General features: G+C 46.2%; 1 long non-coding RNA gene across 3 annotated transcripts; it reads right to left on the reverse strand.

The window, feature by feature from the left end:
- Positions 1–35,992: 35,992 nt before the first annotated feature.
- Positions 35,993–38,961, reverse strand: LOC123446328. Of its 3 annotated transcripts, none has more exons than XR_006631311.1 (8): positions 38,528–38,961; positions 37,521–37,750; positions 37,325–37,429; positions 37,069–37,230; positions 36,887–36,976; positions 36,488–36,570; positions 36,299–36,390; positions 36,053–36,198 (listed from the first exon to the last, which is right to left on the reverse strand). It is a non-coding gene; the product is annotated as an uncharacterized LOC123446328 (long non-coding RNA). The 3 variants fall into 3 exon arrangements; XR_006631312.1 differs by having other exon boundaries at positions 36,054–36,198; positions 37,521–37,676; XR_006631310.1 differs by having other exon boundaries at positions 35,993–36,198; positions 37,521–38,961.
- Positions 38,962–72,089: the final 33,128 nt, after the last annotated feature.

The following is a 72,089-nucleotide window of genomic DNA, read 5'->3' on the forward strand; positions in this document are numbered from 1 at the left end:
CATTCGGCGACTTAGCTGCGATCCAGAATCGCCTAAGTATGAACTTTCTCCGAGTGTGCAATTAACGTCACAGTCGGGGACTTAGCTGCGATCCAGAATCGCCGAAGTATGAACTTTTTCTGAGTGTGCACTTAACGTCACACTCGGGGACTTAGCTGCGATCCAGAATCGCCTAAGTATGAACTTTCTCCGAGTGTGCACTTAACGTCACACTCGGGGACTTAGCTGCGATCCAGAATCGCCTAAGTATGAAATTTATCCGAGTGTGCACTTAACGTCACACTCGGGGACTTAGCTGCGATCCAGAATCGCCTAAGTATGAAATTTATCCGAGTGTGCACTTAACGTCACACTCGGGGACTTAGCTGCGATCCAGAAGCGCCTAAGTATGAAATTTATCCGAGTGTGCACATAACGTCACACTCGGGGACTTAGCTACGATCCAGAATCGCCTAAGTATGAAATTTATCCGAGTGTGCACTTAACGTCACACTCGGGGACATAGCTGCGATCCAGAATCGCCTAAGTATGAAATTTCTCCGAGTGTGCACTTAACATCACACTCGGGGACTTAGCTGCGATCCAGAATCGCCTAAGTATGAAATTTCTCCGAGTGTGCACTTAACGTCACACTCGGGGACTTAGCTGCGATCCAGAATCGCCTAAGTATGTACTTTCTCCGAGTGTGCACTTAACGTCACACTCGGGGACTTAGCTGCGATCCAGAATCGCCTAAGTATGAAATTTATCCGAGTGTGCACTTAACGTCATACTCGGGGACTTAGCTGCGATCCAGAATCGCCTAAGTATGAAATTTCTCCGAGTGTGCACTTAACGTCACACTCGGGGACTTAGCTGCGATCCAGAATCGCCTAAGTATGAAATTTATCCGAGTGTGCACTTAACGTCACACTCGGGGACTTAGCTGCGATCCAGAATCGCGTAAGTATGAAATTTCTCCGAGTGTGCACTTAACGTCACACTCGGCGACTTAGCTGCGATCCAGAATCGCCTAAGTATGAAATTTCTCCGAGTGTGCACTTAACGTCACACTCGGGGACTTAGCTGCGATCCAGAATCGCCTAAGTATGTACTTTCTCCGAGTGTGCACTTAACGTCACACTCGGGGACTTAGCTGCGATCCAGAATCGCCTAAGTATGAAATTTATCCGAGTGTGCACTTAACGTCATACTCGGGGACTTAGCTGCGATCCAGAATCGCCTAAGTATGAAATTTCTCCGAGTGTGCACTTAACGTCACACTCGGGGACTTAGCTGCGATCCAGAATCGCCTAAGTATGAAATTTATCCGAGTGTGCACTTAACGTCACACTCGGGGACTTAGCTGCGATCCAGAATCGCGTAAGTATGAACTTTCTCCGAGTGTGCACTTAACGTCACACTCGAGGACTTAGCTGCGATCCAGAATCGCCTAAGTATGAAATTTCTCCGAGTGTGCACTTAACGTCACACTCGGGGACTTAGCTGCGATCCAGAATCGCCTAAGTATGAAATTTCTCCGAGTGTGCACTTAACGTCACATTCGGCGACTTAGCTGCGATCCAGAATCGCCTAAGTATGAACTTTCTCCGAGTGTGCAATTAACGTCACAGTCGGGGAATTAGCTGCGATCCAGAATCGCCTAAGTATGAACTTTTTCCGAGTGTGCACTTAACGTCACACTCGGGGACTTAGCTGCGATCCAGAATCGCCTAAGTATGAAATTTCTCCGAGTGTGCACTTAACGTCACACTCGGGGACTTAGCTGCGATCCAGAATCGCCTAAGTATGAAATTTATTCGAGTATGCACTTAACGTCACACTCGGGGACTTAGCTGCGATCCAGAATCGCCTAAGTACGAAATTTATCCGAGTGTGCACTTAACGTCACACTCGGGGACTTAGCTGCGATCCAGAAGCGCCTAAGTATGAAATTTATCCGAGTGTGCACATAACGTCACACTCGGGGACTTAGCTACGATCCAGAATCGCCTAAGTATGAAATTTATCCAAGTGTGCACTTAACGTCACACTCGGGGACATAGCTGCGATCCAGAATCGCCTAAGTATGAAATTTCTCCGAGTGTGCACTTAACGTCACACTCGGGGACTTAGCTGCGATCCAGAATCGCCTAAGTATGAAATTTCTCCGAGTGTGCACTTAACGTCACACTCGGGGACTTAGCTGCGATCCAGAATCGCCTAAGTATGTACTTTCTCCGAGTGTGCACTTAACGTCACACTCGGGGACTTAGCTGCGATCCAGAATCGCCTAAGTATGAAATTTATCCGAGTGTGCACTTAACGTCACACTCGGGGACTTAGCTGCGATCCAGAATCGCCTAAGTATGAAATTTCTCCGAGTGTGCACTTAACGTCACACTCGGGGACTTAGCTGCGATCCAGAATCGCCTAAGTATGAAATTTATCCGAGTGTGCACTTAACGTCACACTCGGGGACTTAGGTGCGATCCAGAATCGCGTAAGTATGAACTTTCTCCGAGTGTGCACTTAACGTCACACTCGGCGACTTAGCTGCGATCCAGAATCGCCTAAGTATGAAATTTCTCCGAGTGTGCACTTAACATCACACTCGGGGACTTAGCTGCGATCCAGAATCGCCTAAGTATGAAATTTCTCCGAGTGTGCACTTAACGTCACATTCGGCGACTTAGCTGCGATCCAGAATCGCCTAAGTATGAACTTTCTTCGAGTGTGCAATTAACGTCACAGTCGGGGACTTAGCTGCGATCCAGAATCGCCTAAGTATGAACTTTTTCCGAGTGTGCACTTAACGTCACACTCGGGGACTTAGCTGCGATCCAGAATCGCCTAAGTATGAACTTTCTCCGAGTGTGCACTTAACGTCACACTCGGGGACTTAGCTGCGATCCAGAATCGCCTAAGTATGAAATTTATCCGAGTGTGCACTTAACGTCACACTCGGAGACTTAGCTGCGATCCAGAATCGCCTAAGTATGAAATTTATCCGAGTGTGCACTTAACGTCACACTCGGGGACTTAGCTGCGATCCAGAATCGCCTAAGTACGAAATTTATCCGAGTGTGCACTTAACGTCACACTCGGGGACTTAGCTGCGATCCAGAAGCGCCTAAGTATGAAATTTATCCGAGTGTGCACATAACGTCACACTCGGGGACTTAGCTACGATCCAGAATCGCCTAAGTATGAAATTTATCCGAGTGTGCACTTAACGTCACACTCGGGGACATAGCTGCGATCCAGAATCGCCTAAGTATGAAATTTCTCCGAGTGTGCACTTAACATCACACTCGGGGACTTAGCTGCGATCCAGAATCGCCTAAGTATGAAATTTCTCCGAGTGTGCACTTAACGTCAAACTCGGGGACTTAGCTGCGATCCAGAATCGCCTAAGTATGTACTTTCTCCGAGTGTGCACTTAACGTCACACTCGGGGACTTAGCTGCGATCCAGAATCGCCTAAGTATGAAATTTATCCGAGTGTGCACTTAACGTCACACTCGGGGACTTAGCTGCGATCCAGAATCGCCTAAGTATGAAATTTATCCGAGTGTGCACTTAACGTCACACTCGGGGACTTAGCTGCGATCCAGAATCGCCTAAGTATGAAATTTATCCGAGTGTGCACTTAACGTCACACTCGGGGACTTAGCTGCGATCCAGAATCGCGTAAGTATGAACTTTCTCCGAGTGTGCACTTAACGTCACACTCGGCGACTTAGCTGCGATCCAGAATCGCCTAAGTATGAAATTTCTCCGAGTGTGCACTTAACATCACACTCGGGGACTTAGCTGCGATCCAGAATCGCCTAAGTATGAAATTTCTCCGAGTGTGCACTTAACGTCACATTCGGCGACTTAGCTGCGATCCAGAATCGCCTAAGTATGAACTTTCTCCGAGTGTGCAATTAACGTCACAGTCGGGGACTTAGCTGCGATCCAGAATCGCCTAAGTATGAAATTTATCCGAGTGTGCACTTAACGTCACACTCGGGGACTTAGCTGCGATCCAGAATCGCCTAAGTATGAAATTTCTCCGAGTGTGCACTTAACGTCACACTCGGGGACTTATCTGCGATCCAGAATCGCCTAAGTATGAAATTTATCTGAGTGTGCACTTAACGTCACACTCGGGGACTTAGCTGCGATCCAGAATCGCGTAAGTATGAACTTTCTCCGAGTGTGCACTTAACGTCACACTCGGGGACTTAGCTGCGATCCAGAATCGCCTAAGTATGAAATTTCTTCGAGTGTGCACTTAACATCACACTCGGGGACTTAGCTGCGATCCAGAATCGCCTAAGTATGAAATTTCTCCGAGTGTGCACTTAACGTCACATTCGGCGACTTAGCTGCGATCCAGAATCGCCTAAGTATGAACTTTCTCCGAGTGTGCAATTAACGTCACAGTCGGGGAATTAGCTGCGATCCAGAATCGCCTAAGTATGAACTTTTTCCGAGTGTGCACTTAACGTCACACTCGGGGACTTAGCTGCGATCCAGAATCGCCTAAGTATGAAATTTCTCCGAGTGTGCACTTAACGTCACACTCGGGGACTTAGCTGCGATCCAGAATCGCCTAAGTATGAAATTTATTCGAGTATGCACTTAACGTCACACTCGGGGACTTAGCTGCGATCCAGAATCGCCTAAGTACGAAATTTATCCGAGTGTGCACTTAACGTCACACTCGGGGACTTAGCTGCGATCCAGAAGCGCCTAAGTATGAAATTTATCCGAGTGTGCACATAACGTCACACTCGGGGACTTAGCTACGATCCAGAATCGCCTAAGTATGAAATTTATCCAAGTGTGCACTTAACGTCACACTCGGGGACATAGCTGCGATCCAGAATCGCCTAAGTATGAAATTTCTCCGAGTGTGCACTTAACGTCACACTCGGGGACTTAGCTGCGATCCAGAATCGCCTAAGTATGAAATTTCTCCGAGTGTGCACTTAACGTCACACTCGGGGACTTAGCTGCGATCCAGAATCGCCTAAGTATGTACTTTCTCCGAGTGTGCACTTAACGTCACACTCGGGGACTTAGCTGCGATCCAGAATCGCCTAAGTATGAAATTTATCCGAGTGTGCACTTAACGTCACACTCGGGGACTTAGCTGCGATCCAGAATCGCCTAAGTATGAAATTTCTCCGAGTGTGCACTTAACGTCACACTCGGGGACTTAGCTGCGATCCAGAATCGCCTAAGTATGAAATTTATCCGAGTGTGCACTTAACGTCACACTCGGGGACTTAGGTGCGATCCAGAATCGCGTAAGTATGAACTTTCTCCGAGTGTGCACTTAACGTCACACTCGGCGACTTAGCTGCGATCCAGAATCGCCTAAGTATGAAATTTCTCCGAGTGTGCACTTAACATCACACTCGGGGACTTAGCTGCGATCCAGAATCGCCTAAGTATGAAATTTCTCCGAGTGTGCACTTAACGTCACATTCGGCGACTTAGCTGCGATCCAGAATCGCCTAAGTATGAACTTTCTTCGAGTGTGCAATTAACGTCACAGTCGGGGACTTAGCTGCGATCCAGAATCGCCTAAGTATGAACTTTTTCCGAGTGTGCACTTAACGTCACACTCGGGGACTTAGCTGCGATCCAGAATCGCCTAAGTATGAACTTTCTCCGAGTGTGCACTTAACGTCACACTCGGGGACTTAGCTGCGATCCAGAATCGCCTAAGTATGAAATTTATCCGAGTGTGCACTTAACGTCACACTCGGAGACTTAGCTGCGATCCAGAATCGCCTAAGTATGAAATTTATCCGAGTGTGCACTTAACGTCACACTCGGGGACTTAGCTGCGATCCAGAATCGCCTAAGTACGAAATTTATCCGAGTGTGCACTTAACGTCACACTCGGGGACTTAGCTGCGATCCAGAAGCGCCTAAGTATGAAATTTATCCGAGTGTGCACATAACGTCACACTCGGGGACTTAGCTACGATCCAGAATCGCCTAAGTATGAAATTTATCCGAGTGTGCACTTAACGTCACACTCGGGGACATAGCTGCGATCCAGAATCGCCTAAGTATGAAATTTCTCCGAGTGTGCACTTAACATCACACTCGGGGACTTAGCTGCGATCCAGAATCGCCTAAGTATGAAATTTCTCCGAGTGTGCACTTAACGTCAAACTCGGGGACTTAGCTGCGATCCAGAATCGCCTAAGTATGTACTTTCTCCGAGTGTGCACTTAACGTCACACTCGGGGACTTAGCTGCGATCCAGAATCGCCTAAGTATGAAATTTATCCGAGTGTGCACTTAACGTCACACTCGGGGACTTAGCTGCGATCCAGAATCGCCTAAGTATGAAATTTATCCGAGTGTGCACTTAACGTCACACTCGGGGACTTAGCTGCGATCCAGAATCGCCTAAGTATGAAATTTATCCGAGTGTGCACTTAACGTCACACTCGGGGACTTAGCTGCGATCCAGAATCGCGTAAGTATGAACTTTCTCCGAGTGTGCACTTAACGTCACACTCGGCGACTTAGCTGCGATCCAGAATCGCCTAAGTATGAAATTTCTCCGAGTGTGCACTTAACATCACACTCGGGGACTTAGCTGCGATCCAGAATCGCCTAAGTATGAAATTTCTCCGAGTGTGCACTTAACGTCACATTCGGCGACTTAGCTGCGATCCAGAATCGCCTAAGTATGAACTTTCTCCGAGTGTGCAATTAACGTCACAGTCGGGGACTTAGCTGCGATCCAGAATCGCCTAAGTATGAAATTTATCCGAGTGTGCACTTAACGTCACACTCGGGGACTTAGCTGCGATCCAGAATCGCCTAAGTATGAAATTTCTCCGAGTGTGCACTTAACGTCACACTCGGGGACTTATCTGCGATCCAGAATCGCCTAAGTATGAAATTTATCTGAGTGTGCACTTAACGTCACACTCGGGGACTTAGCTGCGATCCAGAATCGCGTAAGTATGAACTTTCTCCGAGTGTGCACTTAACGTCACACTCGGGGACTTAGCTGCGATCCAGAATCGCCTAAGTATGAAATTTCTTCGAGTGTGCACTTAACATCACACTCGGGGACTTAGCTGCGATCCAGAATCGCCTAAGTATGAAATTTCTCCGAGTGTGCACTTAACGTCACATTCGGCGACTTAGCTGCGATCCAGAATCGCCTAAGTATGAAATTTCTCCGAGTGTGCACTTAACGTCACATTCGGGGACTTAGCTGCGATCCAGAATCGCCTAAGTATGAACTTTCTCCGAGTGTGCAATTAACGTCACACTCGGGGACTTAGCTGCGATCCATAATCGCCTAAGTATGAAATTTCTCCAAGTGTGCACTTAACGTCACACTCGGGGACTTAGCTGCGATCCAGAATCTCCTAAGTATGAATTTTTTCCGAGTGTGCACTTAACGTCACACTCGGGGACTTAGCTGCGATCCAGAATCGCCTAAGTATGAACTTTCTCCGAGTGTGCACTTAACGTCACACTCGGGGACTTAGCTGCGATCCAGAATCGCCTAAGTATGAAATTTATCCGAGTGTGCACTTAACGTCACACTCGGGGACTTAGCTGCGATCCAGAATCGCCTAAGTATGAAATTTCTCCGAGTGTGCACTTAACGTCACACTCGGGGACTTAGCTGCGATCCAGAATCGCCTAAGTATGAAATTTATCCGAGTGTGCACTTAACGTCACACTCGGGGACTTAGCTGCGATCCAGAATCGCGTAAGTATGAACTTTCTCCGAGTGTGCACTTAACGTCACACTCGGCGACTTAGCTGCGATCCAGAATCGCCTAAGTATGAAATTTCTCCGAGTGTGCACTTAACATCACACTCGGGGACTTAGCTGCGATCCAGAATCGCCTAAGTATGAAATTTCTCCGAGTGTGCACTTAACGTCACATTCGGCGACTTAGCTGCGATCCAGAATCGCCTAAGTATGAACTTTCTCCGAGTGTGCAATTAACGTCACAGTCGGGGACTTAGCTGCGATCCAGAATCGCCTAAGTATGAACTTTTTCCGAGTGTGCACTTAACGTCACACTCGGGGACTTAGCTGCGATCCAGAATCGCCTAAGTATGAACTTTTTCCGAGTGTGCACTTAACGTCACACTCGGGGACTTAGCTGCGATCCAGAATCGCCTAAGTATGAACTTTCTCCGAGTGTGCACTTAACGTCACACTCGGGGACTTAGCTGCGATCCAGAATCGCCTGAGTATGAAATTTATCCGAGTGTGCACTTAACGTCACACTCGGGGACTTAGCTGCGATCCAGAATCGCCTAAGTATGAAATTTATCCAAGTGTGCACTTAACGTCACACTCGGGGACTTAGCTGCGATCCAGAATCGCCTAAGTATGAAATTTATCCGAGTGTGCACTTAACGTCACACTCGGGGACTTAGCTGCGATCCAGAATCGCCTAAGTACAAAATTTATCCGAGTGTGCACTTAACGTCACACTCGGGGACTTAGCTGCGATCCAGAATCGCCTAAGTACGAAATTTATCCGAGTGTGCAATTAACGTCACACTCGGGGACTTAGCTGCGATCCAGAATCGCCTAAGTACGAAATTTATTCGAGTGTGCACATAATGTCACACTCGGGGACTTAGCTGCGATCCAGAATCGCCTAAGTACGAAATTTATTCGAGTGTGCACATAAGGTCACACTCGGGGACTTAGCTGCGATCCAGAATCGCCTAAGTATGAAATTTATCCGAGTGTGCACATAACGTCACACTCGGGGACTTAGCTGCGATCCAGAATCGCCTAAGTATGAAATTTATCCGAGTGTGCACTTAACGTCACACTCGGGGACTTAGCTGCGATCCAGAATCGCCTAAGTATGAAATTTCTCCGAGTGTGCACTTAACATCACACTCGGGGACTTAGCTGCGATCCAGAATCGCCTAAGTATGAAATTTCTCCGAGTGTGCACTTAACGTCACACTCGGGGACTTAGCTGCGATCCAGAATCGCCTAAGTATGTACTTTCTCCGAGTGTGCACTTAACGTCACACTCGGGGACTTAGCTGCGATCCAGAATCTCCTAAGTATGAACTTTTTCCGAGTGTGCACTTAACGTCACACTCGGGGACTTAGCTGCGATCAAGAATCGCCTAAGTATGAACTTTCTCCGAGTGTGCACTTAACGTCACACTCGGGGACTTAGCTGCGATCCAGAATCGCCTAAGTATGAAATTTATCCGAGTGTGCACTTAACGTCACACTCGGGGACTTAGCTGCGATCCAGAATCGCCTAAGTATGAAATTTCTCCGAGTGTGCACTTAACGTCACACTCGGGGACTTATCTGCGATCCAGAATCGCCTAAGTATGAAATTTATCCGAGTGTGCACTTAACGTCACACTCGGGGACTTAGCTGCGATCCAGAATCGCGTAAGTATGAACTTTCTCCGAGTGTGCACTTGACGTCACACTCGGGGACTTAGCTGCGATCCAGAATCGCCTAAGTATGAAATTTCTCCGAGTGTGCACTTAACATCACACTCGGGGACTTAGCTGCGATCCAGAATCGCCTAAGTATGAAATTTCTCCGAGTGTGCACTTAACGTCACACTCGGGGACTTAGCTGCGATCCAGAATCGCCTAAGTATGTACTTTCTCCGAGTGTGCACTTAACGTCACACTCGGGGACTTAGCTGCGATCCAGAATCTCCTAAGTATGAACTTTTTCCGAGTGTGCACTTAACGTCACACTCGGCGACTTAGCTGCGATCCAGAATCGCCTAAGTACGAAATTTATTCGAGTGTGCACATAATGTCACACTCGGGGACTTAGCTGCGATCCAGAATCGCCTAAGTACGAAATTTATTCGAGTGTGCACATAAGGTCACACTCGGGGACTTAGCTGCGATCCAGAATCGCCTAAGTATGAAATTTATCCGAGTGTGCACATAACGTCACACTCGGGGACTTAGCTGCGATCCAGAATCGCCTAAGTATGAAATTTATCCGAGTGTGCACTTAACGTCACACTCGGGGACTTAGCTGCGATCCAGAATCGCCTAAGTATGAAATTTCTCCGAGTGTGCACTTAACATCACACTCGGGGACTTAGCTGCGATCCAGAATCGCCTAAGTATGAAATTTCTCCGAGTGTGCACTTAACGTCACACTCGGGGACTTAGCTGCGATCCAGAATCGCCTAAGTATGTACTTTCTCCGAGTGTGCACTTAACGTCACACTCGGGGACTTAGCTGCGATCCAGAATCTCCTAAGTATGAACTTTTTCCGAGTGTGCACTTAACGTCACACTCGGGGACTTAGCTGCGATCAAGAATCGCCTAAGTATGAACTTTCTCCGAGTGTGCACTTAACGTCACACTCGGGGACTTAGCTGCGATCCAGAATCGCCTAAGTATGAAATTTATCCGAGTGTGCACTTAACGTCACACTCGGGGACTTAGCTGCGATCCAGAATCGCCTAAGTATGAAATTTCTCCGAGTGTGCACTTAACGTCACACTCGGGGACTTATCTGCGATCCAGAATCGCCTAAGTATGAAATTTATCCGAGTGTGCACTTAACGTCACACTCGGGGACTTAGCTGCGATCCAGAATCGCGTAAGTATGAACTTTCTCCGAGTGTGCACTTGACGTCACACTCGGGGACTTAGCTGCGATCCAGAATCGCCTAAGTATGAAATTTCTCCGAGTGTGCACTTAACATCACACTCGGGGACTTAGCTGCGATCCAGAATCGCCTAAGTATGAAATTTCTCCGAGTGTGCACTTAACGTCACACTCGGGGAGTTAGCTGCGATCCAGAATCGCCTAAGTATGTACTTTCTCCGAGTGTGCACTTAACGTCACACTCGGGGACTTAGCTGCGATCCAGAATCTCCTAAGTATGAACTTTTTCCGAGTGTGCACTTAACGTCACACTCGGCGACTTAGCTGCGATCCAGAATCGCCTAAGTATGAACTTTCTCCGAGTGTGCACTTAACGTCACACTCGGGGACTTAGCTGCGATCCAGAATCGCCTAAGTATGACATTTATCCGAGTGTGCACTTAACGTCACACTCGGGGACTTAGCTGCGATCCAGAATCGCCTAAGTATGAAATTTATCCGAGTGTGCACTTAACGTCACACTCGGGGACTTAGCTGCGATCTAGAATCGCCTAAGTATGAAATTTATCCGAGTGTGCACTTAACGTCACACTCGGGGACTTAGCTGCGATCCAGAATCGCCTAAGTACGAAATTTATCCGAGTGTGCACTTAACGTCACACTCGGGGACTTAGCTGCGATCCAGAAGCGCCTAAGTATGAAATTTATCCGAGTGTGCACATAACGTCACACTCGGGGACTTAGCTACGATCCAGAATCGCCTAAGTATGAAATTTATCCGAGTGTGCACTTAACGTCACACTCGGGGACATAGCTGCGATCCAGAATCGCCTAAGTATGAAATTTCTCCGAGTGTGCACTTAACATCACACTCGGGGACTTAGCTGCGATCCAGAATCGCCTAAGTATGAAATTTCTCCGAGTGTGCACTTAACGTCAAACTCGGGGACTTAGCTGCGATCCAGAATCGCCTAAGTATGTACTTTCTCCGAGTGTGCACTTAACGTCACACTCGGGGACTTAGCTGCGATCCAGAATCGCCTAAGTATGAAATTTATCCGAGTGTGCACTTAACGTCACACTCGGGGACTTAGCTGCGATCCAGAATCGCCTAAGTATGAAATTTATCCGAGTGTGCACTTAACGTCACACTCGGGGACTTAGCTGCGATCCAGAATCGCCTAAGTATGAAATTTATCCGAGTGTGCACTTAACGTCACACTCGGGGACTTAGCTGCGATCCAGAATCGCGTAAGTATGAACTTTCTCCGAGTGTGCACTTAACGTCACACTCGGCGACTTAGCTGCGATCCAGAATCGCCTAAGTATGAAATTTCTCCGAGTGTGCACTTAACATCACACTCGGGGACTTAGCTGCGATCCAGAATCGCCTAAGTATGAAATTTCTCCGAGTGTGCACTTAACGTCACATTCGGCGACTTAGCTGCGATCCAGAATCGCCTAAGTATGAACTTTCTCCGAGTGTGCAATTAACGTCACAGTCGGGGACTTAGCTGCGATCCAGAATCGCCTAAGTATGAAATTTATCCGAGTGTGCACTTAACGTCACACTCGGGGACTTAGCTGCGATCCAGAATCGCCTAAGTATGAAATTTCTCCGAGTGTGCACTTAACGTCACACTCGGGGACTTATCTGCGATCCAGAATCGCCTAAGTATGAAATTTATCTGAGTGTGCACTTAACGTCACACTCGGGGACTTAGCTGCGATCCAGAATCGCGTAAGTATGAACTTTCTCCGAGTGTGCACTTAACGTCACACTCGGGGACTTAGCTGCGATCCAGAATCGCCTAAGTATGAAATTTCTTCGAGTGTGCACTTAACATCACACTCGGGGACTTAGCTGCGATCCAGAATCGCCTAAGTATGAAATTTCTCCGAGTGTGCACTTAACGTCACATTCGGCGACTTAGCTGCGATCCAGAATCGCCTAAGTATGAAATTTCTCCGAGTGTGCACTTAACGTCACATTCGGGGACTTAGCTGCGATCCAGAATCGCCTAAGTATGAACTTTCTCCGAGTGTGCAATTAACGTCACACTCGGGGACTTAGCTGCGATCCATAATCGCCTAAGTATGAAATTTCTCCAAGTGTGCACTTAACGTCACACTCGGGGACTTAGCTGCGATCCAGAATCTCCTAAGTATGAACTTTTTCCGAGTGTGCACTTAACGTCACACTCGGGGACTTAGCTGCGATCCAGAATCGCCTAAGTATGAACTTTCTCCGAGTGTGCACTTAACGTCACACTCGGGGACTTAGCTGCGATCCAGAATCGCCTAAGTATGAAATTTATCCGAGTGTGCACTTAACGTCACACTCGGGGACTTAGCTGCGATCCAGAATCGCCTAAGTATGAAATTTCTCCGAGTGTGCACTTAACGTCACACTCGGGGACTTAGCTGCGATCCAGAATCGCCTAAGTATGAAATTTATCCGAGTGTGCACTTAACGTCACACTCGGGGACTTAGCTGCGATCCAGAATCGCGTAAGTATGAACTTTCTCCGAGTGTGCACTTAACGTCACACTCGGCGACTTAGCTGCGATCCAGAATCGCCTAAGTATGAAATTTCTCCGAGTGTGCACTTAACATCACACTCGGGGACTTAGCTGCGATCCAGAATCGCCTAAGTATGAAATTTCTCCGAGTGTGCACTTAACGTCACATTCGGCGACTTAGCTGCGATCCAGAATCGCCTAAGTATGAACTTTCTCCGAGTGTGCAATTAACGTCACAGTCGGGGACTTAGCTGCGATCCAGAATCGCCTAAGTATGAACTTTTTCCGAGTGTGCACTTAACGTCACACTCGGGGACTTAGCTGCGATCCAGAATCGCCTAAGTATGAACTTTTTCCGAGTGTGCACTTAACGTCACACTCGGGGACTTAGCTGCGATCCAGAATCGCCTAAGTATGAACTTTCTCCGAGTGTGCACTTAACGTCACACTCGGGGACTTAGCTGCGATCCAGAATCGCCTGAGTATGAAATTTATCCGAGTGTGCACTTAACGTCACACTCGGGGACTTAGCTGCGATCCAGAATCGCCTAAGTATGAAATTTATCCAAGTGTGCACTTAACGTCACACTCGGGGACTTAGCTGCGATCCAGAATCGCCTAAGTATGAAATTTATCCGAGTGTGCACTTAACGTCACACTCGGGGACTTAGCTGCGATCCAGAATCGCCTAAGTACAAAATTTATCCGAGTGTGCACTTAACGTCACACTCGGGGACTTAGCTGCGATCCAGAATCGCCTAAGTACGAAATTTATCCGAGTGTGCAATTAACGTCACACTCGGGGACTTAGCTGCGATCCAGAATCGCCTAAGTACGAAATTTATTCGAGTGTGCACATAATGTCACACTCGGGGACTTAGCTGCGATCCAGAATCGCCTAAGTACGAAATTTATTCGAGTGTGCACATAAGGTCACACTCGGGGACTTAGCTGCGATCCAGAATCGCCTAAGTATGAAATTTATCCGAGTGTGCACATAACGTCACACTCGGGGACTTAGCTGCGATCCAGAATCGCCTAAGTATGAAATTTATCCGAGTGTGCACTTAACGTCACACTCGGGGACTTAGCTGCGATCCAGAATCGCCTAAGTATGAAATTTCTCCGAGTGTGCACTTAACATCACACTCGGGGACTTAGCTGCGATCCAGAATCGCCTAAGTATGAAATTTCTCCGAGTGTGCACTTAACGTCACACTCGGGGACTTAGCTGCGATCCAGAATCGCCTAAGTATGTACTTTCTCCGAGTGTGCACTTAACGTCACACTCGGGGACTTAGCTGCGATCCAGAATCTCCTAAGTATGAACTTTTTCCGAGTGTGCACTTAACGTCACACTCGGGGACTTAGCTGCGATCAAGAATCGCCTAAGTATGAACTTTCTCCGAGTGTGCACTTAACGTCACACTCGGGGACTTAGCTGCGATCCAGAATCGCCTAAGTATGAAATTTATCCGAGTGTGCACTTAACGTCACACTCGGGGACTTAGCTGCGATCCAGAATCGCCTAAGTATGAAATTTCTCCGAGTGTGCACTTAACGTCACACTCGGGGACTTATCTGCGATCCAGAATCGCCTAAGTATGAAATTTATCCGAGTGTGCACTTAACGTCACACTCGGGGACTTAGCTGCGATCCAGAATCGCGTAAGTATGAACTTTCTCCGAGTGTGCACTTGACGTCACACTCGGGGACTTAGCTGCGATCCAGAATCGCCTAAGTATGAAATTTCTCCGAGTGTGCACTTAACATCACACTCGGGGACTTAGCTGCGATCCAGAATCGCCTAAGTATGAAATTTCTCCGAGTGTGCACTTAACGTCACACTCGGGGACTTAGCTGCGATCCAGAATCGCCTAAGTATGTACTTTCTCCGAGTGTGCACTTAACGTCACACTCGGGGACTTAGCTGCGATCCAGAATCTCCTAAGTATGAACTTTTTCCGAGTGTGCACTTAACGTCACACTCGGCGACTTAGCTGCGATCCAGAATCGCCTAAGTACGAAATTTATTCGAGTGTGCACATAATGTCACACTCGGGGACTTAGCTGCGATCCAGAATCGCCTAAGTACGAAATTTATTCGAGTGTGCACATAAGGTCACACTCGGGGACTTAGCTGCGATCCAGAATCGCCTAAGTATGAAATTTATCCGAGTGTGCACATAACGTCACACTCGGGGACTTAGCTGCGATCCAGAATCGCCTAAGTATGAAATTTATCCGAGTGTGCACTTAACGTCACACTCGGGGACTTAGCTGCGATCCAGAATCGCCTAAGTATGAAATTTCTCCGAGTGTGCACTTAACATCACACTCGGGGACTTAGCTGCGATCCAGAATCGCCTAAGTATGAAATTTCTCCGAGTGTGCACTTAACGTCACACTCGGGGACTTAGCTGCGATCCAGAATCGCCTAAGTATGTACTTTCTCCGAGTGTGCACTTAACGTCACACTCGGGGACTTAGCTGCGATCCAGAATCTCCTAAGTATGAACTTTTTCCGAGTGTGCACTTAACGTCACACTCGGGGACTTAGCTGCGATCAAGAATCGCCTAAGTATGAACTTTCTCCGAGTGTGCACTTAACGTCACACTCGGGGACTTAGCTGCGATCCAGAATCGCCTAAGTATGAAATTTATCCGAGTGTGCACTTAACGTCACACTCGGGGACTTAGCTGCGATCCAGAATCGCCTAAGTATGAAATTTCTCCGAGTGTGCACTTAACGTCACACTCGGGGACTTATCTGCGATCCAGAATCGCCTAAGTATGAAATTTATCCGAGTGTGCACTTAACGTCACACTCGGGGACTTAGCTGCGATCCAGAATCGCGTAAGTATGAACTTTCTCCGAGTGTGCACTTGACGTCACACTCGGGGACTTAGCTGCGATCCAGAATCGCCTAAGTATGAAATTTCTCCGAGTGTGCACTTAACATCACACTCGGGGACTTAGCTGCGATCCAGAATCGCCTAAGTATGAAATTTCTCCGAGTGTGCACTTAACGTCACACTCGGGGAGTTAGCTGCGATCCAGAATCGCCTAAGTATGTACTTTCTCCGAGTGTGCACTTAACGTCACACTCGGGGACTTAGCTGCGATCCAGAATCTCCTAAGTATGAACTTTTTCCGAGTGTGCACTTAACGTCACACTCGGCGACTTAGCTGCGATCCAGAATCGCCTAAGTATGAACTTTCTCCGAGTGTGCACTTAACGTCACACTCGGGGACTTAGCTGCGATCCAGAATCGCCTAAGTATGACATTTATCCGAGTGTGCACTTAACGTCACACTCGGGGACTTAGCTGCGATCCAGAATCGCCTAAGTATGAAATTTATCCGAGTGTGCACTTAACGTCACACTCGGGGACTTAGCTGCGATCTAGAATCGCCTAAGTATGAAATTTATCCGAGTGTGCACTTAACGTCACACTCGGGGACTTAGCTGCGATCCAGAATCGCCTAAGTATGAAATTTATCTGAGTGTGCACTTAACGTCACACTCGGGGACTTAGCTGCGATCCAGAATCGCCTAAGTATGGAATTTATCCGAGTGTGCACTTAACGTCACACTCGGGGACTTAGCTGCGATCCAGAATCGCCTAAGTATGAACTTTCTCCGAGTGTGCACTTAACGTCACACTCGGGGACTTAGCTGCGATCCAGAATCGCCTAAGTATGAAATTTATCCGAGTGTGCACTTAACGTCACACTCGGGGACTTAGCTGCGATCCAGAATCGCGTAAGTATGAACTTTCTCCGAGTGTGCACTTAACGTCACACTCGGCGACTTAGCTGCGATCCAGAATCGCCTAAGTATGAAATTTCTCCGAGTGTGCACTTAACATCACACTCGGGGACTTAGCTGCGATCCAGAATCGCCTAAGTATGAAATTTCTCCGAGTGTGCACTTAACGTCACATTCGGCGACTTAGCTGCGATCCAGAATCGCCTAAGTATGAACTTTCTCCGAGTGTGCAATTAACGTCACAGTCGGGGACTTAGCTGCGATCCAGAATCGCCTAAGTATGAACTTTTTCCGAGTGTGCACTTAACGTCACACTCGGGGACTTAGCTGCGATCCAGAATCGCCTAAGTATGAACTTTCTCCGAGTGTGCACTTAACGTCACACTCGGGGACTTAGCTGCGATCCAGAATCGCCTAAGTATGAAATTTATCCGAGTGTGCACTTAACGTCACACTCGGGGACTTAGCTGCGATCCAGAATCGCCTAAGTATGAAATTTATTCGAGTGTGCACATAACGTCACACTCGGGGACTTAGCTGCGATCCAGAATCGCCTAAGTATGAAATTTATCCGAGTGTGCACTTAACGTCACACTCGGGGACTTAGCTGCGATCCAGAATCGCCTAAGTATGAAATTTCTCCGAGTGTGCACTTAACATCACACTCGGGGACTTAGCTGCGATCCAGAATCGCCTAAGTATGAAATTTCTCCGAGTGTGCACTTAACGTCACACTCGGCGACTTAGCTGCGATCCAGAATCGCCTAAGTATGAAATTTCTCCGAGTGTGCACTTAACATCACACTCGGGGACTTAGCTGCGATCCAGAATCGCCTAAGTATGAAATTTCTCCGAGTGTGCACTTAACGTCACATTCGGCGACTTAGCTGCGATCCAGAATCGCCTAAGTATGAACTTTCTCCGAGTGTGCAATTAACGTCACAGTCGGGGACTTAGCTGCGATCCAGAATCGCCTAAGTATGAAATTTCTCCGAGTGTGCACTTAACGTCACACTCGGGGACTTATCTGCGATCCAGAATCGCCTAAGTATGAAATTTATCTGAGTGTGCACTTAACGTCACACTCGGGGACTTAGCTGCGATCCAGAATCGCGTAAGTATGAACTTTCTCCGAGTGTGCACTTAACGTCACACTCGGGGACTTAGCTGCGATCCAGAATCGCCTAAGTATGAAATTTCTTCGAGTGTGCACTTAACATCACACTCGGGGACTTAGCTGCGATCCAGAATCGCCTAAGTATGAAATTTCTCCGAGTGTGCACTTAACGTCACATTCGGCGACTTAGCTGCGATCCAGAATCGCCTAAGTATGAAATTTCTCCGAGTGTGCACTTAACGTCACATTCGGGGACTTAGCTGCGATCCAGAATCGCCTAAGTATGAACTTTCTCCGAGTGTGCAATTAACGTCACACTCGGGGACTTAGCTGCGATCCATAATCGCCTAAGTATGAAATTTCTCCAAGTGTGCACTTAACGTCACACTCGGGGACTTAGCTGCGATCCAGAATCTCCTAAGTATGAACTTTTTCCGAGTGTGCACTTAACGTCACACTCGGGGACTTAGCTGCGATCCAGAATCGCCTAAGTATGAACTTTCTCCGAGTGTGCACTTAACGTCACACTCGGGGACTTAGCTGCGATCCAGAATCGCCTAAGTATGAAATTTATCCGAGTGTGCACTTAACGTCACACTCGGGGACTTAGCTGCGATCCAGAATCGCCTAAGTATGAAATTTCTCCGAGTGTGCACTTAACGTCACACTCGGGGACTTAGCTGCGATCCAGAATCGCCTAAGTATGAAATTTATCCGAGTGTGCACTTAACGTCACACTCGGGGACTTAGCTGCGATCCAGAATCGCGTAAGTATGAACTTTCTCCGAGTGTGCACTTAACGTCACACTCGGCGACTTAGCTGCGATCCAGAATCGCCTAAGTATGAAATTTCTCCGAGTGTGCACTTAACATCACACTCGGGGACTTAGCTGCGATCCAGAATCGCCTAAGTATGAAATTTCTCCGAGTGTGCACTTAACGTCACATTCGGCGACTTAGCTGCGATCCAGAATCGCCTAAGTATGAACTTTCTCCGAGTGTGCAATTAACGTCACAGTCGGGGACTTAGCTGCGATCCAGAATCGCCTAAGTATGAACTTTTTCCGAGTGTGCACTTAACGTCACACTCGGGGACTTAGCTGCGATCCAGAATCGCCTAAGTATGAACTTTTTCCGAGTGTGCACTTAACGTCACACTCGGGGACTTAGCTGCGATCCAGAATCGCCTAAGTATGAACTTTCTCCGAGTGTGCACTTAACGTCACACTCGGGGACTTAGCTGCGATCCAGAATCGCCTGAGTATGAAATTTATCCGAGTGTGCACTTAACGTCACACTCGGGGACTTAGCTGCGATCCAGAATCGCCTAAGTATGAAATTTATCCAAGTGTGCACTTAACGTCACACTCGGGGACTTAGCTGCGATCCAGAATCGCCTAAGTATGAAATTTATCCGAGTGTGCACTTAACGTCACACTCGGGGACTTAGCTGCGATCCAGAATCGCCTAAGTACAAAATTTATCCGAGTGTGCACTTAACGTCACACTCGGGGACTTAGCTGCGATCCAGAATCGCCTAAGTACGAAATTTATCCGAGTGTGCAATTAACGTCACACTCGGGGACTTAGCTGCGATCCAGAATCGCCTAAGTACGAAATTTATTCGAGTGTGCACATAATGTCACACTCGGGGACTTAGCTGCGATCCAGAATCGCCTAAGTACGAAATTTATTCGAGTGTGCACATAAGGTCACACTCGGGGACTTAGCTGCGATCCAGAATCGCCTAAGTATGAAATTTATCCGAGTGTGCACATAACGTCACACTCGGGGACTTAGCTGCGATCCAGAATCGCCTAAGTATGAAATTTATCCGAGTGTGCACTTAACGTCACACTCGGGGACTTAGCTGCGATCCAGAATCGCCTAAGTATGAAATTTCTCCGAGTGTGCACTTAACATCACACTCGGGGACTTAGCTGCGATCCAGAATCGCCTAAGTATGAAATTTCTCCGAGTGTGCACTTAACGTCACACTCGGGGACTTAGCTGCGATCCAGAATCGCCTAAGTATGTACTTTCTCCGAGTGTGCACTTAACGTCACACTCGGGGACTTAGCTGCGATCCAGAATCTCCTAAGTATGAACTTTTTCCGAGTGTGCACTTAACGTCACACTCGGGGACTTAGCTGCGATCAAGAATCGCCTAAGTATGAACTTTCTCCGAGTGTGCACTTAACGTCACACTCGGGGACTTAGCTGCGATCCAGAATCGCCTAAGTATGAAATTTATCCGAGTGTGCACTTAACGTCACACTCGGGGACTTAGTTGCGATCCAGAATCGCCTAAGTATGAAATTTCTCCGAGTGTGCACTTAACGTCACACTCGGGGACTTATCTGCGATCCAGAATCGCCTAAGTATGAAATTTATCCGAGTGTGCACTTAACGTCACACTCGGGGACTTAGCTGCGATCCAGAATCGCGTAAGTATGAACTTTCTCCGAGTGTGCACTTGACGTCACACTCGGGGACTTAGCTGCGATCCAGAATCGCCTAAGTATGAAATTTCTCCGAGTGTGCACTTAACATCACACTCGGGGACTTAGCTGCGATCCAGAATCGCCTAAGTATGAAATTTCTCCGAGTGTGCACTTAACGTCACACTCGGGGACTTAGCTGCGATCCAGAATCGCCTAAGTATGTACTTTCTCCGAGTGTGCACTTAACGTCACACTCGGGGACTTAGCTGCGATCCAGAATCTCCTAAGTATGAACTTTTTCCGAGTGTGCACTTAACGTCACACTCGGCGACTTAGCTGCGATCCAGAATCGCCTAAGTACGAAATTTATTCGAGTGTGCACATAATGTCACACTCGGGGACTTAGCTGCGATCCAGAATCGCCTAAGTACGAAATTTATTCGAGTGTGCACATAAGGTCACACTCGGGGACTTAGCTGCGATCCAGAATCGCCTAAGTATGAAATTTATCCGAGTGTGCACATAACGTCACACTCGGGGACTTAGCTGCGATCCAGAATCGCCTAAGTATGAAATTTATCCGAGTGTGCACTTAACGTCACACTCGGGGACTTAGCTGCGATCCAGAATCGCCTAAGTATGAAATTTCTCCGAGTGTGCACTTAACATCACACTCGGGGACTTAGCTGCGATCCAGAATCGCCTAAGTATGAAATTTCTCCGAGTGTGCACTTAACGTCACACTCGGGGACTTAGCTGCGATCCAGAATCGCCTAAGTATGTACTTTCTCCGAGTGTGCACTTAACGTCACACTCGGGGACTTAGCTGCGATCCAGAATCTCCTAAGTATGAACTTTTTCCGAGTGTGCACTTAACGTCACACTCGGGGACTTAGCTGCGATCAAGAATCGCCTAAGTATGAACTTTCTCCGAGTGTGCACTTAACGTCACACTCGGGGACTTAGCTGCGATCCAGAATCGCCTAAGTATGAAATTTATCCGAGTGTGCACTTAACGTCACACTCGGGGACTTAGCTGCGATCCAGAATCGCCTAAGTATGAAATTTCTCCGAGTGTGCACTTAACGTCACACTCGGGGACTTATCTGCGATCCAGAATCGCCTAAGTATGAAATTTATCCGAGTGTGCACTTAACGTCACACTCGGGGACTTAGCTGCGATCCAGAATCGCGTAAGTATGAACTTTCTCCGAGTGTGCACTTGACGTCACACTCGGGGACTTAGCTGCGATCCAGAATCGCCTAAGTATGAAATTTCTCCGAGTGTGCACTTAACATCACACTCGGGGACTTAGCTGCGATCCAGAATCGCCTAAGTATGAAATTTCTCCGAGTGTGCACTTAACGTCACACTCGGGGAGTTAGCTGCGATCCAGAATCGCCTAAGTATGTACTTTCTCCGAGTGTGCACTTAACGTCACACTCGGGGACTTAGCTGCGATCCAGAATCTCCTAAGTATGAACTTTTTCCGAGTGTGCACTTAACGTCACACTCGGCGACTTAGCTGCGATCCAGAATCGCCTAAGTATGAACTTTCTCCGAGTGTGCACTTAACGTCACACTCGGGGACTTAGCTGCGATCCAGAATCGCCTAAGTATGACATTTATCCGAGTGTGCACTTAACGTCACACTCGGGGACTTAGCTGCGATCCAGAATCGCCTAAGTATGAAATTTATCCGAGTGTGCACTTAACGTCACACTCGGGGACTTAGCTGCGATCTAGAATCGCCTAAGTATGAAATTTATCCGAGTGTGCACTTAACGTCACACTCGGGGACTTAGCTGCGATCCAGAATCGCCTAAGTATGAAATTTATCTGAGTGTGCACTTAACGTCACACTCGGGGACTTAGCTGCGATCCAGAATCGCCTAAGTATGGAATTTATCCGAGTGTGCACTTAACGTCACACTCGGGGACTTAGCTGCGATCCAGAATCGCCTAAGTATGAACTTTCTCCGAGTGTGCACTTAACGTCACACTCGGGGACTTAGCTGCGATCCAGAATCGCCTAAGTATGAAATTTATCCGAGTGTGCACTTAACGTCACACTCGGGGACTTAGCTGCGATCCAGAATCGCGTAAGTATGAACTTTCTCCGAGTGTGCACTTAACGTCACACTCGGCGACTTAGCTGCGATCCAGAATCGCCTAAGTATGAAATTTCTCCGAGTGTGCACTTAACATCACACTCGGGGACTTAGCTGCGATCCAGAATCGCCTAAGTATGAAATTTCTCCGAGTGTGCACTTAACGTCACATTCGGCGACTTAGCTGCGATCCAGAATCGCCTAAGTATGAACTTTCTCCGAGTGTGCAATTAACGTCACAGTCGGGGACTTAGCTGCGATCCAGAATCGCCTAAGTATGAACTTTTTCCGAGTGTGCACTTAACGTCACACTCGGGGACTTAGCTGCGATCCAGAATCGCCTAAGTATGAACTTTCTCCGAGTGTGCACTTAACGTCACACTCGGGGACTTAGCTGCGATCCAGAATCGCCTAAGTATGAAATTTATCCGAGTGTGCACTTAACGTCACACTCGGGGACTTAGCTGCGATCCAGAATCGCCTAAGTATGAAATTTATTCGAGTGTGCACATAACGTCACACTCGGGGACTTAGCTGCGATCCAGAATCGCCTAAGTATGAAATTTATCCGAGTGTGCACTTAACGTCACACTCGGGGACTTAGCTGCGATCCAGAATCGCCTAAGTATGAAATTTCTCCGAGTGTGCACTTAACATCACACTCGGGGACTTAGCTGCGATCCAGAATCGCCTAAGTATGAAATTTCTCCGAGTGTGCACTTAACGTCACACTCGGGGACTTAGCTGCGATCCAGAATCGCCTAAGTATGTACTTTCTCCGAGTGTGCACTTAACGTCACACTCGGGGACTTAGCTGCGATCCAGAATCTCCTAAGTATGAACTTTTTCCGAGTGTGCACTTAACGTCACACTCGGGGACTTAGCTGCGATCCAGAATCGCCTAAGTATGAACTTTCTCCGAGTGTGCACTTAACGTCACACTCGGGGACTTAGCTGCTATCCAGAATCGCCTAAGTATGAAATTTATCCGAGTGTGCACTTAACGTCACACTCGGGGACTTAGCTGCGATCCAGAATCGCCTAAGTATGAACTTTCTCCAAGTGTGCACTTAACGTCACACTCGGGGACTTAGCTGCGATCCAGAATCGCCTAAGTATGAACTTTCTCCGAGTGTGCACTTAACGTCACACTCGGGGACTTAGCTGCGATCCAGAATCGCCAAATATGAAATTTATCCGAGTGTGCACTTAACGTCACACTCGGGGACTTAGCTGCGATCCAGAATCGCGTAAGTATGAACTTTCTCCGAGTGTGCACTTAACGTCACACTCGGCGACTTAGCTGCGATCCAGAATCGCCTAAGTATGAAATTTCTCCGAGTGTGCACTTAACATCACACTCGGGGACTTAGCTGCGATCCAGTATCGCCTAAGTATGAAATTTATCCGAGTGTGCACTTAACGTCACACTCGCGGACTTAGCTACGATCCAGAATCGCCTAAGTATGAAATTTATCCGAGTGTGCACTTAACGTCACACTCGGGGACTTAGCTGCGATCCAGAATCGCCTAAGTATGAAATTTATCCGAGTGTGCACTTAACGTCACACTCGGGGACTTAGCTGCGATCCAGAATCGCCTAAGTATGAAATTTATCTGAGTGTGCACTTAACGTCACACTCGGGGACTTAGCTGCGATCCAGAATCGCCTAAGTATGAAATTTCTCCGAGTGTGCACTTAACATCACACTCGGGGACTTAGCTGCGATCCAGAATCGCCTAAGTATGAAATTTCTCCGAGTGTGCACTTAACGTCACACTCGGAGACTTAGCTGCGATCCAGAATCGCCTAAGTATGAACTTTCTCCGAGTGTGCACTTAACGTCACACTCGGGGACTTAGCTGCGATCCATAATCGCCTAAGTATGAAATTTCTCCAAGTGTGCACTTAACGTCACACTCGGGGACTTAGCTGCAATCCAGAATCGCCTAAGTATGAACTTTCTCCGAGTGTGCACTTAAGGTCACACTCGGAGACTTAGGTGCGATCCAGAATCGCCTATGTATGAACTTTCTCCGAGTGTGCACCTAAAGTCACACTCGGAGACTTAGCTGCGATCCAAAATCGCCTAAGTATGGACTTTTTCTGAGTGTGCACTTAACGTCACACTCGGGGACTTAGCTGTGATCCAGAATCGCCTAAGTATGAAATTTCTCCGAGTGTGCACTTAACGTCACACTCGGGACTTAGCTGCGATCCAGAATCGCCTAAGTACGAAATTTCTCCGAGTGTGCACTTAACGTCACACTCGGGGACTTAGCTTCGATCCAGAATCGCCTAAGTATGAACTTTCTCCGAGTGTGCACTTAATGTCACACTCGGGGACTTAGCTGCGATCCAGAATCGCCTAAGTATGAACTTTCTCCGAGTGTGCACTTAACGTCACACTCGGGGACATAGCTGCGATCCAGAATCGCCTAAGTATGAAATTTCTCCGAGTGTGCACTTAACGTCACACTCGGGGACTTAGCTGCGATCCAGAATCGCCTAAGTATGAACTTTCTCCGAGTGTGCACTTAACGTCACACTCGGTGACATAGCTGCGATCCAGAATCGCCTAAGTATGAAATTTCTCCGAGTGTGCACTTCACGTCACACTCGGGGACTTAGCTGTGATCCAGAATCGCCTAAGTATGAACTTTCTCCGAGTGTGCACTTAACGTCACACTCGGAGACTTAGCTACGGTCCAGAATCGCCTAAGTATGAACTTTCTCCGAGTGTGCACTTAACGTCACACTCGGAGACTTAGCTGCGATCCAGAATCGCCTAAGTATGAACTTTTTCTGAGTGTGCACTTAACGTCACACTCGGGGACTTAGATGCGATGCAGAATCGCCTAAGCACCCACATGCCTTCGACTGTATCCTACAGGTACACTCGGGTAATCAACTAACAACTACATGAGTTGCAGACCCTCATTGAGGCTCATGTGGGTGTCAAAACAACTGACAACTACATGAGTTGGAGACCCTCATTGAGGCTCATGTGGAGGTCAAAACAACTGACATCCACATGAGTTGCAGACCCTCATTGAGGCTCATGTGGATGTCAAAACAACTCACAACTACATGAGTTGCAGACCCTCATTGAGGCCCAGGTGGAGGTCAAAACAAGTGACATCTACATGAGTTGCAGACCCTCATTGAGGCTCATGTGGATGCCAAAACAACTGACAACTACATGAGTTGCAGACCCTCATTGAAGCTCATGTGGATGTCAAAACAACTGACAACTACATGAGTTGCAGCCGCTCATTGAGGCTCATGTGGAGGTCAAAACAACTGACATCTACATGAGTTGCAGACCCTCATTGAGGCTCATATGGATGTCAAAACAACTGACAACTACATGAGTTGCAGACCCTCATTGAGGCTCATGTGGATGTCAAAACAACTGACATCTACATGAGTTGCAGACCCTCATTGAGGCTCATGTGGATGTCAAAACAACTGACAACTACATCAGTACCAACTCGCCCCGAGTGCGACCTGATAGTCGCACTCGACAACCTAGCGGCGATCCTACTGATCCACTCGGTGACAATACAGATCCAATCGGAAATTCCACGGACCCTCAATGAGGCTCATGCAGATGTCAAGACAACTGACATGTTCCGAATGTTTGCCTTTGGCTTCACCAAGAAACGCCAAACAAAAACTCGAGTCAAAATTGCAACAGAAGAGAAAAAGATTCGATTCAAAGTTCAACCAAAGATAGTGCCTCGGTGTGGATCAAGCTTACCCACACCGAAACAAGAATGTGAAGGCAAACAGCAGTGGCCAAAATTTCTTACAAATCAACACTCGGCATACCGAGGATCAAGTTTTCTTACGCGTCGTCTGGAGTAGAGCCAGGACTGGAGGGCTCCACGAAGGTGTCCAGGTCGATTCCGTCGGCGATGCGGGTGGCACTTTGAAGGAAGGTTTCCATGAAGTCTTCGAATCGAAGTTTGTTCGTGTTGGCGACCCTCAACGCTTTCATCTTCTCCTCGCGCACCTCCTTACAATGCACTCGGACCAAGGACAGAGAAACATCTGCACCACAGCGAGCCGCCGATTTCTTCCATGACTGCACTCGGTTGGGGACCTCCTCCAGTCGACTCATCAAGTTCTCCATCTCCTGTCGTGACTCATCTTCCGGCCAAAGCTCCTTGTCGATCCGGCCGATGACTTATCTCAGTCGACCGATGAAAGGACCAACTTTGCCCACGCGATTGTGTGCTACGAGCAAATCTCGATTGGCATCCTCGCCGAGTGGAACGTTCTCACGAATCGACCGCTCCACATCAGCTGCTTCAGCTTCAGCGTCAATGCAAAAATCTGCAACAACAGGACAAGCAAACAATTAACGCTGAGTGTGACGCACATACCACAACCACTCGGAAAAAGCAGGACTTACCAGCCAGACGCGTCATCATCTGCCGAGCCCAGTCACTGACGTATTTCTCCTGCGCTCTGCACCGTTTGTTCAGCACGTCCATTTGTCCCATCAGAGCAGTCCTTTGTTTCCCCGTCTTCTCAACTTCCTCAGTCAGCACTTTGTTCGCTTCATGAGCCTCCTCCAACGACTTCTCTCGTTCCGCCAGAACCTCCTTCATACCAGCCATTGCAAGCAGTGCCACATCCGCTCACCAGCAAACTGAATCTTCTCCGCCCTCAGAGTCTCATATGTTGTCCCCATTTCACAAGTTTTCTGCCAGCCAGCACCAAGAGACAATCAGACAATTCAACAATAAAACTCTAAGTTCTTCAGACCCCTGCCGACGCAAGCAGCCGACAGCAGTCTCGGGGACTACACCGAGTGGGTTCACTAAGAGTGACCCCACTGGCATGCAACTCAAGCAGGCCCGCCCTATTGAGATACATGTTACCACCCACGCCTACGAGGCTAATACTACCCGAGCTGAGTAAAATTACTCTCGGGGACTCTTACAGTAAGTGCACCCCGACTACCACAACTGTTTGAAGTCGACCATACTACTTCAAGATCTGACCAAGGCAAAAACAATATGTATAAACACAACTGCCGGTGCAAGCACTCGGCAGAAGTCTCGGGGACTACACCCACTGGGTTCACTTAGAGTGAACCCATTGCAAACATCATCTGATAACCGAGAACACCCAGTGGGTTACAAGAGAAAAGTAAATACTTACTAGCCCACTTACTCGGATATCTTCCCGCAGCTCCAAACTCCGCTGGTACAGGGATGCGATGGAGTCGTATGCTTTTTTGGCTTCTCCCGCCATCAGCTCCGCCTGCACCATGGCCCCCTTGGCCGCTCCCACTTGCTCCTCCGGGAGATGTTGGATGTTGAACTCGACATTCGACGAGCCAGGCATCCCAAGACCCGCTCCAATAGGTTCATCAGCCACCAGCGCAGTTTCAGTCGGCGGCATCACCTCAGTCGGCAGCACGTCTGCGGCGAGAGCAATGACTGGCGGAGCAGCCTCGAGAACAGGCTCCGCAGCTTGCTCAGGTCTCCCCTGGTCGCCCTCGTCCGCGCAAATCGCCCCTGATAGACCGAACGGCATGAGATCTCAGAAAAAGAAAGAGGCAAGACTTAAGATAGAATTCGCGACACGATAGTATAACACTCTCGGAGTCTCTACAACGCACCTGGCTGGGACGAGACGACGTTGTCCGCGTCCATAGGATCATCCTCCTGGCGCGCCGGAGAGGTGGCAACCCTGTCGAGTGAAATTCATTCGATCTTCAAACAGGAGTTCGACCGAATATCATAAGAAGTTGGAGGAACAGAACACTTACGTCGAGGTGATAGGAATGACGACCCTTATCCGCGGCAAAGCCTTCCGAGGTTTAGACCCACTCGGTTTGGTCACCTTGGAAGGCTGACCCACGGACTCGACAGCAGCGTCCCTGGCCCTCTTGGTGCTCCGAGCACTCGGAACCACGGGAGCAGCAGGCGGAGCACTCGAGGATGCCAGAGGGGTTGAGGGAACCGCAGGTTCATGTCGGGGCTTGGTCCGGTGCTCTGGCTGCGGAGGCGGCGAGTCCTGCTCTTCATCATCCTCCTCTTCTTCACCAGACTCCTCCGTCTCCCCACTGTCAGAGACATACTCGCCGCTCTCCACACTGCCCTCCTGGCTACCTTCTTCCTCTTCCTCGTCCAGGTCCCCGTTCGAGACAGGAGAAAACCAGTTGGTCCACTTCTACGTGAAATACAGTCGGCGACATCAAACGACAGGCAGAGGTTCAAGAAGACGATGAAACTAAAACAGATACGTGAACTCGACAAATGGTACTCACCAGGTTCGGAGGAGAATTGTCCGCGCTGAAAGCCCTCACTCGCCGAGACCCTGTGGGGTTCTCACAGGCGCCTGCGGTCTGGAGCACCCACGACGCCACCTTCTCCTCGGTCACGCTCAAGTCATTGGTCCGAGTGGAGTCTTCGGGCCCCATGTAGTGCCACATGGCGTGGTCGTGAGCCTGCAGTGGTTGTACGCGTCGACCAAGGAAAGTCTCCAACAAATCCATGCCGGTGACTCCCCTTCTGACAACGTCTACGAGTGCGTCGACCAGGGGCTGGATGTCGATCTTCTCTGCCTTCGTAAGCGCGAGCTGCTTAGGTGGAGCGGGACGATCTAAGATAAAAGGAGGCAACCCTGTCGAGGCATTCGGGCAGGCAACGTCTTGGCAGTAGAACCACGTCGACTGCGATTTCCTAACCGACTCACTCAGCTGAAGAGCAGGATAACTACTCCGACTTTTTCTCTGGAAACCTAAGCCTCCGCAGAGTTGGAGAAGATGCGTTTTATCATCCGACTGACTGAGTCATTTGATAGTTTGAGATCTAGCAGAGAATATATGTTTGAGCAACCCCCAGTGGGGAGGGCAGCCGATGAAGCACTCGCACATAACTATCAAAGCAAAGAGATGGCAATAGCATTCGGGGGAAAGTGGTGAAGCTGTGCCCCAAAGTGGTTCATAATGCCCTTGAAGAAAGGATGCGGGGGCAGAGAGAAACCTCGATAGACATGGCTGAGCAGCAGGACGCGCTCCCCCTCCCGGGGTGCCGGCTCGACCTCATTCTCCGTCGGCAGCCTCCAAGACTTGTGCACGATCATTACGTCCTCCACCAGCTGCAGCAGATCCCCCTTCGTCACCGTGGAGGGGAGGAAGTCGCCTTTGATCCACCCCGGCGGCAACGGCCGCTGCCGCCGCTGAGCAGGACCCGCCGCCTTCCCCTTCTTCTTCCTCGCCTCCATCTTGCTGGTCTGACCCTTGGTCATGGCGGATGTTGCGAATTCGCAGAGGAGAAGGAGGAGTGGAGAAGTTAGGTGCGCTGGAGGCGGCGAGGAGGACGAAGCAAAGGCAAGATTAGGTGCGCTGGAGACGGCGAGGAGGACGAAGCAAAGGCAAAAGATTCGGCGGGCGTAACGAAAAACCCTTGCCGCTGGGATTTAAGTAAGGTTCCGACTCGGTCGCTGGCAGGTGGCCCCGAAACCTTATCCCCCTACCGACCGTGGCGATATCAGTGGAGAAGTTGAAGGCGTGAGAATCGAGGCGTCACGCGCTACTCGAGCGCGCTGGCGTCCTCCCTGCTGAGCGCGCGGAAACCGAAATTTGAGGATCTCGGAAAATCCGCCGCTGTCAGTTGACTGGTCACGTCAAGAGATACCCTGGAAGCACTCGGTTTTCGACAGTTTGTTCCACAAAGATTTCCACTCGGATCGTTGGTCAGAGAAGATAAAATGGATCGAGGCAGACAATGCCAAAGTCGCATCCGTTCCAGTCGGATCCAGGCTTCAAGCATCGCTTCGTCGTTCCAACCCCAATCCATTCGGGGACTAATGATGGGGTTATAGTCCTACGGTAGGGTCATAGGCCTGCCCTGTAAGTCCTACCCAAGGACTACCCCTCATAAGGGACAAGGCCCTTAGTCAGTTCCGACTGAATTAAGGAGTCCCCATCGTCCAGTCAGCAACAGGTCTTCGACCATCCAGTCGGAGACTAGCATTCAGAGAACATCCAACTAACCGACTGGCTGCCACTCGGAACATCGTAACCCCTCCTGGAGGGAAAGGGTCGTACGTTTCCCTGTGCATTTATTAGCATTTAGGACGTACGTTACCGGTAACGTACGCATTCAATCGCCACTACTCCACCCCTATACCGGAACCGTTGTGGAGGGCAGCGCACTCTATATAAGCCACCCTCCCCCTCTAGTGCAGGGGTTAGAAAATCATTGTATTCCATATTCCACTCGACAACAAGCTCCCAGAGCACTGAGACGTAGGGCTATTACCTCCACCGTAGAGGGGCCTGAACTCATACAACCTCGCCGTAGCTGGGACTCTACCCGTCCTTTTCATACCCTACACATCTACTGTCAGGCTTATACCCACGACAATTGGGGTCTCGGTAGGACGGTGGTCACCCCTGAGCCCACCAGTGCGTAATGGTAGAGGGCTTTAGAACGTGAAGACTACCTTTCTTAGGGTCGGCTGCAGTCATGTCCCCTTTCAAAATGGTCGTTGTTGCAACCCTTCCCACCAAGGGTGTATTCGGGGGGATGAGGAGCAAGTCCAATGTAAAAGGGAGGAACGGCCTCCATAGCAAGAATCAATTGTCTCCGCTAGGATAATAACCCACATTTGTACTCGTCTTCCACCTCAAGCAATCCAGACATGCAAGAGTAGGGTTTTACACCGCAAGGTGCCCTGAACCTGGGTAAACTGTGCGTGTGTTCTTGTTTGTCTTCCATAGCTCGAGCCATTAGAGAGTCGTAGTGAAATTGAGAGGTGTAACAGGTTAGCAGAGCGAGAGCACTCCAGAGTTCGAACCTTTCTGGGTATGCGGAGCCCCTATTCCGACAGTCATGTGGCAAGTACTCAGGTCAAGTTGATATTCGTTCGATATTTTGATGATATGAATGTTGTGATTCCCTTAATGATGTTAAGTGAATGTTGACTACATAACACTTCACCATCATTGGGCCTAAGGTAATGCATTGTGGGGTAGTAATTAGATGGTGGGTTGCGAGAGTGACCTAAACTTAGACCCTAGTTTATGCGCTATTCAATAAGGGGCTGATTTTGATCCCTAGGTTTAATGTTATGGTTATAATTTATTCTTAATACTTTTCATAAAGTTGAGGATGCTTGCGGGAGGGTTAATCATAGGTGGGAAGCTTGTTCAAGTAAGAATAGAGCCCAAGCACTGGTCCACCCATATATCAAATTATCAAAGTACCGAACGAGAATTAACCCGACATGACGAAAGTGACTAGATAAAGGTCCCCTGTGCCCTCAAGAAAGCTTTGCCTATTATAAGAAATAGTTCCAACTTATCCTTTGCCAAAAAAGGATTCTGATACCTTGCTGCACCTATTTTTACTTTTGCTACTCTTTACTTGTTACAATTATCTTACTATCAAACAAGTTATTACCGCTATTTCAGTGCTTACAGAAATTACCTTGTTGAAAACTACTTGTCATTTCCTTCTGCTCCTCGTTGGGTTCGACACTCTTAATGATTGAAATGACTATAATTGATCCCCTATACTTGTGGGTCATCAAGACTCTTTTCTAGCACCGTAGTCGGGGAGCGAAGTGCCTTTGGTAAGCGGAATTTTGTAAGGGATAATTTATATTACATGCTGAAATTTACTATTACTTGTCACTATAGAAAGTAACCCTTTGAGGGGTTTGTTAGTAGTATCTTCACCTGGACCGGAAACACCAAGAGTTGTCCCTGAACCTGCTGAATCTAGTGAAAATATTTTTATGCAATTCATTCGGGTATGATAGAGAAACTGCTAGGTAATCCTTATGCAGGAGAGGAAACAAAACATCCCGATATGCACCTAATCTTTGTGGATGAAGTAGGTTTATCCAGAGATGAAGTCAAGAAGAAGATTTTCCCTTTCTCTTGGGGGGGGGCATTGACATGGTATAGGCTATATGATGATATAGGATCTTGGAACTGGAATTGATTCCAATTGGATTTCAAAAAAAATTCTATACTATGCATCTTGTTCATCGTGATCGCAATTTTATCTATAATTTTTGGCCTCGTGAAGCAGAAAGTATTGCTCTAGCTTGGGGGATGCTAAAGTCATTGTTATATTCATGCCCCAATAATGAGATCCCGATGGAAATTATTATTCAGAATTTTTATGCTCAGCTTTTTCGTAATGATCAAACCATGTTCTATACTTCTTGTCCTGGTTCTTTTATGAATAAAACTATTGAATTGGGGTGGAATCTTTTGGAAATAATTAAACGCGACTCCCAAGATTGGGAACTCGGTGAAGGTAAAGAGTCAGGTATAAAACTTAAGTTTGATTGTGTTAAATCTTTTATGAATACCTATGCTTTCAATTATTTTAGCATCTTCTAAGATAGTAGCCTCATTTTGTGAAACCTTTGTTGCTCATGTTGATCTCCCTAATGAGAAATGGTTTAAATATCATCCACCTATGAAACTATCATTTATAATGTTGGCCTAGTTTACTACTGGAATCAGAGAATTTGCCATGTGCGTGATCTTTTTCGTCTGCTCACAGATGGCAAAGAAACTCTTTGCTGTTAGGTGCTAATAAACAGACGACAAAGAATGCATTGATGATAAAGATACTATTTGCCATCAGTGCGGTCTTTGTTGTTCGCTCGCAGACGACAAAGATGCGCCATACAGACGAAAAATAAACAAGAAAGCTCCCACTCCATCATGGACAGCATGGTTGCCCTCCTCTTTGCCATCCGCCGCCCCTTTTTTGCCTTGTACTAGCACACGGCAAAGGGGATGGCCACGGCGCCCGGTCCCCTCCCACCCCATCTCCTCACCTCCTTCTCTCCCCCCACTCTCCACCATCTCCCCACCTCTCCGTATTTCCTGCTCCCCACGTCTCCGGTATACCACCACTACCGCTCCGCCACCTCCCCGCATCCCCCTCCCCGTGTCGCCGCATCTCTCGCCTTGCCGGTGCAGACACCTCGCCTTGCCGCCGCACTCTCCTTGCCTCGCCACCACACGTCCCTCGCCTTGTTGTCGTACTCCCTTCCCCTTTCCCTCGGCTATCGCGCTCCCGTCACCGTTCCCTCGGCTCACAGTGCTCCTCTCCACCTTAAAAAAAGGTCCAATCTTTGGGCCGGAAACGACGATGTATCGTCGGATCCGGGGTCAGCGGGGATGGATCCGGTGTCTGCGAGGCCGGACGCGTCGGACGAACCAGCACCCACACAAGATGGGGCGCGTCGGAGGTTGTTCATTTGCTTATCCCCTTTCCCGTGTCTGAGGTGAAACCTGCAGGTGTACACTCTTTAGTTAATTGTTTAACTAAATTTTAATTTAAACCTGCAGGTGTATACTCCCGTATTTTCTTTTAATGGAGTAGTTACTGTAATTTTCTCCTACAACTGACCAGATTAGGCGTAGGAGTAAATCATTACAAGAAAAATCCGAGTACGCCATTATAAGCAAAATCCTTACCAGAAAAATCTGTGTAAATCATTACAAGAAAAATCTGAGTACCCTACACCTGTAGGAGTAAATCATTTGCAGACCATTGTGATTACAAAATCTGAAAATATTCAGTGGATTAGGATTAGATTTTGGAGTAGAAATCTGAATTTTTAAACACTCTAATACTCCTTGCATAAACAGCGGAGTACAAATCTGAATTTATTTATATAGTGTTGTTCCCTGGATAGATTCTGTTCAGCACAAGTTGGGATAAATCTGACCATTTAGCATAGTGACCATTAGTAGTGTGGTGGATTAATCTAACTATTCCAAATTAAACATGCAAATAAATCCAACAAATTCAAATAAATTCCAATAAAAGAAAACTTGTATTGGAGTTATTTTGTCATTTGTTTTTCATCACCTCAACCATAACTCCTTGTGGTATCACAAAATTTGTAAACAACTTCTCGACCTCATAATTCTTGAACTCTCCTTCCACACCTTCTACAAATTCTTTGATGTTTCTAGGTGATCTGCAAGCAGTCAGAGACCGAAGAGTGTTGTGAAAGCATAGGTCTAAAACATTAATGTCGGGTTTGTTTGGTGGTTGCTTCATATTAACACTGATTGAAAAATTACATGTTGCATGTTCCTCTTGATGACCTTACTCTTGACCTTCACGTACTCCATCCTCCTCTTATGGCAGAATCAAGTTCAGATCTGCCATATCCATGGCGATGAATCGATCCTCTTGATTTTTAGGTACTCCATCTTCCTCTTGTGGAGGAGTCAAGTTTAGATCTGCTATATCCATGGAGACTTCCTAACAAAAATTTAACATTCAATGAACTTAAGGATTTAAAAAGGACATGTAGAAGGACATGAGTAGATTACTATAAAATAGCATGAGTACATTATTGTAAAAGGACATGAGCATTGCTTTGCATTGGATTGCTGGCATTTGCATTTGAACTGTCTATCGATCATTGTTGTTATTTGCATTGCTTTGCCTTTGCATCCATCTATCTATCTATTATAGCTGGTACTTGCTAGTGATTCCTTGGTTACAACAAAGATAGACATATTCGTGATTCCTTGGAGGAGGATGAGAACGAGGATGACAGCCTCAACATGAGGACATGTTGTCTCTCCTCATAGTAGGGTATGAACGGACGACACATTTTGGGTAGGGAAGAAAGGCCATACGCATATGGGCCTGCACACATGGCCTGCTTCTTCTTCTTCTTCCTGCAGGCCCTACAAGAAAAACTGCATGTAGAGACGCCATATTCCATAGCTACACACGTGTTATTTCATCTCTAGGCAACCATAGAGTCGACTTAGTAAAGCGTCTTTGAAGCGTCTCCCTATGCACCGTCTCAAAACATGTAGACACGCTAGCTAAGCGTGTGTACATTGCATGAGACGCTATGTTAGAACGTCCAAAAGTGTCCCTAGATATGACACGCTATATTGGGACATCCAAAAGCGTCCCTCGATATGAGACGCTATATTGGAACGTGAAAAATATATCTAGGTATGAGACGCTGTATTGTGACGTTTAAAAGTGTATCTAGATATGTAGAGTCGTTCTATTAGATGCGCTTATCACGTCTCTACTCATAGTCGTTACATTCATCATGGGCCCTAACCCATTCTTATACACGCTATGTAGAGACGATATTTTTGTCTCAAAATATACACAAGCTTCTTTGTAACTACATATATTTAATTTTGAAAATTATTTGATTTATTTTGAATTTGTATTTCATCATTTCAAACTGAGTTACTTTATCATAACACACGCTTCTGCAGAATGAATAACAAATATTGTTATAGCTAAAGGCATCCACTCCTATCACAAGCCACATTCTTAGGCAACAAATACTATATAAAGGGATCCTCCCATATCACCAATTGTATTCACAAGCATCTCATTCGCACAATTTCAATTAGTAGGAACAAACACCTTGAGTTCAGAACTTTATGAAATCAGATATTCATACGAAAGATATAAATAATTATGAAAATATCATACAACCATAACCAAATTTTCCATGAAGCTAGAAATCCTTTATATAATACACAATATTTGTCCATTTAAAAACTAATTCTTCTGCAGTTGCGTGTCGCTCTTGCAATGCACTCCTTTTCTAAGCGTGGGCTACCATGAAAAAAAAAAGATAACAGAGAAAATGTTAGCATGTAAGCTTTAAGAGTAGTGTGAGAAGAAATGTACTTTGATGAAATTGTAAGAGATGTACCAGTGTTTGGTGGCTTGTTTTGAGGCTGTATAGGAGTGGTTGGGATTGTTTTTTTCACGTAAAAACACGGAGATTCTTCATAAATAATAAACCTGAAGTATGTACATTGGAGCATAAGAAGTCATTGTATGGAAGTGTACTTACGTGTGATAGAGGCGATGCAATAACATGACCAATAGAATCTCTTACTGTTTGGAACTTGTCATAAGGTCTAACCAGTGTCTCATCTCCAAGTCTTGAAACAGCGGCAACAAAAACTGCTACATATTGATCTGCAAGCATGCTTCCTTCAATGACATATGTTTTATCTCTACTCACTAAAGTTCCGTCAGATACACATTTATTTTTGCTTCTTAGGTTCAACGAAAACAACAAGACTTTCACTTTATCCTATGTTTTCAAGAAATGAAACATTCATTATCACAAACCATGGAAGATTTCAGTTAATGCAAAAATGGACGATTGCACATGGAATTAGACCAACTAACTATTATAACCAGTGTCATTCAGATATATATATATATATATATATATATATATATATATATATATATATTATTACAGAAATGGATGATTACACATGTATACCTTCTTAGTGACGCGATTCAGCTGTACACTTGGTTGAGGACCACCTTACTTGGTCGCATTGATACTTTCAGTATGACCATCATGTGCTTTCTGCAATTTAGGTTTAGTTCAGTTTGATCTTATACAAAACATAGAAATTGTTTGATAACAAGGAAGAAATTTATGCGCGCACAGACACACACCTTAGCAACTGTTTGTTCATGTGGTGAAGATAAACTGGTCCAACCCTCTTTTTTTCTCACGCATTTGCTAGGATGAAATTCATGGTTCCTGAATTGCTTGTCCAGTAAATTTGATTCTTCACAGCCTTGATTGACCTTATCATTTTTTTAGATGTGTGCTTTCTACAATTGATGTTCAGTTCGGTTGTAAGTACACATATACAAAACATAGCCATTGTGCGATAACATATTAGAAATGTATGCACAATGGACATACCTTAGCAACCATGTGTCCATGTTGTAAGGAAAAATTGGTGTGACCCTCTTTGGTTGATTCCACACAACCTTAATTGGCCCTATCCAACTTGTTAATCTGTGCCTTCTACAGTTGAGATTCAATTTAGTACTACATTTACCTACATAAAACATAGGCTATGTTTGATAGTGAGGCAAAAAATAATGCACATGTGCACCTTAACAACCATGTGTAGTAAAGATAAACCATTGGAATCCTCTTTGGTTCCCACACAAAAGCTAGGATGCAATTCCTCGATAGTGATCTGATTGTCCAGTACAGTTATTTCTGCACTTCCTTGATTTGACCTATCAGACTTCTCAATGTGTGCTTTCTACAATTGAGGTTCAGTTCAGTTGTAAGTAATCCTATATGAAACATAGGCACTATTACCTCACCTGCATAGCACTAAATGAGAATAAACAAGAATATTTATTAGCGAACAAACTATTACATCACGTGCGTAACATTCAATGGAGTATGCATATTGCTAGGTGATTTTTCAACTATATTATGTGACTCATATTGCTAGATGGATTCCAATGGACAAAGATAGCTAGCTATTACAAGCAGCTTGATTGATTGTTTTATGAGCGACAAGAGTGAATTTTAAATGATACAGAACAGCGAATTGACACATATGAAGACAGAACATTCAATATAAAACTACAGAGGGCCGTCTTTTTTTATTTAGCAGAGTAGCATACAGGATATACAGTAACAAATCTTTCTTTCATTTTAGTTAGGAATTGTAACAGAGTAACAGTGTACGTCAAAATAACAGTGTACATTGCAGCCTGTACAACCAAACACTATCATGCTTTATGTTCCAACATAAATGGAATTTGAGGTTACATGGCCTACACATGGATATACAATAACAAATCTTTCTTTCATTTTAGTTAGGAATTGTAACAAAGTAACAGTGTACGTCAAAATAACAGTGTACAATGCAGCATGTACAACCAGATACTATCATGCTTTATGTTCTAGCGTAAATGGAATTTGAGGATATATGGCCTGGCTATATAACACGAGTTGTAAAATTAGATTGGAACAAACAGTTGCTTACATATTTTCAAGAAAGTATGTCAGAATTTAATTCTAGGCAAGCAAACAATTCATCAAACACTTGGAGTGCTTTGCTAGGATCGAGACTTGAGATGCATAAATGAAGGAAGCCACCTTGGTTGATTTGGTGTTAAAACTGTAGGGGCTATGGGAATCAAGGATCGCCTGCTTGACATGCTGGAGGCTGAAGATGATGGATGGAGACGAGAGCTGCTTGTAGGGCAGTGTACCAACGAAACATGGACCGGAGCTTCGGGTGAAGGATGAGACCGGCATGGATGTGGCTTTTTGACGCTGAGGACGACGTTAAGGAGGAGCACTGCTTTGTGATGGTGAGGACGACGGCGTTGACGGCGCTCCAAGTAGCAGGCTTGCCAATGGAGGAAAACGGCGACGGGCGGAGCAAGTGGTCTTGGGCGAAGCAAGCGGCGCCGGGCGGATCAAGGGGCTGCCCTTGAGGGACTAGGCTGCCACCGCGCCGAGTGCGGGGATGGGCGGCGCGGGGTGGTGATGCTGGCGTAGATTCGATTCAGGAGGTTGGATAATGGGGAGGTGGCAGCGAGGAAAATTATCCGGCGAGATATATTATATATATGGAGATAAAGGAAATACATACGCGGGAAGTGTTCTGCGCTACCGGTACGCGCCAAAAACAAATTTAGTGAAAACAACCCGGAAACGTCATAAGTGCAAATAGTTTGGGAGCGTCAAATAACCACTTATGTGGAAAACTATTATTTTAGGTTTTCTTATCAGATATATTTGTATTATTTGTTCTTTTCCTAAAAGGATCCAACATTATTGGGTAATTAACGTGTGAATTAATATCCACAATAGTATTAATAAAAAGTATAAATCTAGGTTTTTCTAGGGGGATAGTATAAAGCTAGTTTTTTTATAAAGCTAGTGTAATGTCAAAAATGCGATAGTGATAGGCGTCGATCGATTTGGGTCGGTCGGCCCGCAGCCATTCGATGTGGTGAATTACGATTGGCGGCCGCACATGCTTCTCCGGTGACGTCCACCCCTCCCCCTTTCCCACGGCTGCCTGTCCTTGTCGCCGGTCATCGCCCTCGTCCATAGTCCTCATAGTCGGTCGCCACCGTCGAGCGACGTATCTCCAGTGTGCGTCCGCGCTGTTTGTTGGGGGAGAGAAGAGAGGAGGTGCACAATCGCCATCATAGGAAAGAAAAAAGGGAGGCGTTGCAGATCTGCAAGGTTGAAGAAGAAAAGCAAAGAGGGCAATGTGGCTGGCCCGCATCGTACGCGTCGCTTGGTGGATGGATGGGAGGAAGTGTGTGTGGATTCTGCGAGCGCGCGGGATACTAGTGTTGCCCCTTATATTATGGGACGGAGGGAGACTCCAAGTTTATATGGTATCAGCCTAGGTCGGTTCAAGCACGGTTCCGTCGACGCCACTCTTGAGTGCATCTGTGATGTCTTTCACCATATAGATTATTAGAGTATATTCGGCCAGTTCAGTTTTGGTAGTTTGAATTCTAATTTATCTATTCTATACTTGGACTCCAAGAATATGTACTTATATAAACAGACAATTAAGGCATTAATTAACACACAATTATTATCAAATATCATGGTATCAAACGCCTGGGTTTCCGCCCTTGGCATGGCTTCGCCGCCAACTCCTCCCTCGTTGCCGCGGCGGCGGCTCTTCACCACCACCGAGTTCCGTGTCGCCGGCGCGGCTCCTATCTCTTCCTCAACTCCTCCCAAAAACCTGCTCCATCCCAACCACCTTAGCTCTCCCTCGCTGATACAATCACTGATGTTTCACCATTCATCCCGATAACCCTAGATCTTGTCGCCCACAACTTCTACCATTGGCACCATCTCTTCCATGTCCACCTCGACCGCTGTGGTCTCCGTCATCGCATCAATCCAGCCGCTCCCCCGCGGCTGACCGACCCTCATTGGATCAAGGATGATCTCACCATCATCCAATGGATATATACTCGAATCTCCATCGAGCTCTTCAACCTCGTATCCAACGACGATGCCACCATCGCTGAACTACAGGCCTCTCTTCAGCAGCTCTTCCAGGACAACTCTGATGCGCGCGTTAACTCGTTACATATCGAGCTCCGCACCAGCATCCAAGGTGATTCTCCGGTTACCGTCCATTGCCAACGCATTAAGGCAATCGGCGAAGAACTTCGTGAGCTTGGTGATCATGTTGATGATCGAACTCTCATCAATGCTCTCCTCGTCGTCCTTGGGGAGCAGTTCGAGAAGCAGGTCGCCTTCATTCCTATGATGCGCCCCTACCCCTCCTTCACGGAGGTCTGCTCCATCTTGCAGCTCGAGGCACAGAACCAGGCACGTAAGGCGACGCGTTTTCCCCAACTATTTCACGTCGCCTCGGCCGCCGCACCGTATACATCGCCTCTACCGACGCCTTCGGCTCCTCCAGGCTGGCGCCCGAGCCCTAACTATCGGGGCAAAAAACCCGTCTACCGGCCGACGCAACTAAAGGTGAATTATACCTTTTGTTCCAACCAGTCAGCAAAACGTGCACTAATCAAATCCTTATTGTCATCATCCGTCAAATTTAGTTGCTCCGTTTCCTCTTCTCTTGATCCACGAATTCTATATAATAATAAGACAAATGACATCATGATTTTTTCTAACTTGTGAAAAACAAAAGTTGTATAAGATAGTACTCATGCACACCTACGGAGACCATCAAGATCATGAGAGTGTCCCAAGACATATCATTGTGCTTGAACTAGAAGCTTATCGTCCAACTGGCCTACAGTGACAGCCTTTCTAATTGGCCCACCAACACTATCAAACATGTACTCGGTACTTAGGTTCAAATTGTATAATATGGTTTACCGCAACCATTCCCCTTACATTGCAAAACATAAATCGAGATGTGACTTTACTAGAAGAATTTATGTGAAGTAAATAAAGGATTTTTCATGTGGCATAAGCGTTATGATGTGAAGAACTCCCAAAGCATACTGAGCCAAGTCATGAACATACGGATCAACAAGTACACACTGAAACAGATTGTTGTAAATCAAATCACCTGGTGCTCGTGGTGACCATCGTTGGTAAGGAGGCACTGCTCGGCTACCTCTATGTGTCGTGGAAGCTCTGCACATTGCGGAATGAGGAAGCGCAACATGACAACTTGGGCGTCTGACAAGCAAGGAGACAAGAGCAGTATAGCGAGTTGTTGTGGTTGGGGACGAAGGAAGAAATGCAGGAAACGAACAAGAGCTAGTTCTTTTGAATCGATTCATATCAACTAATTTAGGTGGCTTTGATTCAAGTGCTATTTGAATAATCAATTCAATTGCATTATATGAAAAATGTGTAAACGGGTTAAAACAGGCAAATCATCAAAGTTTCGACAAAAGTGTGGGAAAAACATAGTGTCAATGAAAACAGGGGCAAATCATCAAAGTGCAAAGAAAGTCATGACAAATCATCCAACTTATGATAGGTGAATATATGGAGAGGAGATGGTTAAGGTGAGAAGGAAATAGGAAATCACATTTATTCAAAGTTTAGTGCAACTAGTTTTAATAGCTATCTGAGTTTTAGAAAATAAAATTATTTAATGTTTTCTTAAGTCTAAGATAAGAAAAATCGCACATAAAAACCTCTCACGAATGTTCTCTAGGGTCGCACATTTATCATAATTGGTTGCTAAGAATAACGCCACACATATGTCTCATAATTCGCCTCTAAGAATAGAGTCGCACATTAAAACGTCTCACAACTCGTCTCTTAGTTAATCAAAATAGAAAAATAATTTTCTTGAAGGTTGTTGATAAGAAATAGCTTGTGGTGCTTTGTAAACGTCATAAAAAGCGTCTTTAGGTCGGTAGTTTTTATGGGTGTAGAGGCGAACAAAAAAAACGACCTAGAAAAATCGACCATACATGGTGTTTTTGATGTAGTGGCCGTGGCTAGAGCTGCTAGCCTGATTGTTCCTTTTTTCCTTTCACATTCCTCTCTCGCTCTCAGTCGGTGTATTGTCTATACCCCTCTACCTACGTACCAACCACCTCTAACAGCAACAGCAGCAGTACTACTTAGATGCAGTTATATTTTGTTCAAAGAATTAGGACTCCTTGGTTGGGAATAATACATTATGTAGGGGTAACAACCAAGATACTCCGTGTACAATATGCATGCCTGCTAGCGTGGGCATGCATGCGTAGCATAGCACTTGATGAGAGCTTGATTTAATGATGGTGGTGTTTTGTTGCTAGCCGGCTTGCGAATTTGTCTCCTTGTGTAGGAGGCAGGGGCAAGGGTACAAGGAGGTGGATGCAAGTGTCCAAACACGTCAAAAGGTGGCTGGGCGGTCGGGGCAAAACCGCCATGGTTTCGACTGGGGCAAGACCGCCGTGATTGTTGGAGCATGATCACTTACTGAAAATATGGGTGCTGTTACAAAGTTCTTCTCAATGCTATTTATATCAACACTTTAAATATGAACTATGTTGATGACTTTGTAAGTCTTTTTCATAACGAATTAGTAGATCAAATGAGCACATAGTTGTCAACCGTTATTAAAATCTTATGCTTGGTGCTTCAGCTTGAGCGACGATGTTTGGCGTGGTGCCATTGAGATATAGATAGATAGATATATAGATATATAGATAGATAGAGAGGTAAAAGAGCCCCAAAAGTTGCAAGGCACTATCGTCGATTCCTAGAGAGGCGAGGGACTAGATAAAATGGCAAGAAGAGCTGGGCTTGATGCTTTTTATGTATAGATTAGAACTATACTTATCCTATTTTCCCCTAAAATGTCATAATAAGTTTAGTTAGCTTAAAAATCACATAATTACCTAAGTTAGCTCTAAAATGACACACATAAGGCATTAGAATAATAAAAACAAGGAAGAGGAGAAAAAGAATGAACAGAAGAAGAAAGAATAAAAGAAGAAGAATGAGAAGGAAACACATAAAAAGATATAAGAGAAAAGAAGAAGGAAATATGTTCTTATTCTTCCTTTTTATCTTCCTTCTTTTTCTCCATCTTCTACTTCTTATTATTATTATTATTATTATTATTATTATTATTATTATTATTATTATAGTCTTCTTATTCTTCTAGTCTTCTTCTTGTTCTTCTACTTCTTCTTCTACTTCTTCTTTTTCTTTTACTTCTTCTTATTCTTTTAGTCTTCTTCTTCTTTTTCTAACTTTCTTAATTACTTCCATTTTTGCAGATTTGATTCACTTCATGGAAGCTGGCATTGATGGACTGCTAGTGTTCAGTTTTTCTTCATTTATATTGACGAACAATGTGAAACTTATGTATGTATATATGATTGAACTATGCGAAACTATGTATTTTGCTAGCCTATGTGTTCTCTAGCTTGTTAAATATTTTATGATGATGTTGGAAATATATGTGCTGAAGATGTGTGAAACTATATATATATATATATATATATATTTGCTAGAATATATATATATATATATATATTTGCTAGAAAAATGCTAGGAAATAAAAGAAAAACGACCAAAAGGGGCAATACATGCTCTTTGTCATCTACCAGCATATGGCAATGCCCTTTTCCATCTGCCACTAGACGGCAAAGATGACACGTGGCAGCAACCTGTGCAACCTGGGAGCACCAGTTTTGACTCATTGGGTCACTTTTTCGTGTGTTGGTTGATGGCAAAGGCTTGGGGCAAGCAGATGGCAAAGGGCTAGGGCAGGAATGTGACAGCCCGATGCCGACGTTCCAGAAGATTCCCCTTTCTTTCCGTTTTCGTCGTGTGTCTGTGTTCTTTTGTCGCATCATCATCGCATCATCTGCATTGCATCGGCATCTCGTTGCCACTAGTTTTCAAAACATGCATCCGTTGTTAGTTGCCGGTTAACATCGTTGTTCGTTCTGAGTCCGACCGCACTCGCACGCGCCCGCGGCACCGTCAAAACCCTGTTTTTAAAGTGTGCGTAAAACTTCCTCTGATCGGGTTGAGATTTGTCGTGCGGCATTATTTATATATAGGTAGGCCGCCTGTCAAATTTCGTCGCGATCGGAGACCGTCTAGTACCCGAAAGGTCGACCGTAGCGGCACCGTATTCGGTCTACCGACGGGACGTTTGCCGGTGTTTTAAAATTCGTGCCGCGCTGCCCGTTCTCCCTCTCGTCTCCGGATATACCCTCTACACGGCCACGTACCCATTCCCGCGTTCGGAATCGTCCGAATCCGACCCCGCGGTTGGATCCGGAACATGATTCCGGTTAACCGAGCCCCCAAGTTTGTCTATATATACCCCACCATCACATTTAGACAGCCAGCCCTAACCTGCCTCGTTTTCCGCGCCCCTAACCCTAGCCTCCCACCTCTCCCCTGTCTCCCACCAGCAGCCGCCGGGCCCACGAATCCCACGTGGGGCCCGCCCGAGCCCATCCGAGCCCGAAGCTCCCATCCATGCCGCCGCCTCGCCCGAGAGCTCTTCCTAGCCGCGCCGCCGCTCCTCCCCGTGGGCCGCCGCAGCTTCTCGCTCCGCCGTCGTACGCCCCGCTCGCTGGAGATCCCCTTTCCCGGTGACCCCGCTGGCCGGAGCACCACCAGGTGCCCCGCAGCAGCCCTGCCCTCGCCGGGGACCGCAGCGCCGGCCTACCACCGCGTCATGCCCTCCGGCCTCCGCGCCGCCATGCGCTGCCGCCGCCCTTGCCCAGATCCGGAGGCCGCAGGCCGGATCCAGCCCTCCGGCGCGCCGGCAGCCACCGGAGCCCTGCGTTCCCGCCGCCCTCGCATCGCTGGGACCTTCTCTCCTCTCGGTCGAGAGCGAGGAGGAGGACGACGTCCCTCGCCCGAGCGCTCCCAGCGCCGATCCGCCCACGTGGGCCTCCCAACCGCCGTGGCCCAGCTCGCCTCTCCCGCAGCGGCCCAGCGTCCCGCGCCACGGCCCAGCACCCGAGACGCCTCGTGGGTGAGCGCCAGACGCGCCCAGGCCGAGCGCCTCCCCACGGCTCAGCTCCCGCCGCCGGCCCAGTTCGGCCACCTCTCCCTCAGCATTAGGTAGATTCGACCCATTAGATTAATTAGGTTTTTTTTCCGGAATTAATAAATTCCAGAAAATAGATATATTTAAAACGCCCGTAGTTTAATAACCGTAAGTCGGAACGACGCGTATTTTATATGGTTTTGTGGTAGTTTCGCGCGTAGAACACGAATTTAAAGTTTGCATATGTGTTTGACGTAGTTTAGCGTGCCATATGCATTGTTTACCGTGCTGTCTATATAGGATAGACGCCGTATTTATTTTTTGCGCTAGACCGTATTGTCCGAATGTCGTTTTAGAAATGCCCATGTTTTAGGGACCATTTTTCCATGCATTTTAGAGCAGTCATTTGTATTTTTGCGTGTAGGAAATTGCCTCTAGTTTATTTTCCCGTATATAGGTTATTTTCCCGGATTAATGTGTGGCTTTATTTTGTGTTGCAACCCCACATATTTTATATGTTTCCGGGGTGGAAAAATCCCATGGATTTTTCTGTGCAATTAGTTTTAGCTTTTGAGTAAGTTAGTTCGCGCGATATTTTGCCGTGATGCCCTTTTGTTTATTTCATAGGATTTATTCTGTGCTTCGTTTGACGGAGTGGTCAACTAGGAAGTTGTTTTTGGATGTTTTGTCTAGCTCCTGGTATTTTTGGTTGCAATAGAAATGCATGTTTAGGTGTTCTTTTCTTGCTCTCAAGTTGCTAGAAATAGTGCTGATTTGGAGGAGCTGAAATATTTCTAAGTCTGGAATCTGTTATTAGTTTGTTGCTGTCTTGTCTTGATTGTATCTTGTGCTCTATAGCTCTTTTGAGGTTGGTCCAATGGAGTTAGTTGTACCCCTTGTGTTTCTCTAGCTTGCTGTAAATTTTCATGCCATTTGGAGTCCTGTAGCTATAGGTTTTTCTGCTGTCAATATTGCTTCAGATCGAAAACTGCACTTTCATGAGGTGTAATTTTCACTAAGTCTGAATAGTGTGTGAGATGCCATTTTGTGTCTTCTTTCCCTAGTGATCCATGATGCCATGCTAGTTGTTGTTAGTTGTTTGTAGTAGTTCTTCTTGCCCTCTTTCGTGTCATGCCTTGCTTGAGTTTATCGGAGTTGTGTAGCCGTAGTTGTGGCTCATAGAAGATGCAATGTGGCTGATTTTGGCAGATTGTAGTCCGTTCTTGTTTTGCTCGTAGTTTTTGAACCGTAGCTCCGTTGTGATCGTGTCCTACATGAAACTTGCTTAGAATCTTGTGTAGTTTCTTTTTCTCTTGCTGTTTGTATGTTTTGAAGTGCTCGTAGCCGTCGTTGCACACATATTGCATTCATGCCATCATATCTTGCGATGCTTGTATCTTTTGAACCATAGCTCCGTTGGAGATTTTCTTTATGTGTAAATTGCTTGAAATGACGTGTAGAATCATGTGAACCTATTTTTTTGCTGTTTAACAACTAATTAAATGTGTTAATTCAGATCTGGACAGAATTCTAAATTAACATGTGAGGTCGTCTCGGAGATGCTATATGTCGTTTCCGACCTCATTTAAAATGTCTAGATAGGTAGTTTAATTTCCTCTTAACCTCTCGCATGTTTAACCACATTTAATATTGTCGTGTATTTAATCGGCATAGAACTAAATAATTAACATGGGGTTTCGTCAATATGCAACTCGTTGCATATTGAACTTCACTTAATGTGTAGTGTTTGATTGTGTGATTTGTCATGCCGTGACTTGCATGTTTTCAGCTGCCCATGCATCATTTGTGTTGTGCATCATGTGGTGAATTCCGTGTGATGATTTGTGTTTCTGGTTTCCCCCGTCTCGATAGAGTTCCGCAAGCGTGTCGGATGTGAGGACCCGTTCGACTACGTCGGTTCGTCTGCTTCACGGAGTCATTCTTCTTTCAAGCGGGATCTCAGGCAAGATGATCATTTCCCCAGATACCATTACTATCATTGCCATGCTAGTTTTATCGCTTCTATAGATTATGTCTCGTTGCCTACCACCTGTTAAATATCATCCTCTCAACAATGCCATGATTACCTTCAACATGTTCGACCTAGCAAACCACTGATTGACTATGTTATTGCTTGCTTAACCCTGTTGATAGCGTTGCTAGTTGCAGGTGTAGTTTCTTCCATGTGATAACATGGGTTCCTTGTTATATCACCATATTTAAATGCTATTTAACTTAATGCACCTATATACTTGGTAAAAGGTGGAAGGCTCGGCCTTTCTAGCCTGGTGTTTTGTTCCACCTTTGCCCCCTTAGTTTCGGCTACCGGTGTTAAGTTCCATAAATGAGCACTCCTAACACGATCGGGGTTGTTATGGGGACCCCCTTGATCATTCGTTTTAGATTAAAGCTGGTCTGGCAAGGCCCAACTTTGGTACTACATTTGCCTAATAACCTAATAATAATGCATAGGGACCCGCCGGCACCCGCGGACTATTTTAATCAACCCCCGGGCCAATGCTCCTCATGAGTGTTGGTCCCACCTGAGTTATGTCCAGCGCCCCTCTGGTCACCCGGAGGTTTAGCGATCCCGACGTCTAGCTCATCCGCCGTGTCCTGAGAAGGAGGTACGCGACTCCTATCGGGATCGTCGACACGTCGGGCGGCCTTGCTGGATTAGTTTTACCTTTGACGAGATATCTTGTGCATCGGGATTCCGGTGATGCTTTGGGTAATCTCAGAGTTGAGGTTTTCCACTAGGGAATCCAACGAGATCCCGAGCTTCGTGATTGCGGATTTCCATGCGGTTTGTGGTAATTTGTGATGGACTAGTTGGAGCACCCCTGCGGGGTTAAATCTTTCGGAAAGCCGTGCCCGCGGTTATGTGGCAATGTGGAAACTTTGTTTAACACTGGTTCTAGATAACTTGAAGTTAACTTAATTAAAATATGCCAACTGTGTGCGTAACCGTGACCATCTCTTTCGTGAGTTCCTTCTCCGATCGAGGACACAGTGGGGTTATGACTGACGTAGGTAGGTGTTCAAGATCATTCATTTGGTCATCTGTAGTTCACGTCCGCTATGCGTAGTTCTTCCCCCTCTTATTTCTGGTACTCGTAAGTTAGGCACCAAATATATGCTTAGTCGCTGCTGCAACCTCACCACTTAACCATACCTCTCCCATTAAGCTTTGCTACTCTTGATACAATTGGAAAAGAGATTGCTGAGTCCCCTGTGGCTCACAGATTACTACAACACCAGTTGCAGGTGCAGGTAAAGGTCACTTGACGCGAGCGTGTTGATTGTTCATTTGGAGTTGCTTCTTCTTCTTCTTCTTCTTCTTCATCAATCTAGGATGGGTTCCAGGCCGGCAGCCTGGGATAGCAAGGATGGACGTCGTTTTTCTTTTCTCGTTTGTTTTCGTCCGTAGTCAGACCCTGCTCTTACTCTTGATGATTATGTAATGTACTGATGTGACTCTGATGTAGCTTGTGGCGAGTGTAAGCCAACTCTGTATATATATCTCTTCTTTTCAGTACATGTACTTGTAACGATATCCATTCTTGCGACACGACGAGATGCGCTTCTATCCCTGACGAGGCCTTCGTGCCAAATTGAGGATAGGGTCGCATCTTGGGCGTGACAAGGAAGATGGCAAAGGACTTGGGGGCAAACACATGACAAATTGCTTGGAGCATGCAGATGGCAAACTTTGTCGTCTGGCGGACGACAAAGTATGTCGTTAGTGTTGGAATTATGCCCTAGAGGCAATAATAAATGTATAGTTATTATTATAATTCCTGTATCAAGATAATAGTTTATTATCCATGCTATAATTGTATTGAATGAAGACTCATTTACATGTGTGGATACATAGACAAAACACCGTCCCTAGCATGCCTCTAGTTGGCTAGCCAGTTGATCGATGATAGTCAGCGTCTTCTGATTATGAACAAGGTGTTGTTGCTTGATAACTGGATCACGTCATTGGGAGAATCACGTGATGGACTAGACACAAACTAATAGACGTAGCATGTTGATCGTGTCATTTTGTTGCTACTGTTTTCTGCGTGTCAAGTATTTATTCCTATGACCATGAGATCATATAACTCACAGACACCGGAGGAATGCTTTGTGTGTATCAAACGTCGCAACGTAACTGGGTGACTATAAAGATGCTCTACAGGTATCTCCGAAGGTGTTAGTTGAGTTAGTATGGATCAAGACTGGGATTTGTCACTCCGTGTGACGGAGAGGTATCTCGGGGCCCACTCGGTAATACAACATCACACACAAGACTTGCAAGCAATGTAACTTAGTGTATGTTGCGGGATCTTGTATTACAGAACGAGTAAAGAGACTTGCCGGTAAACGAGATTGAAATAGGTATGCGGATACTGACGATCGAATCTCGGGCAAGTAACATAGCGAAGGACAAAGGGAATGACATACGGGATTATACGAATCCTTGGCACTGAGGTTCAAACGATAAGATCTTCGTAGAATATGTAGGATCCAATATGGGCATCCAGGTCCCGCTATTGGATATTGACCGAGGAACCTCTCGGGTCATGTCTACATAGTTCTCGAACCCGCAGGGTCTGCACACTTAAGGTTCGACGTTGTTTTATGCGTATTTGAGTTATATGGTTGGTTACCGAATGTTGTTCGGAGTCCCGGATGAGATCACGGACATCACGAGGGTTTCCGAAATGGTCCGGAAACGAAGATTGATATATAGGATGACCAAATTTTATTACCGGAAGGTTTTCGGAGTTACCGGGAATGTACCGGGAATGACGAATGGGTTCCGGGAGTTCACCGGGCGGGGGGGGGGGGGCAACCCACCCCGGGGAAGCCCATAGGATTTGGGGAGACACACCAGCCCTTAGTGGGCTGGTGGGACAGCCCCAAAGGGGCCTATGCGCCAAGAGAAAGAAATCAAAGGAAAAGCAAAAAAAAGAGGGAAGAAGTGGGAAGGGAGGGGGACTCCTCCCACCAAACCGAGTCCAACTCGGTTTGGGGGGGGAGTCCTCCCCCCCTTGGCTCGGCCGACCCCTTGGGAGTCCCTTGGACCCCAAGGCAAGGTCCCCCTCCTATATATATGGGGCTTTTAGGGCAGATTTGAGACGACTTTCTCACGGCTGCCCGACCACATACCTCCATAGTTTTTCCTCTAGATCGCGTTTCTGTGGAGCTCGGGCGGAGGCCTGCTGAGACGAGATCATCACCAACCTCTGGAGCGCCGTCACGCTGCCGGAGAACTCTTCTACCTCTCCGTCTCTCTTGCTGGATCAAGAAGGCCGAGATCATCGTCGAGCTGTACGTGTGCTGAACGCGGAGGTGCCGTCCGTTCGGTACTAGATTGTGGGACTGATCGCGGGATTGTTCGCGGGGCGGATCGAGGGACGTGAGGACGTTCCACTACATCAACCGCGTTCTCTAACGCTTCTACTGTATGATCTACAAGGGTACGTAGATCACTCATCCCCTCTCGTAGATGGACATCACCATGATAGGTCTTCGTGCGCGTAGGAAAATTTTTGTTTCCCATGCGACGTTCCCCAACAGTTAGCCACCTAACTAGGCTAATAGCCATACATTGTTGTCAATGTCCCGTGCCGTCTGCCTGCTGATGGCAAAGATTCTTTCCCATTCGATGTGTCCTAGCAGACGGCAAACATCCGCATTGCCGGCGCTAGCAGCGCCAAAACTGTTGCCATATGTCGGCACATGCTAAAAACCTTTGCCATCCTTGGACTAGTCCTTTGCCATCTGCCATAGCATATGGCAAAGAACCTGATTCCCGTAGTGGTTGTGCCCACTGCTTATACTGAGAAACCATATTCGTTGTTAGGACAAAGGAACATGATAAAACTTCAACTGTTGTTAACAAAAGTTATATTAGAAAAACCAAACCGTGTGAGCAAATCAAGGTAGAACCTAGTATTGCTATGGTTAAGGATTTCTTGGATGATAATATTGATGTACAAGTTATTTATTTCTATGATGAAGCTGCTAGAACTGCCGAACGTGATACTAATGATAAGAATAGACCTTTTGTTGGCATGCATGTCGTCTCAGTCAAGATAGGAGATCATTATTATCATGGTTTATGTAATAGGGGTGCTAGTGTGTAACAACCCGAGACCAACGCTCCACAAGATTCCCTTTTTATTCCATTGTGGTCATGTGATTATTTGTTTGTTGCATTCATCATTGCATCATGCACATAATCTGCATTGCATCGGCACTCCGTTTCCGTCAGTTTTCAAACCTTGCATATGTCATTAGTTGTCGGTTCTCTCTGTTTTCCTGGTTGACCGTTTTGAGACCAACCACACGCGTGCGCCCGCGGAATCATTTAAAATCTTGTTTTCAAAAGGGTGTATAAAACTTTCTCGGATTAGGTTGAAATTTGGCGAGCGGTCTTATTGTAGTGTAGGTAGGCTGCCTGCCAAATATCATCGCAATCGGAGTTCGTTTGAGACATGAACATTTAAACCTATAGCGGCACTATAGCCGGTCATTTCGTGGGACGTTTTCGGTTTATAAAACTTTGTCGCCGAGTGCCTGTTTTCCCTCTCATCTCCGCGTAGCCTCTCTGCAGAGTGCACCGACCTGACCGCAACCTAGTCCGAAAACTTCTCTGGACCCGAAACCTACGGTCGTGACCGTTGGGTCCGAATCAACCCTGTTTCACCGCAAATCCTCATCGGTTTTTCAATAGGATCCCCTAACCTATTTAACCACGACCACTCGATTTAGATCGGAAGGTTTATACCTAAGCGAACCTTTTATTTATATGCGAATGTAGACCTACCCTAACCCTAGTCCAATCAGTCCCACCACGCGCCGCCACCCACCTCGGGTCACCCATCCGTCCAATCCGCACCTACAATCGCCAGATCCTCTCGTGCCCGAGCTGCGCCTGGATGCGTCCACTGCCACAAGCACCAGCGTACAGCGCCCCGCTGCTAGCCCACACCCGCCCAAAGCAGCTGCGCCCGATGCCAGCCATGCCTATTGGGGCTCCTCTCCACTCCAGCACTGGCGCCGACGAGCAGAGACGTCGAAGCCCCGCACCAGTGCGACATCGTCGGACCCCGCCACCAGGAGATCGAAGCTGTCATCATGGAGAACAGCGCCCCCGCCCGTTCTTGCGTTCCCTCGGTCGAATCTGTATAGTCTAGATGTGGTCACAAATGCCTAACCAAGTTTGTTGGTAGCGCACCTAATTCCTACCCAAGAGGTTATGGGTTCGAATCTAGTGCACCCTAGCAATTTTATTTGTTTAGGTTGTCTCGGTTTCTACCAGCTTGCCCGTATGGTTTATAATAGCACCGAATCCATCCCATATCACATGTATACTTTAGTGCAGTTGGTCGTCCCAGTGAGCCAACATCCTGGAGGTCCTCGTGTCAAATCCCCATGGCCTCTATTTTATTTTCACCCTTTGTATTTATTTTTATTTTGCATGCATGTTGCATCCATGTCATATGATCTTGTGTTGCTCGTATCGTTTAGACCATAGCTCCATACAAATGTGTTATATGTCTAAACTCACTAGAATGATGCGTAGTTTTACATGAACCACTTTATTTTGTCGTTTAACAAACATAAAATGTGTTTAGGACACATCTAGACAGATTTCGGAGTTAATGCGTGGGGTCATTTCGGAAATTCTATATGTCCTTTCCGACCTCATTTAAAATGCCTATATAAGTACTTTATTTGTGCTTCACCTCTTGCCAGGTTTAAACAACATTTAATATTGTCGTGTACCTAAAGGGGAGTGAACTAATAATTCGTATGTGGAGTTTCGTCAGTATGCAACTCGTTGCATATTGAGCTTCACTTAATGTGTAGTGTTTGATTGTTGTGAATTGGCATGCCATGCCTTGCATATTTGAAATGTACATGTGTCATATTAGGTTGTGCATCATATCGTGCATGTGCCGTGGTGAATATCGTGTGTTGATTCTGATTTCCTGTTTTCTTCGTCTCGATAGAGTTCCGCAAGCGTGTCCGAATGTGAGGATCCGTTCGACTACGTCGGTTCGTTTGGTTCACGCATTCGTTCTTCTTCCAAGCGGGATCTCAGGCAAGATGACCATTTCCCTAGATACCATTACTATCATTGCCATGCTAGTTGTTTCGTTTCTATCGATGTGCCTCACTGCCTATCGCGTGTTAAATGTGTCACACCCTGTTTTTGCTATCACTTGTCTGTATTGTGAATTTCTGAGCTTGTTAAAACTTTTTCAAAACTAGTGTTGTGAGTGTCGTGATTGACATTGGATGCTTGATCATGTGACGATTTAAAACCCTAAATTCTTTTGGTATTATACTAATTTCCAAAAACCTTTGGTTATTTCTGATCAAGGAAAAACCTACCTTAAGTTGCACTACATGTCCTTGATAGCAAGGAGTGCTTCTACTCATATTTGGTAATCTGATTTTAACCTATCTTTTCATTTCAAAACCACAAAAATAATTTTTTTTGTGATTATTTTCCTAATTAAATAACATGTCCATTTTTTAGGCCAGAATTGGTATTCCAACATGGAAAAATACTTTTCTTCCTTAGAAAAATCTGATTAAATTTGGAGATGATCAGAAGGACATATATTTGCCATACATCGAACACCTTCTGACAGATAGGAAAAAGCCACCTTAGCCACTGCTAAACCAAACCCCTTTGCTTCAAACTCATAGAATAAGTGGCCAGCACCTGTGTCTAACCCCAGTCAACCGGCCACACACTGGTTCAAAGTGGAAAGGCCAAAAGCCTCAATTTAGATCTTAGTCATGACTGACAGCACTAGTATTTTTGCCTCCCTTGACCAGCCGAAGCTCCCACAAGAACCAAACGGCTAGCCACACCCCCAGCCAGTGCCAGGACATGCTAGACACGTCCAAAGTGCCTCAGAGCGCACCAGCATGCCGTAGCATGCCAAAATTGCGCTCTAGGTGCGCTACAGGGAGTCACCGAGGTGGGGGCAACGCCCTCGGCCAGTTCCAGCCTCCCCCGAGATGTCCATCCTCTTCCCCGGCAACCCTTCTGCATCGAGCAAGCCTCAGGCCCCCTCCTCTCCCACGCTAGAGATTGTGTGACGCGTGCCCCTGCGCACCAGAACCGACCAAGGTTGCGCGGCCACGAATGCTCGACTCCCCTCTCTCTTCCTCTGCTACAGATGGTTCGGGCAGTCCAAAACCACGTCCTGAGATCGTGGTTTCGACCCCAGCCTCTCTCGGCACCCCCATGCACGCCACGGTGAGTCACCGGCGCTCCCAAATCTGCTCACCGTCGCGGGCCTATAAATAGCCCTCCCCTCGCTCCAGCACCCCTCAGATAGCTTCACCACGATCACTAGTACCTCCGTGGCCACCCTAGCAACCCAGCAGAGCCCCGGTGCTCGAGATCGACCGAGGCCCGTCCGCATCGGAGCTCCGGTCGATCTCTGGCTACACGACGGCTACTGCGCCCCTCGACCCACCAAACTAACCCTCTCTATCCCAGGAAGCTTTCCCCCAACTCGCCCGAGGTTTTCTGTGTCTCTAGCCACCCCCTCGATTACCTCCCGAAACTCCTCCGCCACGGCCTCCTCGTCGCCGGCAAACCCCTGCCTCCCTGTCGTTGTTCCGACCACCAGCAGGTAGGCGACAGTAAGGCGAACCCATTCCAGTGCTCGTTGGGGCATGAGCGCGTTGGCAACCTCGTCGGCGTCCTCCTCCTCCGCTCTAGCCAGAGGTAGGAGACGACCCCGACAGGTGTGCCCCACCTGTCGGTGGCCCAACCTCCTCCCCCGCGCTGACCTCGGCCGCTGACCGCAGGGCCCCGCGCGTCAGGTTCAAACCTGATGGCGCGCGCGCCTGGGCAGGCTGTCGGCTGGCCATGGGCCAGCCCAACTCTGGGCCGAGCCAGGCCGGTAGTTAGCCGGTTTTTCTTTTATTTTCTAAACCCTGGTTTCTAAGATTTTTATAAATACATTTAACCATTGTAAAAATATGATTCTTCCACTGTTATTCTTCTAAAAATGTGTTGTATTTAATAATATGTTTGGATGAATTTTCCAACAACTATTCTATTTTACATTAATAAAAAGGCCTAATTGAAATAGTTTTGCTTCTCTTTGGTTGATTTCAAAAATATTCCTTCAAGGAAAACTAAGGCAAATATTTTGAAAATGATACCTTAGATTTATTAGTAATAAAGAACATTTTTAAAATGACTTTGTGGTCTATTTCTGTGTGAGCTATTTGTTATTTATTGTTTTATCGACGATAGAAAATCCGTGTGATGAGGGAATCGGAGCGGAAGACCTCGAAGACCCCGGATACTTAGCTGACCAAGGCAAGCAACCCTTTGACCATGACTGAGCATATGTTACTTTGCATGTTAAAATAGCAAGTATTCCCATTGCATATGATCATAATTGCCGGTAATCATTTGACATGATTTTACGGAGGGCTCCCCCGGAGCACATATATTGAACTTGACCCTATCCCTTGAGGGTTATGCTAATACCATGTTGACAAGTAAAGGTAGAAGTAATATTATCATGAGCATGTTGTGGACATAAAGCAAGAGTTTACTAAAACCCCGTCGGGTGCCACTAATGCCCGAGAGTGATGATGAGTTAGGTGGTCACTTTCGGTGAAGTGATACACCCAGTATTTGTGTGATTATGGTTTCGGAATTGGGATTAGATTTATGATGTGTCGACCGTCCCAACCTTACCAGTACAACCACGTTACCCCTCGTGGGACGTGTATATGTTAATTACTCTGGTCGGTTCAAGCAAAGAGCCACATTACTAGTGGCGGGAGCGATGTGTGGTCACTCTCGTGATGGGGTCGTGCCAGGTAGGACGAGTACGCCATTTTTATGAGTTCCAGTCACACCGTTGGTCCCCGCATGGTTGGTACTGTCCAGAGTCGGTGCTCATAAGACGTACAACATGTGGGCCGGGTACCAATCGAGTGGACATCTTTGTATAATATCGTCGGCGGAAAGGCATTGATCGGGTACTTACCTCGCTTATGTGATATACCGCGAGTCATGGATGACACAGAAGTTTCCCGGATCTCGTGGGTCCAGCGTACTACCTGTGCAGAGTGTAAACTATTCGAATAGCCATGTCCACGGTCAAGGACAGTTGGGTAATCCTGCTTAAACTACGTCCAGTTATTTCTGCATAAACCAAGTGTGTGTGTGTGTGGTGTTGAGAAAGGTGTTGCTATGATAGCAATGATATGTCCAAGTTCGTTGACTTGGCATATTGGGTGAACCCGGATGGTTCAGCCCTCGACAGATATATTGATATCTGTAACCTGTTTTTCAAGAGTAATTCTTTAACTTGATGCATATTCATGATCATTCCACCCAGATGAGTTACACTAAAGATGCATGATATTGTTATCCTTCACTTTCATTGATTATATCATGGGCTATTTGCGAGTACATTCAAAGTACTCATTGGCTTGCCACTGGTTATGTTATTGACCAGACATGGAAGGACCGTAGTTTGGAGATGAGTACGTCTTTGGAGACGCCCCTGTGAACTAGGACGCTTCCGAGTCAGAATGCATGTCGGTGTAGGCTCGATGGCATGGGCACCCGCTTAGCCCTATGTTTTCTGTTACTAGTGTATTTGAGTGATTTGGCCTTAGGCCCTGTCTTGTGAACTTGACCCTTTGGTCATGCGTTGTAATAATCGGTACTTGGATGTAAGACTCTTTTAATCCGTATCTGTTTTCGGTGAGCATTGATCCCTGGGATCACTGAGCACGGCGATCTCGACTAGTAAGTCGGGGTCCCCACAGAGCTGGTATCAGAGCAATCCTGACTATAGAAAGCCTTAGGTAGCATGGACGATAGCCGAAACGATTAGTGAACATAAGATTGACCCGAGAACCGCACCCACTACATATTTCTAACCCTCTCCTGTACACCTTGTAGATGGCCGCCGTACCCGAGGTGCTTCTAGAAACGGACTTTCCTCTGCTTTTGAGCGATAGTCTCGAGAAGTGTCAAGTACGTCGCATGCCCATCTTCCTCTACCACGAACATTGGGTCAACACCGACACCAAGGAGTATCACGTGGACGTGATAGTGAAGGCTAATGACTCCCCAACTAGCTGGTTCTTTGAAGGGCCACAGACGGAGGATCTGATGTTTGCCGTGGAGACTGCAGCACGAGAGGCACTCGTGCGACTCCGCGACATCCTTCCTGAGATGGCGGACGATCCATCTACTCGTCACCTACGTTTTGTTAAAGATAAGGTAGACAAGAGTTGGACACTGAACCCCTCATCCGAGGACGGGACGCCATTGAAGTTTCAGACCTACTTCAGTCTCTCCTTAGACACCTTGACGCATCTTTTGATCAAGGAGTCGACTAGGATCCGCCAAGAACTGCACCAAGTCAAGGACCTACTTCGTATGGAGAATATGAAGAACCGCAAGGTGAAGAAAGAAGGAGCACCCATAATATCACCTGGCTTTGCTTTCCGAGGAGGAATACCCCCGCTTCAGGCCATTCCTCTTCAGAGTCATTGCTTAACCGCAGAAGAGTACACCGAACTCTTCGCTACCTCGCCAACCAAGATACGTCGACATGGCCCGCTTCCTTCCCCTACTCCATCAAGGAAGGGAAGCACTAATAAAGATGAAGACGGAGAGGAAGATGAAAAGAAGATCCCACAGAGCCGGCTTATGAGACCGCGCAGTCGATCACTTAGCAGCGTAGGATGTACCGAGTGTAGGAGTTCTTGTATCAGGATTTTATGACCCCAGATGTTGTGTAAACCTGTTGGATGCAAGTCGCATTCTGCCTTATGCAGCTTGTGAGCGACTACATCACTTGATTTAAATTTAATGTAGTAGTTCTTTCCAAAACCATTGTCATAAAAATCATGCACACTAGCACGACACCAGACCCCCTCTTTACTAGAACGTCATCCCTTTCGAGTACAACCAGTTCGGCAAAATTGACATGTCTGCTCCCCTGACAGGATGGTGAATGCAACTCGCAACAACACCTTCAGCACCCCCGGCTCTGCCTCTTTAGGACAATAGCAGGGAACCGGAGGGGAAGCTCAAGCTGGAGATCACCACACGCAGCAAGACGTTGTTCCGCCACCACCTCCTCCTGAAATCTTGACCATGGCTCAGTTCCTTCAAGCTCTTCGAGAGGAGCGTCAAGCCAACAATGCTGCTATCTGGCAGCTGGCTCAAACCCTGGTGAACCACCCACCGCAGAACAGGAATGGCAATGGTCGCTCAACTCTCTGAGTTTATGCGGACTACGCCACCCATATTCACGGAGACGAGTGAACCCTTGGATGCCGATGACTGGATCCACACTATTGAAGACCTTCTCGCGCTGGTCAAGTGCACTGATGACCACGAGAAAGTCCTCTATGCAACTCACTGTCTCGGAGGCACAGCCAGAGCCTGGTGGGATGGATTTCAGATCATGGGAGCCGGGCAAGTCATTACTTGGGACGTGTTCAAGGATGGATTCTGCGCCGCTCACATTCCTCCGGGAATGATGACCATTAAGAAGCGAGAATTCCGAGCCTTAAGGCAAGGCAATGGGTCTGTCAAGGAGTATTTGCAGAAGTTCAACCTCCTGTCAAGATACGCACCTGAAGAAGTCATCACTAAGGCTACCAAAGTGGAACGCTTTATGGAAGGACTGCAGCAGTCACTCCAGTATCAGCTGGTTGTTTGTGAATGCCGGACCTTCAGTGACCTGGTTAATAAGGCTCTTATGTTGGAGGACAAGCGTCGTGCAATGGACGACACCTTTAAGCGCAAGCTAATGGGTAGTGGAGGACTGATTAGCTCGAAACCACGACCATGGCAGTCAGCCCCGGCAAGACCCAACTATCAGCAGCAACAATACAAGCATCCGACATTTTGCCAGAATTACTAACCTCAACAGCAAGTCAATGCCAAGCCAGCAAGCACTCGCCAAACAAAGATGGGGGCAAGACCAACCTTCCAGCGCAAGTTACCTGTTTCGGGTGTGGACAAACATGGCACTATTCCAGGCAGTGCCCCAACAAGAAACCCGATGCTCCACGCCCCAATGCGCCAAATCCAGGCAAAGGAGCACCAGGCTCCCCGCAGTCAGCAGTATCACAGCAAGGGGCGGATTAATCACATTTCCGGAGAAGAGGCACAGAAAGACCCGGACTGCATTCTGGGTACGTTCCTCGTCAACTCTACCCCAGCAACAATATTGTTTGATTGTGGTGCTTCGCATTCTTTTGTTACGCAAAAGTTTGCGAAAAAGTGTGGTCTAGAACCTACCTTGCTTCGTGGGCATATGGTAATTCAAACTCCAGGAGCAGTTTTGAGGACCAACCTAGGGTGTAGGAAGGTCGGGATAGTTATCAATGGGACGAGCTTCGCAGCGGATCTCATTGTGCTTAAGTCGCAAGGCCTAGAAGTAATTCTCAGCATGGACTGGTTGGCCAAGCATCAAAGTATCTTGGACTGTGCCAAAAGGGCCATTACCATGACAAGTGACCAAGGGGTCAAAGTCAAGTATGTCGTTGAGCCAGTACCCACTCGAGTACCATGAGTTAACAGCCTATCAGAGGAAGGACTCGACCGAGTGTCAATAGTCTGTGAATACCCGGGCGTATTTCCCGATGAGCTACCAGGGATGCCTCCTAACCGAGACATCAAGTTCATCATCGAACTCATGCCGGGATCAAGGCCTATCTATAAGAAGCCTTACATGATGGGATCTGAAGAGCTAGCGGAGTTGAAGAAGCAACTGGATGAGCAACTCAGGAAAGGGTTTATTCATCCGAGTGCGTCACCTTGGGGATTACCTGTTCTCTTCGTATCCAATAAGGATGGGACAATCCGACTTTGCGTCGATTACCGTTCTCTCAATGAGGTCACGATCAAGAACAAGTACCCACTCCCCAAGATCGAAGACTTGTTCGACGAGCTAAATGGAGCTAAGGTATTCTCCAAGATCGACCTCCGATCTGGATATTACCAACTAAAGATTCGACCCGAAGACATACCGAAGACGACATTTGTGACCCAGTACGGTCTGTACGAATGCACTGTCATGTCTGTTGGATTGACTAATGCCCCAGCTTACTTCATGTACCTCATGAATAAGGTCTTCATGGAATACCTGGACAAGTTTGTCATCGTATTCATTGATGACATATTAATCTTTTCCAAGTCTGAAGAAGAGCATGAGCAAAACTTGAGGTTAGTATTGGAGAAGCTTCGAGAGCACCAATTGTATGCCAAGTTCAGCAAATGCGAGTTTTGGCTGAATGAAGTTGGATTCCTGGGTCATACCATGACAACAAGTGGATTGGCAGTTGATCCCTCTAAGATTACCATGGTAACCAATTGGAAATCGCCAATCGACGTGAAGGAAGTGAGAAGCTTCCTCGGACTCGCGGGTTATTGCCGCAAGTTTGTAGAAGGATTCTCCCGCATCGCGCGACCTATGACTCATCTCTTGAAGAAAGGCAAGAAGTTTGAATGGACGTCGGAATGTGAAGCAAGCTTCCAAGAGTTGAAGAAGAGGCTAACCACCGCCCCGGTATTGGCCACTCCAGATATCAGCAAGGAGTTCGTGATATATTGCGATGCCTCAAGGACCGGGCTAGGTGGGGTTCTAATGCAGGATGGCCGAGTCGTGGCATACTTGTCACGACAACTGCGCCCGCATGAGGAGAACTATGCCACCCATGATCTTGAGTTAGCAGCAGTAGTGCATGCTCTAAAGACATGGCGACATTACCTTCTAGGGAAGCGATGTGAAATATACACTGACCACAAGAGTCTAAAGTATATCTTCACCCAAAGGGAATTGAATATGAGGCAACAAAGATGGTTAGAGTTAATCAAGGACTACGACCTCAGCATTCAATATCACCCCGGTAAGGCTAACGTAGTGGCTGATGCCTTAAGCCGGAAGACCATCACCTTAAACGTCATGATGAAGGAAAGGCAACCCACCTTATATGAAGAATTGGAGAACTTTGGGTTGGAACTAGTGGAATTTGGATTCCTAGATAACCTCGAAGTCAAACCAACGCTGGAAGACGACATCAAGGGAGCCTAGAAGGGTCACAAGAGCATTGAAGGTATCAAGAAGAAGATTCAAGAAGGCAAGGTCCCAGGATTCTTAGAGGATGATCAAGGAGTGGTGTGGTTTGGGAAACGTTTATGCGTACCCAACAAGGCTGAACTCAAGGATTTAATCCTACGGGAAGCACATGATACACCCTACTCCATTCAACCCGGTGGTACCAAGATGTATCAAGATCTCCGTGGAAGATTCTGGTGGCACGACATGAAAAGGGAGATTGCAACGTATGTGGCCAAGTGCGTTGTGTGCCAGCAAGTTAAGGCTGAGCATCAGCGACCCGCAAGGCTGCTACAACCTCTCAAGGTGCCGGAATGGAAGTGGGACAAGGTAGGGATGGATTTTATTGCCGGCTTACCAAGGTCTAGCAGGGGCCATAACTCGATATGGGTTGTTGTCGACCATTTGACCAAAGTGGCCCATTTTATCCCTGTCAACACCACTTATGATGGGAACAAGTTGGCTAGTCTCTATATTGAGCGTATAGTAAGCCTTCATTGAGTTCCCAAGGAGATTGTATCTGATCGAGGCACGAAGTTCACCTCAAGGTTTTGGAGGAAATTAGAAGAGGCCCTCGGTACCAAACTCTCTTTTAGCACCGCCTTCCACCCGCAAACGGGGGGACAAACGGAAAGGGTGAATCAGATACTCAAAGATATGCTCCGCGCATGCGTCCTAGTGCACGGAGCCAAATGGGAAGACTGTCTGCCGTTCGTTGAGTTTTCATACAACAACAGTTAGCAGTCTAGTCTCCAGATGGCTCCGTTCGAAGTACTGTACGGACAGAAATGCCGCACCCCACTCAACTGGTCTGAAACCAGAGACAGGCTGATTTTCGGACCAGAAGTTTTGCACAGGGCAGAAGAGAAGGTGCAACTAGTCCAAGAAAATCTGAAAGCAGCCAAATCACGACAGAAGAGTTATGCGGACTCTCGCCGCAGCGATGTGGAGTTCAATCTCGGAGACCTAGTGTACCTCCGTGTCACACCTCTCAAGGGAGCCAAGCGTTTCCACGTTAAGGGGAAACTCGCTCCAAGGTTCATTGGGCCATTTAAGATCACTGCAAGGCATGGAGAGGTCGCTTATCAGTTGGAGTTACCTCCGGAACTTTCGGGTGTGCAAAACGTCTTCCACGTGTCACAACTTGGGAAGTGTCTCCAAGCGCCAAGTCGTTCCGATCCTTACAAGGGCATTGATCACCAGGCCATTGACCTTCAGTTTGATCTCACCTACCGCGAGTGGCCAATCCGATTCTGGACGAAGCAGAGCGATGCACCAGGAGCCGCACTATCAAGTATTTCAAGGTTCAATAGAGAAACCACACCGAAGCCGAAGCTACATGGGAGCGTGAAGACTACCTCCGATCTGAGTATCCAAACCTTTTTAACACCTAGTTTTGGAATCTCGGGACGAGATTCTTATAAGGGGGATAGGTCTGTCACACCCTGTTTTTGCTATCACTTGTCTGTATTGTGAAACTCTGAGCTTGTTAAAACTTTTTCAAAACTAGTGTTGTGAGTGTCATGATTGACATTGTATGCTTGTATGCTTGATCACGTTAGGATTTAAAACCCTAAATTCTTTTGGTATTATACCGATTTCCAAAAACCTTTGCTTATTTCTGATCAAGGAAAAACCTACCTTAAGTTAAACTCATGTCCTTGATAGCAAGCAGTGATTCTACTCATATTTGGTAATCTGATTTTAACCTATCTTTTCATTTCAAAACCACAAAAATAATTATTTTTGTGATTATTTTCCTAATTAAATAACATGTCCATTATTGAGGCCAGAATTGGTATTGCAACATGGAAAAATACTTTTCCGCCTTAGAAAAATCTGATTAAATTTGGAGATGATCAGAAGGACATATGTTTTCTATTCATTGGATTTTAAACCACATTTTATATTATATTTATTGAATAAAACTATGAAAGCTATTTCTGTATGTTTTGACATTTTGAAATATTTCCAAAGGAAATATTCTCATTAAATTCCTAGAAAATTCCAGTGATATCCCTAAGCCTTGTTTGGTGTCGACATAAAGTTTCACCTTGATCAAAAGTGAATAAGGACCCCAAATAACCCTAAAACCCTGTGTGTCCAGAATCAAGTTAGAGCAACTCTACATAGCAAAGTTGTCCAATGATGCTAAAACTTTGCAGGAGTGCCTAATACCTCAAATGAGGGTTCCACACCAAAAATGGGATTTGTGGGACTTAGTTTGCCCACACTCTCTTTGGAAGGGACACATCTGGTCATATTGGAGTATTTTCAAGTTTACTAAGCTTAACTTGTCCTTTGGAGCTCAAATTTGGTGAAACTCCATTGTTTACCACCAAACCCAACCCTGTTAAGTTGCAGCACCAGTGGTGGGGTGCAACCCCCTTAAGCCACTGTCGAACACCTTCTGACAAATAGGAAAAAGCCACCTTAGCCACAGCTAAACCAAACCCCTTTGCTTCAAACTCATAGTTTAAGTGGCCAGCACCTGTGTCTAACCCCAGTCAACCGGCCCCTCACTGGTTCAAAGTTGAAAGGCCAAAAAACCAAATTCACATCTCAGTTCATGACTGACAGCACCAGTATTTCTTGCCTCCCTTGACCAGCCGAAGCTCCCACAAGAACCAAACGGCAAGCCACACCCCCAGCCAGTGCCAGGACATGCTAGACACGTCCAGAGTGCGTTAGAGCACACCAGCATGCCGTGGCATGCCAAAACTGCGCTCTGAGCGCGCTACAGGGAGTCACCGAGGTGGGGGCGACGCCCTCGGCCAGTTCCAGCCTCCCTCGAGATGTTCAACCTCTTCCCCGACAACCCTTCTGCGTCGAGCAAGCCTCAGGGCCCCTCCTCTCCCGCGATAGAGCTCGCGTGACGCGTGCCCGCGCGCACCAGAACTGGCCAAGGTTGTGTGGCCACGAATGCTCGACTTCCCTCTTTCTCCCTCTGCTAGAGATGGTTTGGGCAGTCCAAAAACACGTCCTGAGACCGTGGTTTGGACCCTATCCTCTCTCTGCACCCCCATTCGCGCCACGGTGAGTCACCGACGCTCCCGAATCTGCTCACCGTCGCGGGCCTATAAATAGCCCTCCCCCTCGCTCCAGCACCCCTCAGATAGCTTCACCACGATCACTAGTACCTCCCTAGCCACCCCAGCAACCTAGCAGAGCCCCGGTGCTCGAGGTCAACCTAGGCCCCTCCGCCTCGGTGCTCCGGTCGATCTCCGGCTACACGACGGCTCCTGCGCCCCTCGACCCACCAAAATAACCCTCTCGATCCCAGGAAGCTTTCCCCCAACTCGGCCGAGCTTTTCCGTGTCTCTAGCCACCCCCTCGACCACCTCCCAAAACTCCTCCGCCACGGCCTCCACGTCGCCGGCGAACCCCTGCCTCCCCGTCGTTGTTCCGACCACCAGTAGGTAGGCGACTGTAAGGCGAACCCATTCCAGTGCTCATTGGGGCATGAGCGCGTCGGCAACCTCCTCCTCCTCTCTGGCCAGAGGTAGGAGACGACCCCGACAGGTGTGCCCCACCTGTCGGTGGCCCAGCCTCCTCCCCCGCGCTGACCTCGGCCACTGACCGCAGGGCCCCGTGCTTCAGGTTCAAACCTAACGGCGCGCGCGCCTGGGCAGGCTGTCGGCTGGCCATGGGCCTGCCCAACTCTAGGCTGAGCCAGGCCGGGAGTTAGCCGGTTTTTCTTTTATTTTTAAACCCTGGTTTCTTAGATTTTTATAAAAACATTTAATCAGTGTAAAACTATGATTCTTCCACTGTTATTCTTCTAAAAATGTGTAGTATTTAATAATATGTTTGTATGAATTTTCCAACAACTATTCTATTTTACATTAATGAAAAGGACTAAACTGAAATAGTCTTGCTTCTGTTTGTTTGATTTAAAAAATATTCCTTCAAGGAAAACTAAGGCAAATATTTTTAAAATGATACCTTAGATTTATCAGTAATAAAGAACATTTTTCAAATGACTTTGTGGTCTGTTTCTGTGTGAGTTATTTCTTATTTATTGTTTTATCAACGATAGAAAATCCGTGTGACGAGGGAATCGGAGCGGAAGACCTCGAAGAACCCGGATACTTAACTCACCAAGGCAAGCAGCCCTTTGACCATGACCGAGCATATTTTACTTTGCATGTTAAAATAGCAAGTATTCCAGTTACATATGATCATAAGTGCCGGTAATCATTTGACATGATTTTACGGAAGACTCCCCCGGAGCACATGCATTGAGCTTGACCCTATCCCTTGAGGGTCATGCTAATACTATGTTGACAAGTAAAGGTAGAAGTAATATTATCATGAGCATGTTGTGCACATAAAGCAAGAGTTTACTAAAACCCCTTCGGGTGCCACTAATGCCCGAGGGTGATGATGAGTTAGGTGGTCACTTTCGGTGAAGTGATACACCCAGTATTTGTGTGAGTATGGTTTCGGAAACGGGATTAGATTTATGATGTGTCAACCGTCCCAACCTTACTAGTACGACCACTTTACCCCTCGTGGGACGGGGCTATGTTAGTTACTCTGGTCGGTGCTAGCAAAGAGCCACATTACTAGTGGCGGGAGTGATGTGTGGTCACTCTCGTGATGGGGTCGTGCCGGGTAGGACGACTATGCCATTTTTATGAGTTCTAGTCACACCGTTGGTCCCCGTATGGTTGGTACTGTCCAGAGTCGGTGCTCATAAGACGTACCACATGTGGGATGGGTACCAATCGAGTGGACCTCTTTGTCTAGTATCGTCAAGGGAAAGGCATTGATCGGGTACTTACCTCGGGTATGTGATATACCGCGAGTCGTGGATGACACGGAAGTTTCTCGGATCTCGTGGGTCCAGCGTACTACCTCTACAGATTGTAAACTATCCGAATAGCTGTGTGCACGGTGAAGGATAGTTGGGTAATCCTGCTTAAACTACGTCCAGTTATTTCCGCATAAACCAAGTGTGTGTGTGTGTGGTGTTGATAAAGGTGTTGCTATGGTAGCAATGATATGACCAAGTTCGGTGACTTGGCATATAGGGTGAACCCGGATGGTTCAGCCCTCGACAGATATATTGATATCGGTAACCTGTTCTTTAAGTGTAATTCTTTAACTTGATGCATATGCATGATCATTCCACCCAGATGAGTTACACTAAAGATGCATGATATTGTTATCCTTCACTTTCGTTGATTATATCATGGGTTGTTTGCGAGTACATTCAAAGTACTCATTGGCTTGCCACTAGTTATGTTATTGACCAGACATGTAAGGGCCGGAGTTTGGAGATGAGTACGTCTTCGGCGACGCCCCTGCGAACTAGGACGCTTCCGAGTCAGAATGCCTGTCGTTGTAGGCTCGATGGCATGGGCTCCCGTTGAGCCCTATGTTTTCCGCTACTAGTGTATCTAAGTGATTTGGCCTTAGGCCCTGTCTTGTGAACTTAACCCTTCGGTCATGTGTTGTAATATTCGGTACTTGGATGTAAGACTCCTTTTAATCGGTATCTGTGTTCGATGAGCATTGATCTCTGGGATCACTGAGCAAGGCGATCTCGACTAGTAAGTTGGGGTCCCCACAAAATGTCAGCCTCTCATCATTGCCATGAAAACCTTCAATCTTTCTACAACCTAGAAAACCACTGATTGGCTATGTTACTGATTGCTTAACCATTGGATAGCGTTACTAGTTGGAGGTGCAATTGCTTCCATGTGATAACATGGGTTCCTTGTTATATGACATATTAATGGTATTTAAATTAATGCACCTATATACTTGGTAAAAGGTGGAAGGTCGACCTTTCTAGCCTGGTGTTTTGTTCCACCTTTACTGCCTTAGTTTCGGCTACCGGTGTTATATTCCAAAATTGAGCGCTCCTAACACGATCGGGGTTGTTATGGGGGCCCCCTTGATAATTTGTATTAGTTAAAGCTTGTCTCGCAAGGTCCAACTTTGGTAGTACATTTGCCTAATAACTAATAAATAGCATAGGGACCCGCCTGCACCCGCGGATAATTAATCAACCCCCAGGCCAGTGCTCCTCATGAGTGTTGGTCCAAAAAGGGCAGACTGCGGGGCCACCATGGGGCAACTCGAGGTTTGGTTTTACTCATAGTGTGACCCATCCAGTCGTGTCCTGAGAACGAGATACACGGCTCCTATCAGGCTCTCAACACGTGGGCGGCCTTGCTGGACTTTTTTTACCTTTTACGAAATATCCTGTGCATCGGGACTCCGGTGATGCTTTGGGCTCTCTCAGAGTTGAGGTTTTGCACTATGGAATCCGAGGAGATCACAAGTTTCGTGATCGACGCTTTCTATGCGGCTTGTGGTAATTTGTGATGGACTAGTGGGAGCGCTCGTGCAGGGTTAAATCTTTCGGAAAGCCGTGCCCGCGGTTATGTGGAGAACTTGGAAAATTTGTGTAACATCCAGTTCTAGATAACTTGAAGTAAGCTTAACTAAAATATGCCAACTGTGTGCATAACCGTGATTGTCTCTTTGGTAAGCTCCTTCTCCGACTAAGAACACGGTGGGGTTATGTCTGACGTAAGTAGGTGTTCAGTATCATCCATTTGATCATCATTAATTAACGACCGTTGTACGTAGACCATACCCCCTCTTATACTCTTGTAGTCGTAAGTTAGCCACCTCAAATGAAATCTTAGTCTCTTGTTGTAGACTCACCACTTAACCATAACTCACCCATTAAGCTTTTCTAGTCTTGATATCTTTGGAAATGAGATTGTTGAGTCCCGTGTGGCTCACAGATTACTACAACACCAGTTGCAGGTACAGGTAAAGGGATATTATGACGTGAGCACTATGATTGTGTTATCTGGGGTTTCTTCTTCTTCTTCATTGATCTAGGATGGTATCCAGGCCGACAACTTGGGATAGCAAGGATGGGCGTCGTTCTTTTATTCTTTGGTTTTCGTCGTAGTTGGACCCTGCTCTTCTACATGAGGACTGTATATTGCTGTATTGATGTGATCTTGATGTAGCTTGTGGCGAGTGTGAGCTAACTCCTTATACTCATCTTTTCAGTACGTTTACTTGTAGTGATAGCCATTCATGTGAAACGATGAGATGCGTTTCTATCCTTGTTGATACCCTCGTGCCAAAATAAGGATAGGATCGCATCTTGGGCGTTACATAGTGTTAGTGCCATTCTTTTTACCCTATATCAAGAAATTATGCATGAGATAGCACCCTCTGAAATAGAAGACATAGATGTTACTATTCAACTTGCTAATAGAGTCACCATCAAACCACTTGGGATTGTTAGTGATCTTGAAGTCTTGCACGGAAAAGCGAAATACCCTACAGATTTTCTAGTACTTGGCTCACCACAAGATGATTTTTGTCCCATAATTTTTTGTAGACCCTTCTTGAACACTGTCAATGTTCAAATAAATTGCATAAGGGCAACAATGAGTGTTAATTTTGGTGGTATGTCTAATGAGTTTCATTTCTCCAAGTTTCGTAAGCAACCCCATGATAAACAATTGCCTAATAAAGATGAAGTAGTTGCTCTTGCTTTTATTGCCATTCCTCCTACTCATCCATTAGAACAATGTTTGTTAGACCATGAAAATGATAAGCTCATGCGTGAAAGAAATGAACTAGATAATATGTTCTTCGAGCAAAAGCCTATCCTTAAACACAACTTGCGTGTTGAAACTTTAGGAGGTCCTCCTCCACCCAAGGGTGATTGTGTGTTTAAATTAAAGAAATTACCTGAAACTTTGAAATATGCTTGTCTTTATGAAAAGAAGATATATCCAGTTATTATTAGTGCTAACCTTAGTGAGCATTTAGCAAAAAGATTGTTAAAAACTGTAAGGAAACACCGAGCTGCTATTGGTATACTCTTGATGAACTTAAGGTCATTAGTCCCACTCTCTATCAGTAGAAGATTAATATGGAACCAGATGCTAAACCCATAGTTGATCACCAACAGAGATTGAATCCGAAAATAAAAGAAGTTGTAAGAAATGAAATAATAAAGCTTTTGGAAGCAGGTATAATTTATCCCATAGTTGATAGTAGATGGGTAAGTCATGTTCATTGTGTTCCTAAGAAATGAGTTATTACTATTGTCCCTACTAATAAAAATGAACTCATTCCACAAACAATTGTAGCTGGCTATAGAATGGTGATTTATTTTGGAAAATTAAACAAAGCACCTAGAAAAGATCATTATCCTTTACCTTTCATAGACCAAATGCTAGAAAGATTATCGAAGCACACACAGTTTGCTTTCTAGATGGTTATTCTGGTTTTTCTCAAATATGTGCGTCACAACCTTATAAAGAAAAAATCACCTTTAATTAATTCCTTTTGGAACCTATGCTTGTAGATATATGCCATTTGGGTTATGCAATGCACCTGCTACCTTTCAAAGCTGTATGATTGCTATATTCTCTGATTTTTGTGAAAAGATTGTTGAGGTTTTCATGGATGATTTTTCTGTTGATGGAACTTCTTTTGATGATTGCTTAAGCAACCTTGATCGAGTTTTGCAGAGATGTGACAAAAATAACCTTGTGTTTAATTAGGAGAAGTGCCACTTTATGGTAAATGAAGGAATTGTCTTGGGTAATAAAATTTCCGAACGACACATTGAGGTGGATAAGGCTAAACTGACGCAATTGAGAAGATGCCATGCCCTAAAGATATTATACGTATCCATAGTTTCCTTGGACATGATGGTTTCTATAGGAGGTTTATTAAATACTTCTCCAAAAGTTTTAAGCTTCTTACAAATTTACTACAAAAGGATGTTCCTTTCGTTTTTATGATGATTGTGTAGAAGCTTTTGAAACACTTAAGAAAGCCTTAACTTCTGCACCTATTGTTTGACCACTTGCTTGGAACTTGCGTTTTGAAATTTTGTGTGATGCTAGTGATTATGTTGTTGGTGTTGTTCTAGTACAAAGAGTTGATAAAAAATTGAATGTTGTCCACTATTCTAGTAAAACTCTAGACATTGCCGAGAGAAATTATGCTACCACTGAAAAAGAATTCTTAGCAGTTGTATTTGCTTGTGATAAACTCAGATATTGTATTGTTGATTCTAAAGTAATAGTTCACACTAATCATGCTACAATTAAATATCTTATGTAAAATAAAGATGCTAAGCCTAGACTTCTTAGGTGGGTTCTTTTGATAGAAGAATTTGATTTGCATGTCATTGATAGGAAAGGAGTTGACAACCCCGTAGCTGATAACTTGTCCAGGTTAGAAAATGTTCTTGATGACCCACTACCTATTGATGATAACTTCCCTCGTGAACAACTATCTATGGTCAATGTTTCTCATAATACACCATGGTTTGCTAATTATTCTAATTACATTGTTGCTAAGTACATACCACCTGTTTCACCTATCAGCAAAAGAAAAAAAATTCTTATTTGATTTGAGACATTACTTTTGGGATGACCCACATCTTTATAAAGAGGGAGTATATGGTATTATTAGACATTGTATATTTGATTATGAAGAGGAACAAATCCTTTGGAAGTGTCACTACGAGGCTTATGGAGGACACCATGCGGGAGATAGAACTACACATAAGGTATTACAGTCTGGATTTTATTGGCCTACTCTTTTCAAAGATGCTCGTAAGTTTGTCCTCTCTTGTGATGACTGTCAAAAACTAGTAATATTAGTAGACGTCGAGAAATGCCTATGAATTATTCACTGGTTATTGAACCATTTGATGTTTGGGGATTTTACTATATGGGACCTTTTCCTTCCTCTAATGGGTATACCCATATTTTGGTTGCTGTTGATTATGTCACTAAATGGGTAGAAGCTATTCCAACCAATGGTGCTGATCATAAAACCTCTATTCAAATACTTAAGGTAGTTATTTCCCATGTTTTGGAGTCCCTAGATACTTAATGATTGATGGTGGTTCACATTTTATTCATCGTGCTTTTCATAAGTTGCTTGCTAGATATGATGTTAACCATAGAATTGCATCTCCCTATCATCCTCAATCTAGTGGTCAAGTAGAATTAATGAATAGATAAATAAAATTAATATTGAAAAATACTATTAATAGGTCCCGAAATAATTGGTTTTAGAAATTAGATGATGCATTGTGGGCCTATAGAACAACTTAAAAAATCCTATCGGTATGTCTCTTATAAAATGGTTTATGGAAAAGCATGGCATTTACCTCTTGAGTTAGAACATGAAGCTTATTGGGCAATTAAAGAATTCAACTATGATTTCAAGCTTGTTGGTGAAAAGAGGTTATTTCATATTATCTCATTAGATGAATGGAGAACCCGAGGTTATGAAAATGCCAAACTATTCAAAGAAAAAGTTAAAAGATGGTGAATATGTTCTATTGTATAATTCTCGTCTTAGATTTTTTGCAGGAAAACTTCTTTCCACATGGGAAGGACCATATATCATCGAACAAGATTATCGGTCTGGAGCCATTAAGATCAATAATCCCGAAGGCACTAACCCGAAGGTGGTCAATGGACAAAGAATAAAGCACTATATTTCAGGTCCAACCATTAATGTTGAAACAAATATTATTCAAACCATGACACAGGAG

The sequence above is a fragment of the Hordeum vulgare genome, chromosome 4H (genome assembly GCF_904849725.1).
Source record: "Hordeum vulgare subsp. vulgare chromosome 4H, MorexV3_pseudomolecules_assembly, whole genome shotgun sequence".
Lineage (NCBI taxonomy): Eukaryota > Viridiplantae > Streptophyta > Magnoliopsida > Poales > Poaceae > Hordeum > Hordeum vulgare.